The sequence below is a fragment of the Ahaetulla prasina genome, chromosome 6 (genome assembly GCF_028640845.1).
Source record: "Ahaetulla prasina isolate Xishuangbanna chromosome 6, ASM2864084v1, whole genome shotgun sequence".
In the NCBI taxonomy this organism is placed as follows: domain Eukaryota; kingdom Metazoa; phylum Chordata; class Lepidosauria; order Squamata; family Colubridae; genus Ahaetulla; species Ahaetulla prasina.
Window position 1 is genome coordinate 10,847,246 of NC_080544.1, and position 72,089 is coordinate 10,919,334.

The following is a 72,089-nucleotide window of genomic DNA, read 5'->3' on the forward strand; positions in this document are numbered from 1 at the left end:
TAGTTTCATTCAGGAACAAAGTTCAATATAAAAACAGTCAATAAATATTAGAGGAGCAATAAATAGCCATGATCAAGCAATGATCATGCATAGAGATCAAGTATAGAGTTACAGCATATCAGCAGGTGTAGTGTTCACACAAATAATTCACCTTTCCTTAAGTACATTGGCTACAGAGCTCAGCCAATCAGGATGCATGATGATGCAATCAAGTTTTTAAAGCTACATAATACTTTAAGCTACAAACACACAATGTTGGTTTATATATTTCCTGACCAACCAGTTGGGCAATAACAATTTCCTAACAGTTATATCTGGTCTCCAATCCACAGTTGGCCAACACCATTAGATGGCCAAATGTGCCTATTCTTAGAAGAGTTTCCTCACAGTCACTCACTGATCACCTCCTGCTTGGACTACTGCACTACTATGGACAGGTGTTTGTTGCTGAAGAGTATCTGGAAGATGCAACTAGTTCAGAAGGTGGTGGCCTGAGTAGTTATGGTTACATCATAGTGCATCCATATAATATCACTACAGGAAGATTCCCTTATATACTGTTTATATAACCATCTGTGCCAGATTGATCTACGAGGCCTACAGAACAACCTTCCTCCCAGATCTGGAGGGTCTTCACCCTGTTGGCTTTCTGTAAATCTTGCAAAACTTGGTTCTTCTCTTGACTGGTTACGATGTAAGTTTTTATTTAATTATTTGGTCATTGATGAGCAAATTTATAAAAACAGTAACGAAGTGAAATAAATTGATGCAGCATAGACCAAAAGACAAATCACATATTATTATATTCACATCTCTGCTATCCTATTAATATATTAATGCCTGAAGTAATGATAAATTAAAAAATTAAAAAATACCTAGATGATCATGTGAGAATGATAATGGTTAGCCTCAGATTATTCAAAGTGTGTGTGTTGTGTGTTGTGTGTGTTGTGTGTGTGCGTGTGTGTGTTGGTTATTTCTATTATTCATTATGTTTTTAATCTGCCCAAAGTCACAATTTGTGCATTGGGTAGCTATATAAATTGCTTAAACAAATATATAAATAAAACGATAGTTCGCTGCTGAAGATGCAGTTTGTTATTTTAATTTATTAGGAGCTACTACGCCTTGCTGCAATCAAATGGTACATTTTAAGCAACTCTCAAAAAGGCAGTTTTATTGATGCTGCTTATTGACTGTTGCCTTCTGGGGATAACACAATCTCGTCAGGGCTCCAGTGACGTCACCCTCCTGCTGGGTGCTCAAACAGAGCACTCCGTGTTAGAAGATTGTAAAAGTCAGTGAAACAGAAAATAAATCACTGTTCACTGAGCTTAGCATAATCTCTGGGTGAAAGAGATTATCAGAATTGTGGAAGAGTGGCAGGTCTGACAGGGGGTTTGCTCTTAAGAGCGAATTTTCCTGGATTTATGACCCCACCGAATTCCACTCCTTCCAACTTCAGCACGCCCCTGTTTTTATCAGGGAAAAGGAGAGGAATGTTGCTTCTGCTCTAGAGAACTTATTAAATTGATTGATATTCCAAGCAGACGGGAATTTCACAAGCGTTCGAACTTTGATGTAGAATCAGCACGGCAAGTACCGACTCCTTTTGAAATTTGAAACCTTTCTTTGTCTTTGATTAATTGACTTTTAAAATGGCGCCTAAAAGTGAAAGTAAAATTTTTAGTACGATGAAGCAGCGTTACTTGTGGATTGTTACAAACGGGGTGTTGTTTATACTGAAAGGAGGGAAGGAGAGTTATTAAGTTTGAATTCCTGATTCTTTTGAAGACAGAATGGCAGCTAAACCTTTAAAGCCTTCTGGAAGAAGGGGATCTGAACCAAGTCTTGAGGAAATATTGAAAGAACAATTAAAACTTTCTGAAGATAGGCAAAAAGAGATGATGGAGAATTTTAATGCAAAAATAAGAGAAGATATTCTTATGGCAGTTCAAGGACTGAGTAAAAAAATTGAAGGATTGGAAGTGGAAATGCAACAGATCTCTCAGTCAAATAAGTATTTAGAAGATGAAATGAAAGGTGTTCAGAAAAAAGTGGATCAAAATGAAGATCAGGTTGTGATATTACAATATAAACTTATGGAAGGAGCTCTTAGAATTCGTGGTATGCGAGAAGAGCGTGGAGAAGACTTAAGAAAAATTATATCAGAAGCATTGGCTGAATTTATTGAAGCGGACCCCCAAGAGGTAGCTTACCAAATTGATAAAATATATAGAGTTAATTCTTGGATTGCAAGACAGAGAAAGCTTCCTCGGGACATTGTGGTTTATTTTGTGAAAAGGACTATGAGAAATCAAATTCTGCAAGTTTCATATCAGACAACTTTAAAAATTGGAGAACAGGAGTTGAAGGTGTTGAAAGAGATTCCTTCAAAGATGTTAAGAGACAGGAAGGAATTTGCTTTTTTTACACAAGAACTTAAAAAACATCAGATTCAATTCAGATGGGAGGTGCCAGTTGGACTGACACTATTCTATCAAGGAAGGAGATATAGAATTGACACTGTATTAAAGGCAAAGGATTTTCTTTCTACAGTTTTGAAAGTCGAAATAGAAGTGATAGAAAACTTCAAGAGACTCAAGAAGGCGTGGTGACCCAAGAGCCTTTATTGCTGCCAGTATTAGAGGAACCACAAGAGCAAAGGGTGACAAGAGGAGCCCTTAAGCGTAAAGAAGAGCAACAGTCTCAAAGTAAAAGTCAGGATCCCATTATGGAAGCTGTGGGAGGAGCTAGACGGAAGATACCGGAGGAGGAGCTTCCGTTGTCTGCTTCAAAGCTTCAGGAGGCCAGTAATGGCAAATAGAATCTTGTCATGGAATGTTAATGGCTTGAATTCAGCTCAGAAAAGAAGGAAAATATTTCACTACTTGAAACAATTTAAAATGAAGTGATTTGTTTGCAAGAGACACATATAAAATTATCAGACCAAATATATTTAATTAATTCAAAATTGGGTAACCATTTTGTTGCATCAGCTTTGGAAAAGAAGCATGGAATTGTTGTATATATCAGGAAGGATATACCAGCTAAGCTAATTGAGGCAGATATTCAAGGAAGATTTATTGCTATTGAACTGGTGATAGATGCAAAAAAGACTTTGTTGATAGGTATTTATGCACCTAATCAGCAACAAGAAAAGTTTTACAAAAAGTTACATGAGACGTTGACCCCGTGCGATTATAGTTCGTTTATTTTATTAGGAGACTGGAATGGAGTAATTGATACAAGAAGAGATAAGAGAACTTCCTCCAAGAAGATACCTATACATGCAAAATTACCAAAATCTTTTTTTGAAATGATGGAAGACTTTGAGTTTAGAGATATATGGAGGTTACGGAATCCAGATGAGAGAGATTTTACTTTTTTTTCTGATAGGCATCAATCTTTTTCACGCATTGATTTTATTTTAATTTCTAATGACTTGCTTTCTAGGGTGAAGAAAACGAAGATATTTTCGAGGTGTTTAACTGACCATAGCCCAGTATGGATGGAATTATTACAAGGGAAAAAAGGTGGTAGAACATGGAGGTTGAATGAAAATCTGTTTAGATATGAGGATAATGTAACTTATTGTAAGAAACAGTTAAAAGAATTTTTTGATTTTAATATGTACAAAGGGACACCTATAGGAACTGTGTGGGAAGCGAGCAAAGCGTTTATTAGAGGGATATTGATTTATTTGGACAACAGGCAAAGGAATAATAAACAAAAGCAGCGTAGATATTTGGAAGAAGAAATTCAAAGGAAGCAACAGTTATTAATTCAAAACCCACAAGATCATAAACTTAAAGAGGCTATAAAAATATTACAGAGTCAATTTAATATGTTAATGGCAGACCAGGTGGCAACGAATATACAATATGCTAAACATAATACTTTTTGTAATGCAAATAAACCTGGGAGATGGTTGGCATATAATTTAAGGAAGAAACAGAAAGCACGTGTCATACAAAAAATAGAATATAAAGGTAAAGAGATATACCAACAGGATAAAATTAAAAAGGCATTCTCAGAATTTTATACTGCACTATATGCAAAAGACAAAATATTGGATAGGGACATTTATGATTATTTGAAAGATTATAAGGTGAATATTCTAACATTAGAACAGAGGGAGTAGCCGATAGCTACTGGAGAAATAGTGGAGGCAATTAAACAATTAAAATGGGAAAACCCTGGTACAGATGGTCTTACAGCAACTTATTATAAAAACACAGGATGAAATATTAGGCCCACTTAAAGAATTATTTAATCAGATACAATTAGGAGTGGAATACCCCCGTCATGGAAAACATCTTTTATTTCACTGATACCGAAAGAGGAGCAAGACTGCTCTAAACCTGGTAACTATAGGCCGATTTCACTTTTAAATAATGATTATAAGATTTTTGTAAAAATAATAGCAAATAGATTAATGTTAGTTTTACAACAAAGAATTCATACTGATCAATCTGGTTTTATAAAAGGGAGGCAGATGAGGAATAATGTTAGACAGATTATTAATATATTGGAATATTTGGAAAAGAAGAATACTTCAGCGGCACTTATTTTTTTGGATGCAGAGAAAGCCTTTGATCGATTGCATTGGGATTTTTTATTTAAATTAATAGAGAAAATGCAATTTGGAGACTGTTTTATTAGAATAATTAAAGCGATTTATGGAGAGCAAACAGCACAGATTATAGTAAATGGTAGTTTGACAGAAGTTATTAAGATTGCGAAAGGAACAAGACAGGGATGTCCCTTATCACCATTATTGTTTGTTTTGACTCTGGAACCATTATTAGATAAAATACGAGAATTAATGAAAATAGAGGGAATTAAGATTAGACAATATGAGTACAAAGTTAGAGCTTTTGCAGATGATGTAGTGGTTACGTTAATGAATCCTATAAATTCAAGTAGATTTTTGTTGGAAGTAATTGATAAATATGGAAAGGTATCAGGATTTAAAATAAATCAGTAAAAAACAAAAGTGATAATTAAAAATATGTCTATACAACAGAAACAAAAACTAGAGGAAATGACAGGATTTGAGGTAGTAAAAAAGGTTAAATATTTAGGGTCTATATTAGCTCATCGAACAAGAAACTTTATAAGAATAATTATGACTTGCTATGGCAAAAAGTTCAGAATGATATGAATGGCTGGAAGAAATTGCAGTTATCCCTATTGGGAAGGATTGCGGCTATTAAAATGAATGTGTTACCTAGATTTTTGTTTCTGTTCCAGATGATACCTATAATTAAAAAGGATAAAAATTTGGAAGATTGGCAGAGTGGGATTAATAAATTTATATGGCAGGGTAAAAAGGCGAGGGTTAAAATGAAAATAATACAGGATTCACGGGAAAGAGGTGGTTTAAGAATGCCTAATTTTAAACTATATTATGAAGCAGTAACCCTTTCAGTAATAAGTGACTGGTTTAACTTAACAGAGGAAAGAATTTTGAATATAGAAGGTTATGACTTGTTATATGGATGGCATGCGTACTTATTTTATGGAAAAAGTGGATAGGGCTTTTAAGAATCATGTGTTGAGAAGTGCTCTTTATGGTCTGGAATAAATATTCCTATAAATTAGATTATAAGATTCCTATATGGGCGAGCCCTAGACATGCAGTAGAGAATATAAATATAGAACAGAAACAGGAAATGATTACATATAAAGAACTTTTGTATGCTGAAGGAGGTAGATTGCAATTAAAATCATTACAGGTATTAAATGAAGAAGGAGGAATTATACTTGGTTTCAATATGGGCAAATAAGTGCTAGATGGAAAGAAGATCAAAAATTGGTATAATGCAAAGGAGGAAAATTTAATAAAGCAAATTAGAAATCAGACCCAGGAGCATATAAAGAGATTGTATAATGTGTTGCTTGAAATAGATTCGGAAAAGGATTTGGTAAAGGATTGTATGATAAAATGGGCACAGAATATTCAGGAACCAATAATGTTGGAAACATGGGAGAAAATTTGGGTTAGAAATGTTAAGTTTACACAAGGACAGAATTTAAGGGAAAATTTTTATAAGAAGTTTTATAGATGGCATTTAGATCCCAAAAAATTATCATGTATGTATCCTAATATCCAAGCGAAATGTTGGAGGTGTGATTGTGATGATGCTACATATTTTCATATTTGGTGGACTTGCAAGAAAATTAAGGTCTTTTGGATAAGAATTTGGTGGATTATTCAAAATGTACTGAAGAAGAAGATAAAGTTCCTGCCACAATTTTTCCTTTTGGGAATTATAATGGATTGTACAGGGATTGAGACTAAACTGATTTTGAACTTAATAACAGCAGCAAGACTGTTGATTGGACAATACTGGAAGAAGAAGAGATACCTACAATAGAAGAATGGATATTGAAAGTTATTAACTTGGCTGAGATGGCTAAAATCTCAGCGTTTTAAAAGACAATACGCAGGAAAGATATTTAATTGAATGGAAAAAATGGATTGATTATCTACAAAACAGATATCAGATTAAGAAATATCAGATTGCCTTTGAATAATTAGAAAGTTATTTTATGTAATGGGGAGGGGGTTGGGAGACGAAAAGCTTTGGATGTGGTTATTTGGATTGGACTTTACCTTGTGATTGACCCGGGAAGCCGGGGGTGGGGGAGGGAGGGGGATGTTTTGTTTTTTTTTTTTTTTGGGAGGGAGGGGGAAAAAAGGGGGAAAATGTTTTTGTTTTTTTTAAAACTCTTTCAATAAAAAAAAAAAAAACACAATCTCGTCAATACTAAAATCCATTGGAAAGACTGAGGCATCGTGACTAAACCTCTCCCGTAGCAGCTTCCTTTATCTATAAATATATAATAAATAATTTGCCATGTACATGGATGGATCATAGGTCTCAACTCTCCAACTTTTATTTACATTCCACACAGGTTGCTGAAACTTATAATTGCATTCTTAAATCTCAATAGTGTAACACGCTCCAATTGTTTTATGATAAATCAAATTTAGGAGGGAGTTTTTTCTGTCCATGTGTTTATTCACCCTGGGAAGTACCTTGCCGATAGCAGAATGCAAAAGACGTCTGTCTTATCTATTGTGTAAACTTGTCCTCCAGGAAGAAAGGAGCTTCTTCTCCCATCGGGTAGTGCAGGCTTAGTTGTAGTTTAGGATTTAATTTTAGGGTATGTTCGGAGAGGTTGAGCTACCCGATAATTTTCTCGCAAAGATCCAAGTACAGCCATCCATTTTTCAGTGCTGTTCCCTCTTATTACAGAATGAAAAGTTATAACTCATAAAAGAAATTGGCATATATGAATGTCTGTAGGTACATATGCTTTTATTACTCAAAAATTGCATTAGAGCTTTGAAACTGTGTGTTTTTTTTCTCAGCCAGCCTATCACACGCAAAAGCTGAGCCATAGTTGCAAAAACATTTGTCTCTTTACCAAAGCCCAGGAGGTGAAAGGCAAAACAAGAGCACCGATTAAGTTTCTAAGTGCAAATCAACAAATTACTTCCGACGATTGAAGTGCCTGGAGGAAATCAAAACATTTCTGACAGGCGTGAAGGAGCTTCCCACTGAGTGAGAGGGATTAAAATTAAAAATGAGAGGAAGATCTGGGATGAACCTGCAGGGTGATAATGCTGGGAAGAGGGTTTTAGAGACCTGTACGGGAACGGCAGGAACATGCAGAAGACTGAAACAGACTCATCTCCTCCTCTTCCTCTTCCTCCTCTTCCTCCTCCTCTTCCTTCTCTTCTTCCTCTTCCTTCTCCTCTTCCTTATTTCCTCTTCTCCTTCCCCTTCTCCTCCTCATTTCCCTTCCTTTTCCTCCTCCTCCTTCTCCTCTTCCTTCTCCTCCTCCTCCTCCTCCTCCCTGCTGCATCAACAAAGGGATAGAATCAAGATCACATGAAGTGTTAGGACCATTTTATAATGCCTTGGTAATGAATACTGCATTCAGTTTTTGTCTCCATGATATAAAAGGAGATGTTGAGACTCTGGAAAGAGTGCAGAGAAGAGCAACAAAGATAATTTGGGGACTGGAGGATAAAACATACGAAAAAGGGCTGCTGGAATTGAGCATGACTGAAAAGATAGGCTGGGGTGACATGATCGCAGTCTTCCAATATCTAGATGGGAATTAATGAAGGAGAAACTCAACACAAGAAAACTACTGTAAGTCCAACCTCCCTTGAATTCTGCTGATCCTTATCTAAGCCCAAGCATATGCTACCCATTCTTTGACAAGATTCTTGTGCACAGGTGTGAGTAGCCATAAATTAGTTAAATTAGTCCTTCCCGTGTGGACCTGGTCTTTGGCTCCTGACAGTTTCATACCATGCACTGGCAATAATCCTGTGCACTTCTTGTTTCTGCGCAAGGGCCCCATGCTGCACAACAAATTCTCTCTTTGGGAGCTGAATGGCTGCAGATTTTGAGCTAATCCCACTTTAACCCATTTATATCACATGACCCCAGAAGAGTACTTTTGGGTGAGCAGTTATGTGCATGGAAATGGTCTCAATTTTGAGAGTTTGGAAGGCTTTGCTTCCTGTTCTGTCCCCCCTTCGCCTCCGTCCGAGTAATGGCTTAATTAGCCAGCACTATCAGCTCTGGCAGCAGAATAGCGAGCGTCTGCCAAGTGTCTCTGTTATCTCCCTCGATGCCGATGAGTCACCCAGGAATAAACTTCAGCTCTTAGTTAATCAGTTGATTTGCCTGCTACGAAGAGACACAGCAGCTCTTGCTGCCTTTTATATCCTGTGGGGTGTGGCTCCATGACTCAGCACTTCCTAGGCCTGCCCCACCCCTGCTTCTGTTGTTCCCTCCTCTCCTGCCTATGAAATCTAGGGTCCAGCCAGGCCTGATTGCCATCAGCTGGGTCTGGAGGCGTGCCTGGGGGGGAAAGAGTCAGGGGATGGAGGCCTCGTTATTTCTTCTACCTGGCCTGCCTCTGGCACCTGGAGCTGAGCCAGGAAAGCTGGTGCTCCCGAGGTAAGTCCTGACGGCCCTTCCCCCTCACTGTCCAAGTCACTTTCTGGCAGAGGCCCGGCTCGGGGGGCGCAGACACAACACTTCCAGAAATGAAGGCTTTCCAAACGAAGTCACCATTTTAGTCTCTTGCAACACAAGAGAACAACGTCCGCTTTATGGCACCTTGGAGACAAACAAATGTACTTTTTTCACGTTCGTCTTCCTAAATCATGTCCACTTCAGCAGATCACTGAAGTAAAGTCCTGGGAGAGAGATTTTATAAGCACCTGCACTCAGTAGGTTGAGGAGATAGAACAGTCAAAATTAATGCGAGATTCCGAAGATGGACTCAATTTCTAGATAGTGTTTCTTAATAAATTGCTGATTCTTCTTTTATCTCAAAGGACATTAAATCCATTACAGTATGAGTTTATAGTCATGACTGGTGAGTACCTTTGGAAAAACTGTTATTTGGGGAAGGCAAAAGACATAGAAGGAATGATCGAGGAAAAGGGGAACACTGAGCAAAATTCATAAGAAATTGGTGTCCCCTTTTCTAAAGATGGGATGCATTTGGACCTCTCTTTTAGAGCTCCAGTTTCCAAGGTCTGCATTTTGAGATGAGAGCCGGTAAATCCTCAGGAAATGAAGTGTTCTCCTATTTGCTTGGAGCTATCACTGCTCCTAAAGTCAGAGGTGAGCTCCCAAAGTACAATGTGAGACTCATTTGCAGAGGATGGCCTATTATCAAGTTGGAGAATGAGCATATAGAGGTCTCCCAATGCTTTTGGTGCCAATGTAGATATGAAGAGGTAGACATTTTGTTCCTACATCTGTGTTGCACTAATCTGGCCCCAATGAGATTTACTTACGTACTTACTTACTTACTTATTCATTCTTTTATTCATGTACTTATTCAATTTCTACAGTGGTCCATCTCAATCAGTGACTTTGGGTGGCCTACAATTCCAAAAGTATAAACACAATTAAAACAATAAATAATGCTTTTTAAAAGCAATAAGAATAAATATCCATAGCAACTGAAATACTTACCCAGTTAACAGTAAACCAAGAAATGGGGCCCTTAATACATTCTCCATCGAGGATTTTGGTATAGTGGGTCGCTCTAATATTTCGTTATATATTTCTAATAGTAGGTTCTCCAATGGTTTTTGTAATTCTTTGTAAAATTGTGCTGGGATTCCATTCTGGACCAGGTGTTTTATTACTCTTTTGTTTTTGAATTGCCCTTTTTAATTCTAACATCATCATTTTTTCATCTACTGTTTCTTTTGTTATTTCTGGTAGGGTTGGGAGATTTCTCTGCTGTAGATATCTTAATGTCACCTTTCTCTATGTTCTCCCGACTGTATAAATTTTGGTAATATCGTACTGATATATTTTCTTTTTCTTCCTTCTGATGGCATGTTATCCCTTTTTCAACTTTAAGTTGTTGTATTAATTTCTTTTCTTTTTCTTTTTTTAATTTCTAGGCCAAACATCTCCCTGGTTTATTGGCATTTTCTAAGTAGTTTTGTCTGGTTAATTAATTTTTTGAGCTATTTCTTCTTGTGTAATTAGATTTAATCTATATTTAATTATATCTTTTTTATCCCTAATTTCCTGGTTTTGAGGTTCTTTTTATATTCTAATTTTCCCAATTTCTCTAGTAATTCTGTATATTGTTTCCTTTTATTTTTGTTTCTTTGAATTGTATATGCCATTGTAAGACTCCGAACATAGGCTTTAGTTGTGTCCCACAGGTTTTGAATAGTTGTCTGTTCATTCCAATTTTCCTTTAGAAAATACACTAATTCTTTTTCCACATATTGAACATAATTTTTTCTTTGATAATCCTTTGATTCATGGTCCATCTCTTTCTCCTTTTTCCTTCCCCTTTCCATTTAACTATTAATGGATTATGATCTGCCCAAGTATTCAGTTTTATTTTTATTTCCTCTACACTTTTTCCTGTTTCTGGATCCATCCAGACTATGTTAATCCTGAATCACAAATTGTGCGGATTGGAGAAGTATGTATATTGATTCTGTTGTGGGTTGATTTCTTTCCAAATATCTTTTAAATTTAACTTTCGGGTCATGTCAAAGAAAGTTTTTGGTCGTGTTCTTTCATAATTTTTTTAACTTCCTGTTTTGTAGTCTTTTTTTGGATCAACCATGTGTTGAAATCCCCTAGTAAGCATATATTATCCATTTCCATTTATTGATATTTCAATCAATAACGTTCTTCCCTCTTCGTTCGCATGTATTTGTTTGGGTTTTAACCAGTCTTTTATATAAACTGCAATTCCCTCATTTTTTTGTTTCTGCTAAGGCCGAAAATAGTTTACCTAATTTGGGGGTTTCCAGAAGGTTACCTTCCCCTTTTTTCATGTGAACCTCCTGCAAGCATATAAGTCCATATTATATTTTTGGAGTTTAGCAATTACTTGTCTTCTTTTTATCAGTGAATGTAATCAATTTATTTTGACCAAAAATAGTTTCACTTCTTCCTCCATTCCGCTACTTATTTGTCGCCCTTATTCCTCTCCTTTGTCTCATTTCCCTTTGCTTTCTTGTCTTCACTCCTTCTCTTTCTTGGGCTTCTATATCACTTTTCTCTCGTTGCTCCTCTTGACTTTTTGTATCCAACTCTTCTCTACTATCCAAATCTTCCTCTGTAAATCGTTCATAGAATTCCTGGGCTTTATTTATTGTGACTATCCTTATTTTCTTATCCTGCCATGTTATTAGTTCACCTTCAGGTACCAGCCAGCAGAACATCATTTTATTTTTTATTAATTGTGTTGTGAGGAACCGGTAATCTCTTCTTTTCTCCTTTATTCTTTTTGTATCTGTTTAAGAGTTATGACCTCTCTTCCTTTATAGGTCAACTGGTCATCCCTTGTTCTTCTATAAATTTCATCTCTGACAGCTTTTTTTGCAAATTTTATATGTATCTCCCGTGGTTATCTGTGTCTCCTTGCATAGTTTGTTTGCACCCTGTATACTTCATCGACATTATTCCTCAATTCACTTTTGTCCATTTGTAGTGAGTCCGCTAGTATTTCTGTCATCAATTTATGTAGATCCTCTTCTCTTGTCTCTGCGATGTTTTGGAACCTCAGATAGAAGGCAGATCTCTCTTATCCTAAGTGGGTAATTGTCTCTTCCAACTCTCTGTTTGCAGCTGCCAACCTCTCTTCAGTTTCTTCTAGTTTTTTTTTTTCCGGTTTGTTCTGTTCTTACTTCTATCACTTTTATTTTCTGCTCATTTCTTGCTATTGTTTCTTGGATTATTCTCATTCTATTGTCCAATTTCTTTATGTCTTCTTTTACTTCACCTAGTTCACCCTTCATTTCCTCATGATTGTTTGTTATTGATTCCTGTGTTTTTACCATAAACTCCTGGATCATATTTAGTGAAGATTGCAAGCTTTGTAAGGTCGGTACCAGTCCTGATTTTTCACTGCCTGCCATATCTGTAATTAACTTCTGTCTTGCTGGCGAAGCTGTCATTGACATTGGTTTTTTTACAGTTTTAGTCACTGTGGATGTGTTTGGCATTTTTAGATTTTTGAAAAAATTATTCCACAATACCATCAATTATCATCTTTTCTACTCTCAACCTGCCTTCTTTCTTCTCTGCCTTTCTTTTCTCTTTTGTTTCTCTTTCAACTAATAGTTTAGAATATAATGCAGTGTAAACCTTTAACATCCAATTACTGAAAACAGTTATGCATATAAATCTCAATTATCAATTCTTATATATATATTATTATTTTTCATATATTTTTATATATTTTATAGCAAAATATATTCAGTATGTAAGAAAGTAATACCTTAAATATGAGGATCTCTATACAACTATTAATCAACACTAGGTATTTAAGACTAGTTAATTACGTAGATCTATATAAGGTTTCAATACAGTAGAGTCAATATGTTTATATGGAGTATTAAAGTTTAAAGCTAGTAATTCAGAATAAATATCACAGTAATGTGTCTCTCTGGAATTTATCTAAGTGTTTAAAAGTTTAAACACTTAGAATTTAAATTTAAAAGAATTTAAAGTATCTAAAATAATCACAATGTACAGCTGTTTAAATGTGAGTCCCCTTTAGATTACCACAGTTCTTAATCTTCAGTCTGTCTGCACACTCCACAACTTCCTTGTTCTCTGTATTCAAAATGACAGCTACCTCCAATTTGCATTGTCTCTGTCTTTCTTTACTTTCTTCCGTCTCTGTCTCCACTGTCCCAGAAAAAAAAGCTTTTTCTTCCTTCCTGCCACTTTCCACAAGTTTTATCTCACAAATCAGTTTTCCAGCATTCCAGTACACCAGTACACCAGCCGTTTGAATCCACACCACAATCACTTTCCCTCCTTGCCAAGCCACATTAATTCTGCCTTCTTCCTTCTCTGCTCCCACCACTAAGGCGCCTCCTCCTCCTCCTCCTTGGAAACTCACTTCTTAGTACTTTTTTTTGAAAATCCAATCACTGGAGAGATAGTTTGGTATCTTATGCTTCCCCCCACCCTTATCTGCCGATACTTCTGCCACTTCTCACTTTTTACTTCCTCTCCTATTCACTTGGGCTTCCACATCTCCAGACCTTGCCATGACAGCTGGTCTCTTCTGCATCAATTTTCAGGGCACCCACCTTCATAACAGGAGATCATTCTTCTCCCCCTCACCCCTGGATGCTCCCCTCACTATTGCAGTCCCCTCCAAGGACCCAAGAACAGAGTCTAGTTTCCCTGTACCGCACCACCATGGCACCACTCTGGAAGTCCAGGTTAGGGCCATTCTAATCTCCAAAGGGAAGGTATTCCATGGCTCATGACCACTGCGAAAAAGGTCCATCTTCTAGTCCACGTTCTTGGTTGACAAGGGGTGCAGCATGAGCAGTCTGCTAGATCCAATTGGGGGGGTCAAGACTCTTGGAAAATGGTGGTCCCTCTGATCCAGGGGTGGGCTTCAAAAATTTTAGCAAGGGGTTCTCTGCTCTGTTGTTGGGTGGGCGTGGCCATGGTGGGTGTGGCCTAGTCGGTGGGGGGATGTTTTTGCCCTCCCTGGGCTCCAGAGGCTTTCCTCAAGCCTCCGGGAAGATGAAAATGGCCTCCCCAGGCTCTGGAGGCCCTCTGGAGACTGGAAATGGGCCCATTTCTGGCCTTTCCAAACTTCCAGTAGGCCTGTTTTTGCCCCTCCCTGACCCTCCGTGCGTGCCCTGCACTTACCTGCATCCAAAATGGGCCGCATGGGGACTCCTGGGAGGGGTGGGGCAGGGTGGGCGGGGCGGGGCCAGCCAGGAGTGGGATTAGGGGGTTCCCTGAACTGCACAGAATCTTAGCTAGAGGTTCTCCTGAACCCCTGCGAACCCCCAGCAGCCCACCACTGCTCTGATCCCTAAATGGGTTGGGTTGTACTTGTAATCACCCCAAGTAGGGATTAACTATTGTAATATTTTGAGGAACAACAAGACACCTTGCAGGAGAGAAGACCAGAAAATTGGTATTATGCAAAATGAGGAGAATTTGGTAAAACAAATTAGAAATCAAAGTCAATCGCATATTAAAAGGTTATATAATGCACTGATAGAAACAGATTCTGAAAGGGAATTCGTTAAGGACTGTATGATAAAATGGGCACAAAATATTCAGCAACCTATAATGATGGAAACGTGGGAAAAAATTTGGGTTACAAATGTCAAATTTACTCAAGCACAAAATTTAAGAGAAAACTTCTATAAAAGGTTTTATAGATGGCATTTAGATCCAAACAAATTGGCGTGTATGTATCAGAATTTGCAAGCTAAATGTTGGAGATGTGATTGTGATGATGCTACTTATTATCATATATGGTGGACTTGTAAAAAAATCAAAAAATTTTGGATAAAGATTTGGTGGATTATGCAAAATATTTTGAAAAAGAAGATAAAGTTTACCCCGCAACTGTTTCTTTTGGGTATAATTACAGATTGTACGTCAATAGAGACTAAATTAATGTTAAATTTAATATCAGCAGTCAGACTATTGGTGGCGCAATATTGGAAGAAGGAACATTTGTCTACTATTGAAGAATGGACATTGAAAGTAAGGAATTTAGCGGAAATGGCAAAAATTTCAGCGTACTTGAAAGATAATTTACAAGAAAGCTATATATTGGATTGATTATGTTCAAAATAAATATCAGACTAAAAAGTATCAAATAGCTTATGAATGAATAGAAAGTAATAATTTTATCTGTATATATTTTTCTTTTGTGCATGGGAAAAGGGAGTTATGGTTCTATGGGAGGGATCGGAGTTTATGAATAATAAGCGTAATTTAGCTTATGATTGTTAGATATTATATCCTGTATTTTGCTCTGGGAAGTCCGGGGGGGGTGGGTGAAAGGGGGGGAGAGGGTGGGGGGAGGGAGGAGGAGGGCATGTATTTGTTAAAAATGTTTGTAAAACTTTTTAATAAAAAAACAGGACACCCCTGCAGGAGAAACAGCAGACAAGAAGTCTATAAGTTGTCCATATCATAATTGGCTCAAAAGGAGTCAACAATTAAAAGGCTTCAGGAGAAAAAAGTCAGATTTTTGAAAAGGTACTTCTACAGTTACTGAATTAGGAATCCTTTCCTTTTTCTTTAGTTCATGATTGAAGCAAATGTTTGGCCATTTACTTTTTGTTAATGATATAAGCAGGAGGAAGAAAGACTTCGCCAATTGCTTGATGTCCAGTCAAGGTCTGAAGAGAGAGACAGTTGGGGTCTAAAGGAAGCAGCTGTAGATAGAAATTTAGGAGCTTCATATAATCTTCTTACCTTCTTCAAAACAAAGAAGAGCCTTTTTGATGAAGGTATCTTTTCTTTTATGTACACTGAGAGCATATGCACCAAGACAAATTCCTTGTGTGTCCAATCACACTTGGCCAATAAAAATTCTATTCTATTCTGTTCTATTCTATTCTATTCTTTATGTCTTTCCACACACATGGCTACAATTTATATCCTCTGGAATTCCGACAAAGCAGGAAGGGGAAAATGTGTAAAAAATAATAAAGGAGGAATCAATCTTCAAATTGCTGTAATTGAAAGGGTTGACCTGCAAATTTGCAGAAGCTCCCTTCTTGGAAAAAACACATTGCTGAGACAATCAGTCATTATCTGCGCTTCTGCAAAATCAATAAACCACACCAACAAGGGATGTCAATACAAAAATTAATCCTCTGGACTGACTTCAAGAACAGAACAGAACAGAACAGAACAGAACAGAACAGAACATTATTTATTGGCCAAGTGTGGAGTCTGAGTTTTTACTCTAATTTGTCTAATTTTCCAGTCTCCAAACAATCAATGATTTCTGCTTAGGTTATACTTGATACAGATTATAGCTACAAAGAAGAAGAAAAATGGTACGATTGGGACCAGTTCTTCCTGCAGCAATAAGTTTGGGATTTATCTCTCTCTGTCCACCTAGCCCTAATGAATATCAAATATTCTCTTTCATTGGAATGATTTGTTCTTGAAAATCTCTGTTGATCCCGTAAACCTACATACAAATGAAAAATTTCTGGAGAGTCATCTTATATTTTAGCAATTCCTTGTACTTTAGAATTTTTTTAATATCTTTTCTGAAATGCAGTTTTTTTTTTAAAAAAAGGACTGATTTGATTTCTCATAAAGTGCTTTCTTAATTTCCTCCCCTTGAGGATAGGACTTTAGAATTAGAATTAGAATTAGAATTTATTGGCCAAGTGTGATTGGACACACAAGGAATTTGTCTTGGTGCATATGCTCTCAGTGTACATAAAAGAAAAGATACCTTCATCAAGGTACAACATTTACAACACATTTATGACATCTCCTCTTGATTTTAGACACTACAAAAATATAGTTTTCCTTTCATCCTAAGAGTTTCATTTGGCACACAAAAGCCAAGAATTGACCTAGCAAAATTCAAATTGTAAAATGTTTTCTCTGGTTGGATAAAACATTGGTAGGAATTCTAGGCAAAGAAAGAAGAACTGGGCAATGAACGACCAAGGAAGTTAGCCTCTTCATGAGAAATAAAGTTGTCCTCAGTTAGATAAAAACACCAGTTTCTAATAATTGTCTATTAGGCACGGAAGAAGAGAGGCTGTCATTTGACCCCTGCCCTGATATTCAGAGGTATATTGCTTCTGAACATGGAGGCTTACGCCGAGACTTAATCATGCAGAAAGCACTGAAATCGATAGGGCTTAAGTGGGTCATGATTAAATTAGGTCTCATTGATTTTGGTGTATCTGCTTGGAACTTTAAGACTGTCTGCAAACCACCCAAAGTTTCCAGTTAGCATGCAAGGCTAAAGCACTTCACAATCCTTGTCCAGTCTGACTTCAAGGATGAGTAAAGCTGTGTGCAGGTGGGCAGTTTTAAAGGTGGAAACCCACAAGGAAAAGAAGGTAAATGAAAGGAGAAAATATGGCGGAAAATATCACGCTGCTCCATAGACATAGAAGACATATGAGGTCATCATTGAGTGGAGAGTGATGGACTCTGTGATAGCCTTATTCTCCAATCACGAAAAGAATTTAATTCAAAGGTACTAAGGACCAAGAGTTGTTGTTTACCTCCAAGTGTCAAGACTGAACCGCTTTGCTTCTTTCAAACCTTAATGCTTTTCAACTTGCTAATGAACTGGATGGAGGGAAGGGAGAAATGGAATGCCGATAATGTATGCAGAGACTGTGAGAGCATGGAAACCATCAAGGTCACCGCTGCAGGTGCTTGAGAGAGAGATGGAGTGTTCCCATAACAAAAGGATGTCTCATAATTGGACAATGTGATCACCCAGGGTGAGGAGAAAGGAAAGTTATTGTTTAACTAGGCAAGCCTTTGCATGGAAAAACCAGAACTGGTCTTGTTTCTTCAGTACCAGTATGGTGTATCCAATAAACTTTTACTTTTGGGTTCACTAGTTGGACAGTTGACACCAAATATCTTAGAAGGAAATAAAATCAGATTTAAGCAATCTTCCTAGAATACTGTATTAGGGTGTTCCCTATTTCCAGCAATGGATCTGATACTTTAGCCCCATTCTCTCTCTTCCCAGGCAACAATATCACCCAAGAAAGGAATAACACATGTCAGATAAGATGTTTCCAATGTGTTACCTACAGTTAAAATGTGTGGAGTGTCCGTTTTGTTGCTGTTCCCATGACATCTTCTGTATTGTCAGGGATACCACATATTATGAAATGCAATTGAATTCCATACTGCAGAAATAAATTCAGACGTGAAGCCCCCGCTGCCTTCAAGAGTTGGACTTCCTGAGCCACTGAGGTCTCCAAACATTAAGTTAATTAAGTTAATACTTTTTAATACTTGAAAGGCTGTCACAGAGAGGAATGGATCAACCTACTTTCCAAAGCCCCTGAAGGCAGGAGAAGAAGCAATGGGTGGAAGGTCATCAGAAGGAGAGGCAGCCTAGAATTAAGGAGAAATTTCCTGACAGCAACAACCATTAATCAGTTAAGATTAAGAGCTTGCCTCTCAGAGTTATGCATGCTCCATTGCTGGAGGTTTTCAAGAAAAGATTGGACAACCATTTCTCTGGGACGGTATAAGGTCTCCCTGCCTTGAGCAGGGAGCTGGAGTAGAAGACCCCAAGATCCCTTCCATCCCTACGATTCTATGAAAGAAAATGTATTCTATATCTCTAAGATGAGTAAATGTCTTCTTGAAATGTGGTTAATTATCTTCATAATGTTTCAGATCATTGGCTTTGCAAAATTCTCTGCTTCCTCTTGTTTCAAGGGTGGAACTTCAAAATGTGCTCCACGTGTCTATTTTATTGATTGACTGATTACATTTCTATGCCTCCCATCTCCACTCCTAGGTGACTGCTACATATTCCGTTTAAAAAGTTTATCAACTGAGAATTGGCAAAGACATTATGGCAACCACTCCATTCCTTTCATTTTCCTCACTTAATTTCAAATGCAGTTTATTCTTATAGTGTAAACCAACACATTCTGATGTTGCATCTATAGAGGCCTAAATTAGATACAGAAGATTGTCAACCTTTTTGCAGTTTCAATGTTCGCTGTTTATATATATATATTATATATATAGCTTGGGCCTCCGGTTGATGTTGTGCAATGCCCGGTCCGTGGTCAATAAGGCCCCCCTGATTTGTGATCTTATTCAGGGGGAGTCCGCAGACTGTATGGGCATTACGGAGACCTGGTTGGGCACAGAAGGGGGTGTGCCCCTGGTTAAACTGTGCCCTCCGGGTTTCTGAGCATTCCATCAACCGAGGGCCCAGGGTAGGGATGGAGGGATGGCGGTTGTGATGAGGGAAGGTCTGGAGCCAAGAGAGTCCACTGTGCCTCAGATAGCCGGCTGTGAATCCCTCCTTGTGAAGTGGGGGCATAAGAATCAGATGGGTCTGTTGATCACGTACCTGGCTCCTTGCTGCATGACTACAGCCCTGCCTGAGCTACTGGAGATGCTTGCCGGGGTGGCGGTTGAGATTCCCAGACTTTTGGTCATGGGTGATTTCAACCTGCCATCGGCCGGCTTGTCATCGATGGTGGTCCAGGAGTTCCAGGCTTCCATGACAGCCTTGGACCTGATTCAAGTAACTGATGGCCCTACACACATGGGAGGGTCCACACTGGGCTTGATTTATATCTCTGGACAGTGGTTTAATGATCTGGTATTAGGGGATTTAGTGACGGTACCTGTGTCATGGTCAGATCATTTTCTCCTCCGCCTAGACTTTCAGACCACCGCTCATCACCGCAGGGAGACGAACCAATGCGTTGGTTCCGTCCCAGGCACCTGATGGACCCCGAGAGGTTCCTGACGGAGCTTGGGCTGTTTCCTGAGGATCTGGCCCACGGCACGACTGAAGAACTAGTTGCGGCCTGGGAACAGGCCGCGGCTGGGGCTTTGGACCGTGTCGTGCCTTTGCGGCCTCTGACCCGGCACAGATCTCAATTGGCTCCTTGGTTTTCTGAGGAGCTGAGAGAGATGAAACGCCAGAGAAGATGCCTAGAGAGTACCTGGAAGTCCAGCCATTCTGAGGCTGATCGGACACTAGTTAGGTCTTTTTTGAAAACCTACCTAGTGGCACTGAGGGTGGCGAAGCGTTCCTACGTTTCCACCCTCATTGCGTCGGCAGATAACTGCCCGGCCGCCCTGTTTCAGGTGACCCGTTCCCTCCTTCACCAGGGGGGATGGGATGACCCCTTGCAGGGACGTGCCAAGGAGTTTAGTGGTTATCTATACGATAAAATCGCTCAGCTTCGGGATAGTCTGGACCGAAATTGCGATGATCCAGGTGAGATGACTGAGACGCGTCTTGTTGATGTTGTTTGGGATGAGTTTGATTCTGTGGCTCTCGAGGACGTGGATAGGTTGCTGGGGAGGTTACATGCCACTACATGTTTATTGGACCCGTGTCCCTCCTGGCTGGTGCTGGCCACTCAGGAGGTGACACGAGGCTGACTCCGGAGAATTATAAATGCTTCTTTGTTGGAAGGGGTCTTTCCTGCCACCTTGAAAGAGGCGGTGGTGAGACCCCTCCTCAAGAAGCCTTCCCTGGACCCAGCTATTTTGGGTAATTATCGTCCAGTCTCCAACCTTTGCTTTGTGGCGAAGGTTGTAGAAAGTGTGGTGGCATGGCAGCTTCCCCAGTACCTGGATGAAGCTGTCTATCTAGACCCATTCCAGTCCGGCTTCCGGTCCAGCTGCACCGGTTGGGGAGTTTGGGAGTGGGAGGCACCATTTTTCAGTGGTTCTCCTCCTATCTCTCTGACCGGTTGCAGACGGTGTTGGCAGGGGGGCAGAGATCGACCACGAGGCCCCTCACGTGTGGGGTGCCGCAGGGGTTGATTCTCTCGCCTCTCCTGTTCAACATCTATATAAAGCCGTTGTGCGAGGTCATCAGTGGCTTTGGGGTGAGTTACCAGTTGTACGCTGATGATACTCAGCTGTACTTTTCCACCCCAGACCACCCCAACGAAGCTATCGAAGTGCTGTCCCAGTGCCTGGAAGCCATACAGGTCTGGATGGGGAGAAACAGGCTCAGGCTCAACCCCTCCAAGACGGAGTGGCTGTGGATGCCGGCACCCTGGTACAGTCAGCTGCAACCGCGGCTGACTGTTGGGGGCGAGTCATTGGCCCCAACAGAAAGGTTGCGCAACTTGGGCGTTCTCCTGGATGGATGGCTGTCGTTTGAAGATCAGTTGGCGGCCGTCTCCAGGAGAGCCTTTTACCAGGTTCGCCTGGTTCACCAGTTGCGCCCCTTTCTTGACCGGGATGCCTTATGCACAGTCACTCATGCTCTCGTCACTTCTCGTCTGGATTATTGCAATGCCCTCTACATGGGGCTACCCCTGAAGTGCACTCGGAGGCTCCAGTTAGTCCAGAATGCAGCTGCGCGGGTGATTGAGGGAGCCACACGTTGCTCCCGGGTAACACCGCTCCTGCGCAGTTTGCACTGGCTACCTGTGGTCTTTCGGGTGCGCTTCAAGGTGTTGGTTACCACCTTTAAAGCGCTCCATGGCTTAGGGCCCGGGTACTTACCGGACCGCCTGCTGTTACCTTATGCCTCCCACCGACCCGTACGCTCACACAGAGAGGGTCTTCTCAGGGTGCCGTCCGCCAAACAATGTCGGCTGGCGGCCCCCAGGGGAAGGGCCTTCTCTGTTGGAGCACCTACCCTCTGGAATGAACTTCCCCCCGGTTTACGCCAATTACCTGACCTTCGGACCTTTCGCCGTGAATTGAAAACATATCTGTTTATCCAAGCGGGACTGGCTTGATTTTTAAATTTTCAAATTTCTGAATTTTTAATAATTTTAAATTGGGGTATTTTAGTATAGGTCAATTCGACGGTTTTAATTTTCGGGCATTTTTTGAATATGTATTTTAATTATTTTAATTTTGTATATTATTGTTTTAATCTGGTTGTACACCGCCCTGAGTCCTTCGGGAGAAGGGCGGTATAAAAATCTAAATAATAAATAAATAAATAAATAAATAAACAAACAAACAAACAAACATATCTATATGTTTTCTGAGATTTTCACGGGTGTTTGTATGTAGGTCTTTGGTTTTTCGGGTTTTCTCCCATGTAAAATTGGAAGTGTCTTGGCGACGTTTCGACGAAGTCTCATTTGTCATCTTCAGGCTGGTGTTTACTGCTTCGTGCTTCTAGGAGCAATGTGTGATCGCAGCTGTTTCTTCCATTTAACTGCTAGTGGGGGTTTGAACTGATTGGTTGGGAGCTTGACAGTGTTCTGATTGGGTGGAGTTGTGTTATGATTGGTTGGGGGGGTTGGCTGTGCTCTGATTGGATGGTGGGGTTGGCTGTGCTCTGATTTTGTTTTGAGTTAGAAAATCAAGGAGTATATGAAATCCCATGCACCGCCTGCCGCAACACATACATCAGACAAACCAACAGAAGAATAAGTGCACGCATTGAAGAACACAAGAATTTAGTCAAAAAGAGGAACCAACTTCTTCCCTGGTCCAACACCTTAAAGCCACAGGACATGATATTGACTTTAAAAAGACCAGAACTAGCGCCAAAACTGAACACTTTAACAACAGAATAATCAGAGAAGCCATCGAGATAGAAAAATGCCCACACAGCATGAATAAACGAGATGATACCTCGCACCATTTGGAAACCCACCCTCATCGACAAACGAGTCCCTAACATGAAGAATGACACAAGACCCACACTCACGAGTGCCACACAGCATGTCACCACCACACATCCACGCGGAAAGCAGACTCAAACCCACACCGATGATGAAGCACGACCATGGACCAGAAGCCAGACTGCAGCTGCATCATTAGCCATTTCAAACCCCTCCAATCCATACATGCAGCAGACTGACACCCACCATGAAGATGTAGCACAACCATGAACACGAAGCCAAACAACAGCAATGCAGCTCACCAACTCAAATACCCCTGCAATTCAAACTAATCTGAGCACAACCAAGCCCCCAGCCAAACAGGACACACCCCCATCCAATCAGAGCACAAAAAAACCCCCATACAATCAGAGCACAGCCAAGCTCCCACCCAATCAGTTCAAACCCCCTCTAGCAGTTAAAAGGAAGAAACAGCTCACACACATTGCTCCCAGAAGCACGAAGCTGAAGCCTGAAGATGACGAATGAGACTTCGTCGAAACGTCACCAAGACATTTCCAATTTTACATGGGAGAAAACCCGAATAACCAAAGACCTACATACATACATACATACATATATACATACATACATACATACATACATACATACATCCATACAATAACAATAAACTTAATAATATAACAATATTATTAATAATAAACTTAATAACATAACAATAAACTTAAAGACTCAAGATCCATCCCACCACTAAAAGATTCTAACAACAAAGAATGCAATGACGAAACAGTTAAAGCAAACCTCTTCAACATTTTCTTTGGCTCAGTTTTTGTTAACTCCGATAACACACATCCGACATTCCACAAACGTACCAGCAATGATTATGATGACTTAACTCATATAGATTTCACAGAGGATAACGTTGGAAAAGCTCTTCATAACTTAAAACCATCGCTATCTATTGGACCCGATGGACTATGTGCATACTTCTTAAAAAAACTTTCCATTAATATAGCAGAACCCCTAAGCATAATCTTTGATAAAGCCTTCACTACCAGTTCCCTTCCCAAACTTTGGTCACTAGCCACAGTCATCCCCATCTTCAAAAAAGGAGACCCCAGGTTAGTCAGAAATTACAGACCTATCTCTTTGTGCTGCGTCACCTGCAAAGTCATGGAATCAATCATCAACCAATCCATTACCTCACACTTAGAAACTAACAACCTACTCTCCAATAAACAATTTGGTTTCCGGAAAAAATTATCATGTAACTTACAACTACTCCACTGTAAAACATATGGACTACAAAGCTTGATCAAGGCAAAACAATAGATGCAATCTACATAGACTTCTGCAAAGCTTTTGACTCAGTAGTACACGATAAACTTCTCCTAAAACTAAAATCCTATGGCATCTCAGGACCCCTTCACAAATGGATATCTGCTTTTCTGTCTAACAGACAACAAGTGGTCAAAATTGGCAATGCTTTATCAAATCCTGTTCCTGTCAAGAGTGGCGTTCCTCAAGGCAGCGTCCTTGGACCAACACTCTTCATACTATACATTAATGATCTTTGTGACCATATCTCAAGTAATTGTGTTCTCTTTGCTGACGTTGTCAAACTATTTAACACCACAGACAATACATCTATCATTCAAAACGACCTTGATCATCTAACCGCTTGGTCTAAAACTTGGCAGCTCCAAATCTCAACCAGCAAATGCTCAGTCTTACATATAGGAAAAAAGAACCCAAACACTAAGTACATACTAGATGGATGACCCCAGATGACCCCATTCCCGTTAAAGACCTTGGAGTTTTCATGTCAAATGATCTAAGTGCCAAAGCCCACTGCAACTACATAGCAAAAAAAGCTATAAGAGTTGTAAACCTAATCTTGCGTAGCTTCTTTTCCAAAAACACCACACTACTAACCAGAGCATATAAAACATTTGCTAGACCAATTCTAGAATACAGCTCGCCTGTTTGGAACCCTCACCACATTTCTGACATCAATACAATTGAACGTGTCCAGAAATATTTTACAAGAAGAGTTCTCCATTCCTCTGAAAACAACAAAATACCTTATCCCACCAGACTTGAAATCCTAGGCTTAGAAAACTTGGAACTCCGTCGCCTACGACAAGACCTAAGTTTAACTCACAGAATCATCTATTGTAATGTCCTTCCTGTTAAAGACTACTTCAGCTTCAATTGCAATAATACTACAGCAACCAATAGATTTAAACTTAATGTCAACCGCTTTAATCTAGATTGCAGAAAATATGACTTCTGTAACAGAATCATCAGTGCTTGGAATACTTTACCTGACTCTGTGGTTTCTTCTCATAATCCCAAAAGCTTTAACCAAAAACTTTCTACTATTGACCTCACCCCATTCCTAAGAGGACCATAAGGGGCGTGCATAAGCGCACAAAACGTGCCTACCGTTCCTGTCCTATTGTTTTTTTTTTCTTTTCTTCTTCCTATATACATATATGCTTATACCTCCTTATATTTACTCACATATGTGTTTATATGCTATATAATCTTTTTGTATGATACCTACATATATTGTTATGACAAAATAAATAAATAAATAAATAAATACAGTATAATAATACTTCCCCCCCCCAAAAAAAATCTCTCTTCCATGTTACTTCACTTAAGGAAATGGTATAAATCAAATGACCAGAGAGCTGAAAAACTTTCTCACACAAATTATAGCAAATCTGAAAACTGCAAACCAATTGGAAAGTCTGTGTCCATTAGAGCTTACCTTTGGCTATGAAAAATATCTTTTTCGGTTATTTTTCCCAGATTGGGTTTCTATTGGACAATTGGTTTATTTTCTCCATTCTAAACATGGAAATATTGTTCATTTTGCTTCAGGGTTTTGGGGTGGTTTTTTTTTTAAAAAACTTCTATCAGTCATTTAGTTTGCATCTGGCACATTCACAAGGATATTCCTACAAGATTAAAGAAAAACAATGCAGAAATTGCACTGAGCTACAAATAATTAAAATTAAAAAGATTGTGAGTCACTGCAACATCTTTAACAGTAATCAGTTAGAGTTTTTATTTAAGCCACAGAGTGAAATTATTTGTTTCTGCCTCAAGACTGTCCAAGTAAAACTGAAACCATTTTCCCTGCAATCTTCATATAGCCCCTTTGGGTGTATTTTGTAAAAACAGAACCCTTGGTACAACTCTTTTAGCTTTTAACTGGAATCTCTCTAAAATCTTGTACCTGAATGAAAGGGTGGATGATGTTCCTGGCCAACATCTTAAATCCTTTTCTCCCAGCCTATTGAAGAGAAAGATTGGGGGTGAGTTGATAGCAGTCTCCCAGTACTTAAGGGTTAGTCAGGGAGAAGAGACTTATTCTCCAAAGCAGAACAATAATGGATGAAAGCACCTTAAAAAGACAACCAATCTGGAATTAAGGAGAAATTTCCTGACAGTGAGAACAATTAATCAGTGGAATGAGTTTCTTCCAGAGGTTATGGGTGCTCCAATGCTGGAGGTTTTCAAAAATAGATTAGACAACATTTGATTGGGACAGCATAAGGTCTATAAAGTCTATTCTTCCTGTTTTTACAGGTAATATGCCAGCTTTGCATATTGATATATTTTGGCCCATCTCAGATCCTCTCAAGAGTATTAGGGATATGTATATGTCTCTTAAGCAGGGGGTTGGACTAGAAGACCTCGAGCAAAACTTGAGCAAAACAGCAAAGGAATTTCAGTGGCAACTTAACTATTCTCACTGAACCAGTAGAATTTCTTAGGGGACCTCTATATAGTTGTATTCCTCAAGGGTCGGAGTTCCTCAGTGTTTGAAATGAATGTGAGCTATTCCTAAATTCTTCAGGTGAAGTGTAGAATTTCCTGCCCAGCGCCTGCCCTCCATCTTTATAATTTTAAATACATTCTATAAGAAATACCCTTTCATCTTGAAAAGCTACTTCATTAGTCTATTTACAGTGTTTGACAGGTGGGACCCCCAAGGTCAGCGCCAGAGCAATCAAACCATTTGAACAGGCGATGAATATTCATTCCAAAATGTGATGAAGGGAGTACAAAAGAGCAAAGGGGAGTTTAAAAATATGCTAGTGCAGGAAAAGAAGATGCGGAACAGCAATTCAGAAAGTACAGATTAGGAAAATGGCATGCTATTTATACCAATAAACACCACATCTGGAATCACATATATGAGCTTCCAGGCAGCGCTTCTTCCTTCAAGTCACCTGGCTTAACCCCTTTTAGAAAGAAAGTTGAGTAAACAGGAATGGTCTTTCTTGCAAAAAGTGTTTGGTTAAAATTAACGTGCTAGCTGATGTTTTCAGAGATGGAAAACAGCTTTTTAAAAAATCAAGTGGCTAGTGATTTTTCAATTGCCTTCTATTTCCAGCTGAGAGATGTGGGTGAAGCTGAAAAAAATGGTCCAAGGTAAGTATGGAGGTGTACGTAGCACTCAAGAGCAAAATTCAACATATTCCCATTTTTACGCTTAATAAGCCGGATTTGCATATTAATGTTTTTTTTGGCCTATCTCAGATCCTCTCAAGAATAGAGATATGTATATGGCGGATGTGGTTATGTGCCCCATAACAACATATCTTGAATATGAAAGCTTATAGAATACTAGGAATAGCAATAGCACTTAGATTTATATACCACTTCACAGAGGTTTTACAGCTCTCTCTAAGTTTTATTTATTTATTTATTTAATTAGATTTTTATACCGCCCTTCTCCCGAAGGACTCAGGGCGGTTCACAGCCATATAAAACCACAATAATAAATATAATAAAACAATAATTAAAAAACCTATCAAATACGGCCCTATATAAAATACATATAAAACAATAAAACCAATTGAATTAAAACCCCAATAATGAGTATTAAAATTCTAAAATCCTATGCCAGTACTGCTTGATGAAATAAATATGTCTTCAGCTCATGGCGAAAGGTCCGAAGGTCGGGAAGTTGACGGAGTCCCGGGGGGAGTTCGTTCCAGAGGGTAGGAGCCCCCACAGAAAAGGCCCTTTCCCTGGGGTCACCAGCTGGCATTGCTTGGCCGACGGCATCCTGAGAAGTCCCTCCCTGTGAGAGCGCACGGGACGGTGGGAGGCAAACGGCGGCAGAAGGCGGTCCCGTAAATATCCCGGTTCTAAGCCATGGAGCGCTTTAAAGGTGGTAACCAATACCTTGAAGTGCACCTGGAAGACCACAGGCAGCCAGTGCAGCTTGCGCAGGAGTGGTGTTACATGGGAGCCACGAGCGGCTCCCTCTATCACCCGCGCAGCTGCATTCTGGACCAACTGGAGCCTTCGGGTGCTCTTCAAGGGGAGCCTCATGTAGAGAGCATTGCAATAGTCCAAGCGAGAGGTAACTAGAGCGTGAGTGACCGTGCATAGGGCATAGGGCACCCCGATCAAGAAAGGGGCACAACTGGCGGATCAGGCGAACCTGATGAAAAGCTCTCCTGGAGACGGCCATCAAATGGTCTTCAAAAGACAGCCGTCCATCCAGGAGCACGCCTAAGTTGCGCACCCTCTCCATCGGGGCCAATGACTCGCCCCCGACAGTCAGCCGCAGTTGCAGCTGACTGTACTGGGGTGCCGGCATCCATAGCCACTCCGTCTTGGAGGGGTTGAGCCTGAGCCTGTTTCTCCCCATCCAGACCCGTACGGCTTCCAAACACCGGGACAGCACTTCAACAGCTTCATTGGGGTGGCCTGGGGTGGAAAAGTACAGCTGCGTGTCATCAGCGTACAGTTGGTAACTCACCCCAAAACCACTGATGATCTCACCCAGCGGCTTCATATAGATGTTGAACAGGAGAGGCAAGAGAATCAACCCCTGCGGCACCCCACACGTGAGGGGCCTTGTGGTCGATCTCTGCCCCCCTGCCAACACCGTCTGCAACCGGTCAGAGAGATAGGAGGAGAACCACTGAAAAATGGTGCCTCCCACTCCCAAACTCCCCAACCGGTGCAGCAGGATACCATGGTCGATGGTATCAAAAGCCGCTGAGAGGTCTAACAGGACCAGGGCAGAGGAATAACCCCTGTCCTGGGCCCTCCAGAGATCATCAACCAATGCAACCAAAGCCATCTCAGTGCTATACCCAGGTCAAAAACCCTACTGGGTCTAGATAGACAGTTTCCTCCAGGTACTGGGGTAACTGATGTGCCACCACACTCTCTACAACCTTCGCAACAAAACAAAGGTTGGAGACTGGACGATAATTTCCTAAAACAGCTGGATCCATGGAAGGCTTCTTAAGGAGGGGTCTCATCACCGCCTCTTTCAAGGCGGCAGGGACAACCCCCTCCAACAAAGAAGCATTAATAATCCCCCAGAGCCAGCCTCGCGTCACCTCCTGCGTGGCTAGCACCAACCAGGAGGGGCATGGGTCCAATAAACAAGTGGTGGCATTCAGCCCTCCCAGCAACCGGTCCATGTCCTCAGGAGCCACAGGGTCAAACCCATCCCAAACCATCTCAACAAGACGAGTCTCTGACGTCTCGCCTGGATCTACCCAATTTTGATCCAAACCATCCCGAAGCTGAGCGATTTTATCGTGCAGATAAACACTAAAATCCTCAGCTCGCCCTTGTAGGGGGACATCCCGCACCTCCTGCTGAAGAAGAGAGCGGGTCACCCGAAACAGGACGGCTGGGCAGTTATCTGCCGATGCAATGAGGGAGGAAATGTAGGAACGTTTAGCCTCTCTCAATGCCACTAGATAGGTCTGAATAAATGACCTAACTAGTATTCGATCAGCTTCCATATGGCTGGATCTCCAGACACTCTGTAGGCATCTTTTCTGGTGCTTCATCTCTCTCAGCTCCTTGGTAACCAAGGAGCCAATTGAGGTCTATGCCGGGTCAGAGGCCGCAAAGGCACGACACGGTCCAGAGCCCCGGCCGCAGCCTTTTCCCAGGCTGTGACTAGCTCTTCGGCCGTGCCGTGGGTCAGATCCACAGGGAACGGCCCAAGCTCCGTCAGGAGCCGCTCCGGGTCCATCAGGCGCCTGGGACGGAACCAGTGATGGGATTCAGCCAGTTCGCACCACTTCAGGAGAACCGGTTGTTAACTTTCTGAGCAGTTTGGCAAACTGGTTGTTGGAAGAAATCATTAGGGCAGAGAACCGGTTGTTAAATTAATTGAATCCCACCACTGGATGGAACCAACGCATTGGTCCCGTCTCCCTGCAGTGCTGGGTAGCAGTCCAAAAGTCCAGGCAAAGGAGAGAATGATCTGACCATGACAATGGCTCAATAACTAAATCTCCTGTGGTTTACAGAGTCAGCGTGTTGCCCCCAATAATCTGGGTCCTCATTTTACTGACCTCGAAAGGATGGAAGCCTAAGTCAACCTTGAGCCAGTCATGATAGAACTGCTAGGATTATCCTGCATTAATGCATTCTAACCACTGCACCACCAGAAAACAATTGAGGCCTTTGAACTCTGGTGCTGGAGAAGACTCCTGCGAGTCCCTTGGACTGCAAGGCAAACAGTCCTAGAGGAGATCAACCCTGACTGCTCTTGAGAAGGCCAGATCCTGAAGATGAAACTGAAATACTTTGGCCACCTAATGAGAAGGGAACGTTGTCTTACCTGAACGTCCCTTCTTGGAGAGGGGAAAACGGCCGTCAGGACTGGGTAGAATCTCCTCGTTGCTAATTGGACCGAGTCTTTAATTTGTTGTTTGTGGTCCCCGCCTACTCCTCTTTCTTTCCAGCTTTTTCGGCGAGGATCCAACTGCAGGTCGTCGTGTTGTACTGAAATGAGAGAGAATTAGCGCCCTCCCGCCCCTGAACCCAGATTTGACAGTCGCCTTGGGTGGGGCTGACGGCCGTTTTCCCCTCTCCAAGAAGGGACGTTCAGGTAAGACAACGTTCCCTTCTCCCAGTCGGGGAAAACGGCCGTCAGGACTGGGACATACCAAAGCCCAATGTCTTACCGGGAGGGTCAATGGCAGCTTGTCATTGTTGTTGCGAAAAAAACGTCTGTAGTACACGTCTGCCAAACGCCGCGTCAGCCGACGCGTAGGAGTCCACCCAGTAGTGTCGAATGAACGAAGAGGGGGTGGACCACGTCGCCGCTCTGCATATCTCCTCGATTGACGCCTGGGCTCCCCAAGCGGCAGAAGATGCTGCGCTCCTGGTAGAGTGTGCCGTAATCTTGCGCGGCACCGGGAGAGACTGACTTTCATATGCTGTGGCTATTGCCGCCCTGATCCACCTGGCCAAAACCGACTTGGTCACCTTCTGACCCAGAGAAAGTGGTTGGAATGAAATGAAGAGAGCCTCTGTCTTGCGGAAGGTCGATGTTCGATCAATGTAAATTTTCAATGCCCTCCTAACGTCTAGAGTGTGCCACACCTTTTCTAAATGGTGCCTGGGATTTGGGCAGAAATTAGGCAGTACGATTTCTTGTGTTCTATGGAATTGACTGTTAACCTTCGGGAGGAAGGTAGGGTCTAGACGTAGCACCACTCTATCATTGAAGAAATAGTCATTGAACCTTTGTCATGGTCAGATCACTCTCTCCTTCGCCTGGACTTTCTGACCGCCATTCAACACCGCAGGGAGACGGAGCCGATACGTTGGTTCCGTCCCAGGCGCCTGATGGACCCAGAGAGGTTCCAGACGGAGCTTGGGCCATTTCCTGAGGGTCTGGCTCATGGCACGGCTGAGGAACTTGTTGCGGCCTGGGAACGGGCCGCGGCGGGGGCCTTAGACCGTGTCGTGCCTTTGCGGCCTCTGACCCGGCGCAGGTCCCAACCGGCTCCTTGGTTCTCCGAGGAGTGAGAGGGATGAAGCGCCGGAGAAGACGCCTAGAGAGTTCCTGGAGGTCTAGCCGTTCGGAGGCTGATCGGACACTAGTGAAGTCCTATAATAGGGCTTACCTAGTGGCATTGAGGGAAGCGAGGCGTAGCTACGCCTCCTCCCTCATTGCATCAGCAGATAACCGCCCAGCCGCCCTGTTTCGGGTGACTCGTTCCCTCCTTCACCAGGGGGAGCGGGATGACCCGTTGCAGGGACGTGCTGAGGAGTTTAACGGTTATCTATACGATAAAATCGTTCAGCTTCGGGACGGTCTGGACCAAAATTGCGGTGAGGCGTCTGAGGGTGGTCTTGGTGACATTTTATGGGATAAGTTTGACCCTGTGGCTCCCGAGGACATGGACAGGTTGTTGGGTAGGTTGAATGCCACCACGTGTTTACTGGACCCGTGCCCCTCCTGGTTGGTGCTGGCCACTCAGGAGGTGACACGAGGCTGGCTCCAGGCAATTACGAGCGCTTCTTTGGTGGAGGGAGTCTTCCCGGCCGCCTTGAAAGAGGCGGTGGTGAGACCCCTCCTCAAGAAGCCTTCCCTGGACCCGGCTGTTTTAGGTAATTATCGTCCGGTCTCCAACCTTCGCTTCGCGGCGAAGGTTGTAGAGAGTATGGTGGCATATCAGTTTCCCTCACACCTGGAGGAAACTGTCTATCTAGACCCGTTCCAGTCCGGTTTCCGGCCCGGTTACAGCACTGAGACGGCTTTGGTCGCGTTGGTGGATGATCTCTGGAGGGCCAGGGATAGGGGTTGTTCCTCTGCCCTGGTCCTATTAGACCTCTCAGCGGCTTTCGATACCATCGACCATGGTATCCTGCTGCGCCGGTTGGGGGGATTGGGAGTGGGAGGCACCGTTTATCGGTGGTTCTCCTCCTATCTCTCCGATCGGTCGCAGACGGTGTTGACAGGGGGGCAGAGGTCGGCTCCGAGGCGCCTCACTTGTGGGGTGCCGCAGGGGTCGATCCTCTCGCCCCTTCTGTTCAACATCTATATGAAGCCGCTGGGTGAGATCATCAGTGGCTTCGGTGTGAGGTACCAGCTGTACGCTGATGACACCCAGCTGTACTTTTCACACCGGGCCACCCCAACGAAGCTATCAAGTGCTGTCCCGGTGTTTGGAGGCCGTCGGGTCTGGATGGGGAGAAACAGGCTCAAGCTCAATCCTCCAAGACAGAGTGGCTGTGGATGCGGCATCCCGGTACAGTCAGCTGAGTCCACGGCTGACTGTTGGGGCAGTCACTGGCCCGATGGAGAGGGTGCGCAACTTGGGCGTCCTCCTGGATGAACGGCTGTCTTTGAAGATCATTTGACGGCCGTCTCCAGGAGAGCTTTACCAGGTTCGCCTGGTGCGCCAGTTGCGCCTTTCTGACCGGGATGCCTATGCACGGTCACTCACGCCCTCGTGACGTCTCGCCTGGATTACTGCAATGCTCTCTACATGGGGCTCCCCTTGAAGGGCATCCGGAGACTGCAGTTAGTTCAGAATGCGGCTGCGCGGGTTATAGAGGGAGCCCCTCGTGGCTCCCGTATGACACCTATCCTGCGCAGACTGCACTGGCTACCTGTGGCCTTCCGGGTGCGCTTCAAGGTTTTGGTAACCACCTTTAATGCGCTCCATGGCATAGGGCCGGGTTACTTATGGGACCGTCTACTGCTACCGAATACCTCTCATCAGCCCGTGCGCTCTCACAGAGAGGGACTCCTCAGGGTGCCGTCAGCTAGGCAGTGTCGTCTGGCGACGCCCAGGGGAAGGGCCTTCTCTGTGGGGGCTCCCACCCTCTGGAACGAACTCCCCCCAGGACTCCGTCAACTTCCCGACCTCCGAACCTTCCGTCGCGAGCTTAAAACACACTTATTCATCTGCGCAGGACTGGACTAGTTTTTAAATTTATAGAGGTTTTAATTGGTTTTAATATTTATACTATTTTTAATAATTTGGCTTTTAGAATAAGTTTTTTAATGGTTTTCTTAATTTGTACATATATGTTTTTACTTGCCTGTGAACCACCCTGAGTCCTTCGGGAGATAGGGCGGTATACAAATACAAATACAAATAAATAAATAAATAAATAAATAAATAAGAACGTTCAGAGGTCCTGCCGAATTGATAAAGCCGACAGTTCTGAAATCCTACGGGCCGAGGATTATGATTCTGATATGGCTATCAGAAAGGACACCTTCAGCGACAGAACACGGAGAGAGGCATCTCTAAGTGGTTCAAACGGTGTCTCGGTCAGGGCATTGAGCACAGCGTTTAATCGCCAAGATGGGAAGCGGTGTACAACAGGCGGGTGGACATTGTTAGCCCCCCGGAGGAATTGTTGAATGAGAGGCTCTTTTGAAAGGGATATAAGTGAACCACACCTCAGGACTGACGAGATTGCCGCAACTTGTCTCTTGAGTGTATTGGTCGCCAACCCTGAATCGAGCCCTCGCTGCAGAAAGGCTAGAATATCTAAGACAGAAGCTGATGAGGCCACTATACCTTGAGGTGCGCACCACCCTTCAAATGTGCGCCACGTGGCCTCGTAAATCCTTTTGGTCGAGTCTCGGCGAGAGGCTAGCATGGTGGGGATGACCTGATTTGGAACATTTGCCCTAGTTAAGACAGTCCGCTCAATCTCCACATGGCTAGGCTTAGCCATTGCGGATCGGGATGTCGAACTGGTCCCTGGTAGAGAGACACCTGGTTGTCCGGAATCCTCCACGGTTCTCGAATTGACAGAGTCATCAGGTCCGCAAACCAGGGTCTCCTGGGCCAGAAGGGGGCGACCAGTATCAATTCTGACTTCTCCAAGAGTAGCTTCCGTATTACTCTGGGGATCAGTGGGATTGGTGGAAAGGCATATAGTAGGCCCCGAGGCCAGCTGCTGCGTAGGGCGTCCACTGATTCCGCTCCCCGAGAAGGGAACCTTGAAAAGAACCGAGGCACCTGATTGTTGGTCTCGGAGGAGAACAAGTCCACCACCGGTACCCCGAAACGGGATGACAACTCGTGGAAATTCTCTGGGGACAAGGACCATTCCGACTGGTCGATTGTCTGACGGCTGAGGGAGTCCGCCATGCAATTTTCCGTCCCCGCAATATGTTCTGCTCTTATTGAACTCAGATGGGATTCGGCCCAATGACCTAGCGTAAGCGTTTCTGTCATCAACGAGCGAGAGTGAGTGCCTCCCCATCTGTTTATATGCGCCTTCGCTGTCATGTTGTCCGTGAGGATAAGGACATTCCCGTCCCGGATGAAATCCTTGAAGGCCATGAGAGCCAGACGGATGGCACGTAGCTCCAGAAAGTTGATGCTGTGGCAGATATCTGCTGGGGACCACTTGCCCTGAGCCAGGTGTTGATCGAGGTGGGCTCCCCATCCTGACAGACTGGTGTCGGTAGTGATGACCACTCTCACTGGTTCCCTGAAGATAGATCCTCTGGCTACCATCTCTGGATTCCACCATGCCAAAGAGTCGACCACTTCCCGTGGAAGAGTCACCCATCGCCTGGAAGGACAGAGTCGGCTCCTCTGGTGTGGCAAGAGAAACCACTGCAGGGGCCGACTGTGGAGGCGAGACTATGGGATAATATCGTATGATGATACCATTTTCCCTAGTAGCTGGGTAAGTTGGTCTAAAGGGACTGACTGTGAAGACATAGAGATGCTAGCTAACTCAGTTAAACTGACCTGACGTTCCGCCGACAGGTAGACCATTGACTTCTGTGAATCTATCTGAGCCCCTAAATGGATGATGGTGGTAGATGGAAAAAGATGACTTTTATCCCAATTAATCGAGAACCCGTGTGATTGTAATACATCTAAGGTAAGGGAGATATCCCTGTTAGCCCGTTCCTGAGATGTTGACAGAATGAGAATATCATCTAGGTAGGCCTGAAGCCTAACGGGTATCCCCCGAATGTGGGCCATTAGTGCCGCCATTACCTTAGTGAAAACCCTGGGGGCCGAGGACAACCCGAAGGGCAAGGCCCTGTATTGATAGTGAATGCCTTTGAAGCAAAACCGGAGGAATTTACGGTGCTCTCGTCTAATAGGAATATGCAGATAGGCTTCCGTCAAATCAATGGAAGCCATATAATCCCCCGGCCTTATGCACTCTAAGATGGAACGTAATGAGTGCATTTTGAAACGGCGGTACACAATGTATTTGTTTAGGGCCTTAAGGTCTAGAATAGCTCTCCAGCCCCCCTACGGTTTACTTACTACGAAGAGTCTGGAGTAAAAACCCTGTTTTAGTTGATCAGAGGGAACCAATTGAATAGCCCGGATAGCTAGAAGATGGTTGACCGCAGACTCCACGAGGGAGACGCTCGAGCTATGGTTGGAAACCGGGCAAGGTAAGAAAACCGTCGGAGGGGTGGAGATGAACTCTAAGGCCAGATCTAGATGGATGGTATCTAGGACCCACCTGTCTGAAGTGGAAGAACCCCATTGGGAAGAAAAATAAGCCAGCCGGCCTCCAATGGGAAGATTCCCTATGGGATTATTTGAAACGGTTGAACGGTTTGCCCCGACCCCCTCTGAATGGCTTGCAGGCGGTGAATTTTGTCCCTGTTCTAACCTGGTCGGCTCGCTGGGAATTTCCTCTATAAGGTGAGAATCGCTGTCTTCGAAACCCCGAACCTCCAAATTCCTGGCCACGAAAGGAAGAAGAAGAAGAGGAAGTCGTGGGACAAAAATAGGGCTGTTGACGTAGTTCCCCTCGCTGCGATAAAGATGGCAACACCTTCTTCTTGTCCTTGGTTTCTACTAGAATTGGGTCCAGAGAAGCCCCAAATAAGTGCGAGCCTGCATAAGGGGAGGATGCCAGATGCCACTTATTCCGGGTGTCCGCTCGCCAATGGCGGAGCCAGAGGAGCCGGTGAGATGTAACCGTAGACCCGATAGATTTCGCTGAAAAGCGGGCAGCATTCAGTGTGGAATCGGCCAAAAATTCTAAGGCCGCGATGACCTTGTTAAGGTCCTGATGAGCTCTCACGTCTGATGTTGATATGCGGGCCTGAAGCTGCTTGAGCCACATAATAGAAGCTCTGTTGAAAAATGAAGACGCTATGGAGGACCTGACGGCCCAGGCCGAGGCTTGATGGGACTTGACGAGGGATTGGTCCGCTCTCTTATCCTCCGGGCGCAGAGCCTCATTTTCCGGACCCGTGACATGTGAGGCCGTTGTTAGGGCGACTACTGGAGCATCCACAGTGGGCACCTGTAAGATATTTTCGAGATCCGGAGCGCAATTGTAGAATTTTTTGTCTGTGGCATTAGGGTTAGAGCCTGAGCCCGGATGAGACCACTGTCGCTGGACCACGTCCACGAACATTTTGGGTGCCGGGATGGTCTCTGCCACCACTGTGGGTTCCACAAAGAGGCTAATTGAGGTGCTAGGCAGGGACTGAGGATCTGTCAGAGGGCTTTGAACCGCACCTAAGCCCGTGGTTGCTAAAGCCTTAAACAGAAGGGACCGAAACAGATGGGGTTTGAAGAGCCCCACGAACGATGGTTGATCCGGCCCTAGCCCTTCGTCCTCCGACAATGCCTCTCCGGCGTCTTCCTCCTCTGATAATGAGGCCTGACTGTCCTCCTCGGTGGATTGCTCCCTATGAGGCCTAAACATGACTGATTCTGAAGTGGAAGTCTCACGTGCTCTTTCACCTTTACGTGGTTTGGGGACAGAACTGGGAGCAGATTCCCTATGCAGAGATAAGGCCAGTTCCTGGCGTATAGCCTGCTGAATCATCAGCCCAAAGGAATCAGGGAATTGAAAAACTGGCAGTTGTGGTAATGCGGCCTCTGGTTGTCGCATAGGCGCTCCTGCACCCTGGGTCACATTGCCTGACTGGTTAGGAAAAGGGCCTGGAGTATGTTGAAATTCCGACTCAGAGAGAGTGCGGAACAATGGGGCCACTCCAGCCTGGGCCGAAGGCCAGGGAGATGTCCTGTCTGGAGACCAGGATCCAGACCCTTGGATTGATTGTGCCATGAAACTTGGGCTTGGAGGGGTAGGGAGGTCTACCTTATCCCTCTTCCCTCTTGGTGAAGGGGATCTGTGGGCCCTGTAGGCCTTGGAAAACACCCTATCCAGAGCCTTATGACGCCTCTCCTCTGCCCTAGCCCCCTTCTTGGCCCGGGTTACTTTCCTACCCCTGGGAGAGGAAACCCGAGGGTCAGAAGATGTGCCCTCCCCAGGATCGTCCTGATTAGTAGCTTCTGGGGGTGAAGCAGGCAATTCTGGCTGGGAGTTACTGGTGTCCGCCATCTTGAAATTTCTTCCCGCCAATTTAGGGCCGCCTTGGCCTACTTACAGTTCATAGAACCCTGTGGAGGCTGCAGGAGAATCGGCCCACTAAAGTCCAGCTGGGAGGACTAATGAATTGAGTGCAGGAATCCAAGCGGCCAAAAATAAAATGTCTCTCTCGGTTTTTTTTTTGGTTTTTTTTTTTAGGCCGCACGCCCCAGAGGCCGCTGCTCGATTGCCGGTGAGATAGAGCAAGCCGCTAGCCTGTAGGCATCAAGCGCGGCTTTCTTAAAACTCCCTGAGGCGTTCGTGGTAGTGGGAGCAAGGCTAGAAGCTCCGTGAGGCGTTGGTGGCAGTGGGCAAGGCCGTGAACTCCCTGAGGCGTTGGTGGCAGTGGGCAGCGAGAGAGAGAGAGAGACAGGGAGAGCCGCTAGCCGGGAGCACGTCGGGGACGAGCCCGTGAGCCTCCCGATTTCCTCCTCACCGTTCCGGACACAATTGCGGCTCTCCGCGCTTCGGGGACAAGCCCGTGAGCGCTTCTCAGCTGTTTGGCTGGCCGGCGAAAAATTAAAAAGAAAAAAAATTGCCGAAGCCGCCCTCAGCGGGCTCGGGAGCCAGTCCCTTCTTCGCTGAAGTCTCAAAAAAAAATAAAAAAACAAACCCAATGTACAAAAATACAAGCAAACAAACAAAATTATAAAAATTATAAAAATTACCAAATAATTTCAAACCTGAAAAACCTCAAACTCCGTTCACTAAGCCTGAGGTAAAAATTACACGTCCGGTCCAAAGCAAACCGAGTCGAAAAAGCTGGAAAGAAAGAGGAGTAGGCGGGGACCACAAACAACAAATTAAAGACTCGGTCCAATTAGCAACGAGGAGATTCTACCCAGTCCTGACGGCCGTTTTCCCCGACTGGGAGAAGGAAGGACTCACTGGAGAAGAGCCGAATGCTGGGAAAGATTGAGGGCAAAAGAAGAACAGGACGACAGAGAACGAGGTGGCTGGATGGAGTCACTGAAGCAGTAGGCGTGAGTTTAAATGGACTCCAGAGGATGGTAGAGGACAGGAAGGCCTGGAGGAACGTTGTCCATGGGGTCGCGATGGGTCGGACACGACTTCGCAACTAACAACAACAAACCACTGCACCACCAGGGCTCCCTTAGTTAAGCATTGAGGGATACAAGAACATTTTTGTCTTATTGTTAAGAGAGGACTATTCAGGTTTCATCACTGACCGTCCTATAAAATAACTCTTATTTTTCCTTAATTACTCTAATTTCTCAATGAGTATAAACTGCTTTTTCAGCATTTCAGTTTTTCCTGTTGGTACTATTTGCTGTCCTTGGCACACTGTTGAGACGAAACAAGGACTAATTATAACATTTAATAATCATAAGTGTTCAATTGACCTTGGAATTAAAACAAGCGGGTAAGTATCTGTTTGGATAATTATCTGGAGTTAAAAATAGCACTAAGCATGCTTTAGGAAAAAAAGTTTGATGACAACAGTGCTGTCTCGGTGTAATTAAAATTCCTGTGTTTTCCATTAATTAGATCTAATAGTTACTTGGAAATGGCGCTCCTGTGCAGATTTTAGTTAATAGAATTTACCCAGTTTGGTTGTTCAAATAAACAGCTTTTTTTTTTAAAAAAAAAATCTTTATAGCTGGAGAGATTGCTTTCAGATTTTAACTGTAGAGTGATTTGCGTGGGAGAATTTATTTCTTCATTTGATTCATATCCTGAAGAATGGTGACTGGGGAATTCTGGGAGTTGAAGTCCACACATCTTCAGGTTGCCAGTTGAGAAACACCACTCTAGTATGTTTGCAAAAATATCATTCAGCCAATCAATCAAAACAGAGCTGGAAGGGACCTTGGAGGTCTTCTAGTCCTCTCTGCTCAAACAGGATGCCCCATAACATTCCAGTCAAATGGCTGTCCAGACTCCAGCGATGAAGCTGCTCCACTGCTTGGTTGTCCTCACTGTTAAGAAGTTTCTCCTTAATTCCAGGTTGCTTCTCTCCGTGATTAGTTTCCATCTAATATGATATGAGCTTATCAAGAATAAAATTCAGTACTCTCCCTGTTGTGAAATAAATTTTAAAGTGAACAAATAAGAGAATAACACAGAATGAATGAATGAATGAGTGAGTGAGTGAGTGAGTGAGTAAGTGAGTGAATGAATGAAATAGGAACTTAAAAAGAATCCTGTTGACGGAGTATAATTTCTGTGCCAGCGGTTGATCTCTTCTTGGCCATTACCTCGTGTTGATGAAGATACTGGTATATTCCCAAAGATGCTATGAACTATGGAGTATATACTCCCTGAAGCTTAATTCATACATGATTACTACTGTAATTATGGTCTGTTGGAGCAGGATCAGGGAGTGCTGAATTCAGTCCAAGCTACAATGACAAAACATGTTGGAATAATCTCAATTCAATTTCAAGGCTAGCTAGTCAATATAATGGTGATTCAAATCTATGTTCAAAACCACAGAAGCAGAAGAAGTGAACTAGTTGGAATATACTTTGTCGATAGTGTATAACATCTTGTTGGATACAACAAGATGTTATACTAATGGTAGGAATTAAAATAGTATCTGAAATAATGGGGAAAATTTTGCCTGGATGTGCCAAATAAAGCATGGGATAGACTAATAACGTTCTGCCCAGCAAATTCCCTATTTATAGGAAATGCCTTCTCTGTACAGCCTAAAATTGATTGTACAAATGGACATCACTGGCTGGGTAATGCTAAAATCAAGTTAGCTCTGTGTTCTGCAGTAAAAAATGAAGAAGCTTTATTCAGTCAGCCAAAACATGACCTGGGGCTGATTATAGCTCAGTTCATTAATTCCTTCTGGCAAAACATAACTAAAGAAATCAAATAACCAGACCTCAATTAGCTATGACCTCGGCAATATTTCATTTATCAAATAATAAACTGACAAACAGATTTATCAAATGTTTGGAAATGGCAGTTTGACTGGCCTTTATGCCAGGCGCAAGAAATCAGGAGGAAGGATAGATTTCAAAATCACTATGAGTTTATTCCATGCAGGCAACACACAAGAATCTGATCTACTAAAGTTCAGGCAAATTGGCACTTCAAGGGGGGGGCTGGACTTGGATCTCTTATGGAAGCGCAGAGACTCCAAACCGATGATGCGTTTCACCCTGCGCTCTGCCTCAGCCATTTCCTACAGATTATTTTAGGTCCCAGTTTTGAAATTCCAGTGTTGGGTGCCTCCGGTGGTCATATGACTTCATTTTGGGCTCTTAGCAGCTGGCCTACATTTATGACCATTTAAGGTAACCCACGGTTATGTGATCATGATTTAAGATGGTTTGGCCCGAAACCGACATTTACTTCCAGTTTCCAGTAAAAAAAACCACGGTCCATACAGAATAATGGATTTGCTTAAGAATTGTGGCATTCATTTAACTCCTGTGTAAAAGGTTGTAAAAGTCAGATCCAGTCACATTGAAACCCAGTTTACAACCACAGCTTATAACCATAATTGTCAGACTCAGTGACGGTTGCAACTTGAGGACTATCTACACAAAGTCTAACAATGATTGATGACAAATACGAGGGCAACACCACCAGCCATTCCAGTGAGGGTAGATTAGATCATCCAACTCTGTTCATCAATTCACAACACATTGCAAAGCCCCTCCAGAAAGCTCATTTGATTGCTTCCTCCAGACTCCCAATCAATGCAAATTAATTTTGAGCATGGAATTAAAATCACCTGTAATTTATCCTTACTGTGAATCCATTTCCGCACATAAGTGTACAGCAGGAGCATTATTTGCACTTAATTTCAGAGAACTGTTGCCTTTCAAAGCAGGCCTCCAGCAAGATGCATTAAAAAGATTGTCGCCCCTAATTTTATCTAGGTAGCATATATTCTGATATATTTGGAAAATGATTGACCTTTATAACTGTTTCAGAGGAGGGGTGGGGAAGGAAGGAAGGAAGGAAGGAAGGAAGGAAGGAAGGAAGGAAGGAAGGAAGGAAGGAAGGAAGGAGGGAGGGAGGGAGGGAGGGAAGGAAGGAAGGAAGGAAGGAAGGAAGGAGGGAGGGAGGGAGGAAGGAAGGAAGGAAGGAAGGAAGACCTGTAGTAGAAGGAAGGAAGAGAAGCGAAAGTTTGATTAAAGTTCAGTCAAGTGCTTTTGTATAAACAACTTCAACTTTTTAGATATTTCAAATAAGATAAAAAATGCTCAGATGCTTGTAACTTATTTTAAAAATGAGTGAATATGTAAACATCTCTATAGCCCTAAATGGTGCTGTTTTCCCTGATTTTCATTTTAACTGTTTGCATCCTCTTTTATGCCCGTTTTTACAATCTATTCTCTCTCTCTCTCCTCTTCTTTGTCCGTGTCCTTCAAGTAATTTTTGCCTGAATTTTTGTACTACATACTAATGTGCAAATGTGTGTGTGTGTGTGTGTGTGTGTGTGTTCCCTTGTACCTATTCTTATTGTTGCTGTTAGCCTATCCATTTCTGCTGAATAGCTGCATTGTGAAATTCTGATCGATACGATTTTGCTTTTACTGTACAAGTGTAAAAGAACATTTTATTTTATTTTATTTCATTTCTTTTATTTACTTTACTATTTTATTTTATTTTATTATTTATTTATTTTGCCTAGGTGATAAATATTGGGGGACAATGGCTGGCATATGCTAGGACATATAAAGGGGGGCCTGAGCTCCGCGGGGAATTCCCCATCACTCTGATTGTATGTGTAGTACCCGAATAGAATGAATGACTTCCTAATCGATTACATTAGTTTAGAAGATTTGAGGAATAACAATCTCTTTGAAGTTCATTTTGAAACATTTCTCCTTGAAGGTACAACCAACTCTCTAATATCTTTCAGGTAGTTTAGAAAAGGTTATTCAGGAAGGAACAAGAAACAGTTTACCTCCTTTTAAGGGTCTCTCACTCTTCTATCAAAGAAAGTAGACCAGACATCGATTTGTGCCGTGAAAATCTCCACAGATATGAAAAAACAAAAACAAAGAAAAAGCACTCCAGAGAAGAAAGTCAAAGCTGAACAAACATGTTTGTTGTCGCTCTTTAACCAGACTAAAAGGACAACTGGGTGACACAATTAAACAGGATAAATTATGCAGGAATTGAATTGAGAGTTGAGTTAATGTTCCTTTCTCTGAGACCAGCCTCAGATTTTCCTGTTTGTTAATGCAAGTACTGTAATTGGCAAAAGAATTTTGGAACATGTGTTACTAACGTTCCATCACTAAGTAGAAAATAAAATATGTTGAGGTCATTTCTTTGATTTGCTACTTATACCACACTCCAAGAAAGCCACAAATTTATTAGAATTGCATCAAAGTTACAGTGAGAACTTGCTTTTTTGTTGGATAGAAATTGCTTCCTGATTCAATCAATCAATCAATCAATCAATCAATCAATCAATCAATCAATCAGTCTTTATTCAGTCAAGGGCCAAAAGATAAAAGACATAAATCATAACTGATTAGGATAAAGAAGAAAAAATGTAAATGTTCTAAAATATCTAAAAAGAATGAGAAGAAATACTACAGGTACTCTAAGACTATAAAACAGTACTTTACTCTTGTCAAGGAAATAAAATCAGATTGATCTGATAACAACTCAGTCAGAAAAACCAGAAAATTTAGTAAATGTATTATTTAGAGAATAATTGCTGGCAAGGACCTGCATAGAGGAGCCAATACAAAATAATAAGTTATTTTTCATATCCAATGACCTAAGTGCCAAAGCCCACTGCAACTACATCGCAAAAAAGGCTTTAAGAGTTGTAAACCTAATCTTGTGTAGCTTCTTCTCCAAAAACACTACACTACTAACTACAGCATATAAAACATTTGCTAGACCAATTCTTGAATACAGCTCGATTGTCTGGAACCCTCACCACATTTCTGACATCAATACAATTGAACATGTCCAGAAATATTTTACAAGAAGAGTTCTCCACTCCTCTGAATACAACAAAATACCTTATGCCACCAGACTTGAAGTCTTGAATTTAGAAAACTTAGAACTCCACCAGCTTTGACATAACATGAGTTTAACTCATAGAATCATCAATTACAATGTCCTTCCTGTTAAAGACTACTTTAGTTTCAATTGCAACAATACACGAGCACACAATAGATTTAAGCTTAATGTTAACCACTCTTGATTGCAGAAAATATGTCTTCAGTAACAGAGTTGTTAATGCCTGGAATGCACTACCTGACTCGATGGTCTCTTCCCAAAATCCCCAAAGCTTCAACCAAAAACTGTCTACTATTGACCTCACCCCATTCCTAAGAGGTCTGTAAGGGGCGTGCATAAGAGCACCAGCGTGCCTACCATTCCTGTCCTGTTGTTTCCTTTCGTTATATCCAATTAATATAGTTATTACATACTCATACTTATATATATGCTTATATATTGTATAGTTATTTCATGCTTATGCTTATATATACTGTGTGACAAAATAAATACATAAATAAAAGAAATAAATTTTGAACCTCAAGATGCATATAAATTTATAAATAAATAAAATGTTCAGAGTTTCAATTATTCCTCCATAGCATGAGCACAGATTCCTATTCAAAGAGGATCTTTTGGGATCTTCTCAGTGGGAGGACATTGAAACTGCTTAGGTAAAGCCCTTCTGAATTTTGGGATCGTTACTCAACTAAGATATTTAGCTGATTGGAGAAGGTATGTGGAGTAGCTCCAAAATTTCTTTTTTTTCCTCCCCCTTTGGTAGAGCTGGAAAGTCTGCTTGCAGCTCTAAATGCTTACTGATTAATAATTGTGAATTTTATATATTGTCTATCCTTAAACTTGACATTGAGTAATTTCAAGTGGAAGAGAGTAATCCGTCTCTTAGACTTATCTGTGGCAGTGCCAAATATAATCTTTGATAAAGAATGCTTTAAATACGTCACTGAATTTCATTATTCCTTTTGCAAGCAATTCAAGCATCTGTAACTGCCAACTGGAGTGAACTTAATTCTACAGATTGGAAACCAAATGTTTAATTTCTTGGCATATATTTAGTGGATTCATTACAAATATTCTACTTGTAGCAATAGCAATGACACTTAGACTTATACACCACTTCACGGTGCTTTACAGCCCTCTCTAAGCAGTTTTAAAATAATTGCTACCAACCTGTCTTCCATTGAGGACATGTATACTGCACGAATCAAGAAGAGGGCCGTGAAAATATTTACAGATCCCTCACATACTGGACGTAAACTGTTTCAACTCCTACCCTCAAAATGACATTATAGAGCACTGCACACCAGAACAACTAGACACAAGAACAGTTTTTTCCTGAAGGCCATCACTCTGCTAAACAAATAATTCCCTCAACACTGTCAAACTATTTACTAAATCTGCACTACTATTAATCTTCCCATCGTTCCCATCACCAATCTCTTTCCACTTATGACTGTATGACTGTAACTTTGTTGCTGGCAATCCTTATGATTTATATTGATATATTGACCATCATTTATGTTGTAAAAGTTGTACCTTGATGACGGTATCTTTTCTTTTATGTACACTGAGAGCATATGCACCAAGACAAATTCCTTGTGTGTCCAATCACACTTGGCCAATAAAAAATTCTATTCTATTCTATTCTATTTTACAGAGTCGGCATATTGCCCCTAACAAACTGGGTCTGCATTTTACTGACCTCGGAAGGATGGAAGAATGAGTCAACCTTGAGCCGGTGAAAATCAAACGGCTAGCCTGCAATACTTCATTCTAACCACTGCACCACCATGGCTCTTACTTCTAATGTAATATAGTCTCCTTAAGGGCAAGAAGAGGTTGGTTCTATTTCAAATGGACTGAATTGTAGTTTGTAGACCAAATTAATCTCCCATGATGCATAGGCACCAAGATGAAAAGGGTAATGGTTATGAAGGCAGAAAAATTCACGCTTGAAGGTCTTACACTGCACTTCTGGAATTTTTATTTTATTTATCCAATTGATTGGCTACCCATTTTACCACAGGGTAATTTTTCAGAGATGAAAAGTAGAGTCAGTTGCAAGAAATATTTTGTAGGTGTCTCAAGATAGTCCTACAAATTTCAAATTCTATTGAGACATATTTAGAGGATGAACAGAGAATCCCGTTTCTTCTTTAGACACGGCACTGAACCACAGATCGTCTCACACCATGAGTAAAAGTCACTAAAGTTAGTAGAATTCTAGGAGGAAAAAAGTCCCAGTGGTGGTGCTTATCTGAAAGAAATAAAGATCTGTTTTATTTAGAAAATTAAACAGTAACAGAGAAATCTACCTAGAAACCACGGCTGTGCTTGTCTGTGGAGATTCTCAGTCATTCAGATCATAGTTGTCTCAAAGGTGTTTTTTCAAAAGGCAACTTTCCTTGAGGAGGAAGAAAGATGACAAGAATAATTAAATAATAATTTTAAATGTTTAAATAATAATTAAAAATAATTAAAAATGTGTCTGCATAGCTTTGGATTTTATATAACATTAGATGTATGCGATCTTACATAGAGGTATAACATATTCCATATTTGTTAATTCTGTGTAAAAGATTGTTTGTCGAAAAATGCATAAACTATTCGAAATCTGGTGCAACTAAAAGATAGAAATAATTGAACTTTCCAAGTCTCTTTTATACAGTGTTAATTCTACAGCCAATTGATGTGGGTTAAATTCAATGATCTCTGAAGTCAAAATTATTATCAAAGTTTCGCCAGCTGATCCAACATGTTTGTCAACTCAAACAGATCCATTGAAATGCAGAGCCGATTCCTTTGGCATTCCAGGCTAGGGGAATTGTAATGTTGAAAACCTAACAGACTGTGACAAAGAATACTTGAGTTTGGATCAAACTTTCTTCCCGCATATGTCTCTGATAGATTCGAAATGACATTTTTGCTAGGCTCACTTGAAGGAAATTCAGGAAAATAATAGTCTTGGTGGTGCATATATTGATCTCCAGTCTTATTCTTGATGGTTATCAGATATTAAAATCTGCCATATAATAAGTCAGGCAGCTTTGGGTATTGTGTTTATTAACATTTCAACTACAATTGTCAGGTAGCTCATTGATTTTCAATCGTCAGATAAATAATTTCACTGTAAATAATAATAATAATTTAAAAATGCTAAATTTGCTAAATTAATCCACTGGTCATTATGTAAAAGATACGACTTACCTGTAACCAAAAAGTCATGGGAAAATAAAGTGGAAAAAGTTATAGAAAATGAGAAGGTGAAGATCTTGTGGGACTTCCGAATACAGACAGATTGTCACTTGGAACACAACACGCCAGATATCACAGTAGTCGAAAACAGAAACGTACAATTTATTGACATTGTGGTACCAGGAGATGCCAGAATTGAAGAAAAAGAACTGGAAAAAATCATGAAATATTGTAACCTGGCCATCGAAACTACACGGCTATGGATGAAACATGTGAGAGTGATACCCATTGTCATCGGGGCACTTGGTACCAAGTCCAAAAATTTTATAAGATACATCAACAAATTGCAGCTTCCTGCAATAACACCAGCAGAACTGCAAAAAAACTGCACTACTTGGAACATCGTACATCTTAAGAAGGTACTTGGTTGATACCTCGGATGCTGGCAGCAACCTGTATCAACCATTAGCACCAGTCAATGGTATTTGTGATGCCTTTTTGAATGTTCAGTTGACTGAGTTTCATGTTTAATGAATAAAGTAAATGACAAAAATATGTGTTGGAAAGAAGAATCTTCTTCTGGAGACTAGAAAGGTTAAATGGGAAGAAAAGTTAAAAAGGAAGAAAAGGAGACTCATCCAAGACTCATCTCTTAAAGTTCTCAACCTTTAAATGATAGATTTTCAAGGTCAGATTTGGTTTATGGGTGATTTGAGTTCAATCCTCAAACCCCAGCTCAGTTATCATGGAAAGCAAGGAAACACAACCATCAGCGATTGGGTGTTGAGCTTCTGGATTGGCTAGAAGGCTTTTGATAAAAAACCATCCTTTCTCTGCTTCGGGCTCCAGCAGTCAAATTTTTTAAGCTTCCTCCTTTAACATTTAGGTCTCCAGGACCTGAATATAAAAACAACTCTGTGCATGCCTGTACCTTACACAGGTCGCAATGTAGGAATTTTCAACACCTTGTAGGGCAAATGGGTGGCATAGAAATAGGTAAATAAAGGTGAGAATGTTAGTCCTATAAGATCTGGAGGGTTGCAGCTATTTGCCTGGCCAGAAAGTTGTAGTTGACAGTTGACCTTTCAAAATAACAGAGTTGGAGGTCTTCTTGTCCAACCCCCTGGTCAAGCAGGAGACTCTATACCATTTCAGACAAGTGGTTGTCCAATCTCTTCTTAAAAAGTTCCCATGTTGGAGCACCCACAACTTCTGCAGGCATTCCGTTCCATTGTTCTCACTGTCAGGACATTTCTCCTAAGTTCTAGGTTGGTTCTTTCCTTGGTTGTTTCCATCCATTGCTTTATGTCCTGTCTTCAGGTGCTTTGGAGAATATAGGTTGACCCCCTCTTCTTTGTGGAAGCCCCTTCGATATTGGAACACCGCTATCATATCACCCCTGACAAAGTCAATGGACTTCAAGGTGGACCAGACTTGGGCCTTTTACAGGGGCTTAGAGACTCCAAACTGATGATGCATTTGACGCTCAGCCTGGTCACCTCTCACATCACAGGTTGGCAAAATTTTCCAGCTCTACTCTAGATTGCTTGAGTTGGCAGGATTCGAGCCAGGGACCTCCGGCATGCAAAAAATGTGCATTGATCCAGATGGAATCTCGTCTTCCACAGATTCATTTCCCAGGCAAACAGAACTAATAAGTCAATAAAGTTCATCAGATCTCATCAGACTTTGGTATTGCTCTCCAAAAGGTGATCTTATCACCTTGCTCTCTTCCCTCCGTTCCCCCTGTTGATAAACATTCTTTATAAATGAACAAATATTTTTTTTAATTTTGTCACAACAGTATACACAAACATTGACATAAAACAACAATACATCATATAAACATATATATAAGCAAAAGTATGCAACAACTATATTAATTTGATATAATGAAGGGAACAATAGGACAGGAACGGTAGGCACTTTTGTGCTCTTATGCACGCCCCACTCTTAGGAATGGGGTGAGGTCAATAGTAGAGAGTTTTGGTTGAAGTTTTTGGGATTTTGAGAAGAGACCACAGAGTCAGGTAGTGAGTTCCAAGCGTTAACAACTCTGTTACAAAAGTCATATTTTCTGCAATCAAGATTGAAGCGGTTAACATTGAGTTTGAATATTGTTTGCTCTTGTATTATTGCAATTGAAGCTGAAGTAGTCTTTTACAGGAAGGATATTGAAATAGATGATTCTATGTGTTAAACACAGGTCTTTTTCAGAGTCGGCGGAGTTCTAAGTTTTCTAATCTCAGGATTTCAAGTCTGGTGGTATAAGGTATTTTGTTGTTTTCAGAGGAGTGGAGAACTCTTCTTGTAAAATATTTCTGGACGTGTTCAGTTGTATTAATGTCAGAGATCTGGTATGGGTTCCAGACAGGTGAGCTGTATTCAAGAATAGGTCTAGCAAATGTTTTGTATGGTCTGGTTAGTGGTGTAGAGTTTTTGGAAAAGAAACTGTGTAAAATTAGGTTTACAACTCTTAGAGCCTTTTTTGCTATGTAGTTGCAGTGGGCTTTGGCACTTAGATCACTTGATATGAAAACTCCAAGGTCTTGAAATTAAGAATTAATATTCTTAATTAATTAAGAATATTAATTATTAATTAATATTAATTAATTGATATTAATTAATCTTAATAATCTTAATTAATCTTAATTAATATTAAGAATTAATATTAAGAATTAATATTCTTAATTCCCCGTGAAAAAGGCAGGAATACTTATTCTACTTCCCAGGGATTAGATAATAATTTAAGGATGCTTGATAAAGTTTGCTACAGACACCATTGAAAGTAGCCACAACCACCTTTGCTAGACTCAGCCAGTGATTCTGGATTCACTGTGCAAACTTCCCTTAGAAATGAGAGATGACTCATTCATTGTATTTCAAACACTGGTTCACAGCAAACAACAGAGAACCATAAATAAAAACAATTAATACTTTCCACGTGTTGTTTGTAGGAAAAAAGGAACACAGCTCGGGGAGTTGCTGATTTATCTGTTCTCACTTCCTCTGGGTACCCAACATCTGCTAAATGCATCCATTGGCATAATGCACTGCGTTGTTTCCTACATCCCTATGGAGATGAACCGTTCTAGCTAAACCTTCATTGTTTTTGCCAGGGAACTACCACGGGAGAGAAATTCAATGAAGAGCAGTCTCAATACTGATTAGCTTCATCTTGAATTAGCATCTCTTTTTCTCAAAGAGGCCCTGAAACCCGGTTTATACATTTGGAAAACAGCCTGGAAGACTTGATGAGTGTTTGATAGCAAATATTCGGAGCTGTTATGTTTTGGGAGGGGAGGGGGAAGGTTTGATGAGAAATTAGAAGTGCCAAGGTTTTAATATTATTAAAGTGACTCCGGGCATCTCTCTGCAGGAGAATTTTAAAATTGCATGCTATGCATATTAGACTTATTTAGAAGCTGCTTGGTCCACCCGACCATCATATCTCAGCTCAGCGTTATATTATTGTTCTACATCAAAATGGTCACACTAATGACAGTAGAGAGAATACAATGATTTCCGTAACTGGAAAAGCCTCTTGAAATTCATTGTTTCTGACTTAATATGCAGAGGCATAATATTTTTGTTGAATATTTAAAATACTTTCCAAATCTCTTTCTCTCTTCCCCCCCTAAACAGCTGTGATCTCTTAAATTGCACAAAATATTAAAGGAGAAGAGTAAGAGCCTTCTTGTTACAAATTTGATGTCTATGAAAATAAAAGCTAGTGTTTGGTGGAGGCTAAGGATAGAGGGGGCTCAATGGCTCAGCAGTTAAAGACACTGAAAGCCGACAGCCTGGGTTCAAGACCCAAACACCTCGGGATAGGATGAGCTCCTGTTCCTTGCTTCAGCTCCTGCCCACCTAGCAGTTCGAAAGCATACAAATGTGAGTAGATTAATAGGTACCACTTTGGTGGGAAGGTAACAGCCTCCCGTGTGCTTCTGGCCACCACAGAAATTGTCTTTGGACAACACTGGCTCCCTCAGCTAAGAAACAGAGATGAGCACTGACCCCTAGAGTCTGGCATGACTGGACAGGGAAAACCTTTATCTTTACTTTAAGGATAGAAAAGTGGGGGCTTGTTCATGACTAAAAATAAAGCCGTACAAGCCCAAGTTTATGGCATACATGATTGGCAGCCACGCAACTCTTTCAAATCCGTAGGAAAATAAATCAATATAGAAGTGATGACTTATCCATTGACATTCCTTGCTGAAATTGCTTAGCAACTGAGCACATGTCTAAAAAAATCTGTGGAAGCATCACAAACCTAGGATAATTTCTTCAAGTCAAGCTTAACTCTTGGTGACTTCACATCGATGCCATTTTCTCCGCAACATGATGAAAGCGATCTGGCCTTGCCTTTGGCTGAATCCGCATTGCTAAACTATGGCATTAACATGATCCAACAATCACCGTGTCGGTATAAGAGAAGTTGTATTGTCTCTGTGTTGGCCAGTGACACATGAAGAAATGCTCATCTTCTGGAATGTTCTTTGAGTTCCCAGATTGACCTATGGCCTGATATTTCAAGAAATAGCCCCCTCCTCACGGACCTTGCTAGCCTTTAGCAAGGTAATATACTTTGTTCAACCATATGGGAACCACACGGAAACACACAAACAATCAGCCCAATCCAAATAGCAGATGGTAAATCATCCTTAGATTTTGAGCTGGTTTTCCATCTAACCTGTATGCAGATTGTCCTACTACTATCGGTTTCCCAGGTACCTTCATAAAGGCGCGGCATTTGGTGGGAGTGTCTTCTGGAGAGAGTTCAGGCTTGCTTGCTTTCAGGAACCAAGAGAAGTTGCCCGTCTGTTCAGGAGGCCATAAAAACTGCCAAGTGGATCTTGCAAAAAAGAGGAAACCGATAAGAACGTCAAATTTATTTTGATAAGGAGGTGGTGGAAGCCTGTGTGAAACCTTTACAGATGCACAATAGACACCACATATCACAAGAATAAATGTCAACTTGAAAACCTTTTCTTTAAAAATAGATCTCAGTCCTCCATGGCTTGGTTCTGGGTTGATGGACACAGGGTCAGAAGATAAAATATGCTGTGAACTTTCTACCGGATTCATTTCCCCGTATTTTACCCCTCATCCTTGGTATCGACAACTTCTCTTTGGAAGGGAGCGTCTGCATATGAATTGCCATCATGCGGTGTTGAAGGTAATTACAGATACGTGTGTCATTTTTAGTCCTGATTAGACAGAATTCTTAATGAGGACTCTCACTCTACTTTGTAATTTTAGTCTATTGTTTTGAGCACATTCTTATTCTAATCGTGATTCCTTCCTAATTGTGATTCTCACCCTAATCGCGATGCTTATCTCTTTTTCCTCAATAGAGTTCCACTTCCAATCACAATTCATTCTTAACAGTGATTCTCTCCAATTTATGGCTCTTATCTATTGTTTCCAATAGTTTTCATTCTGATCATGATTCAGGCTTCATTGTGACTCTGTTCCAGGAAGAAAAAAAGAATGCAATTACAGTTTGCCTGCGGTCTTTCCCGTCCATAGAGGAGAAACTGCAGCGATGCCATAGTTAGACCGTATCTGCAAAGCCTTTTGCTTGTTTAAGCTGTTTTAATTCTCACATAGGGCTAATACATAATAGATCAACCAATGGTATCTCCCTTGATCACTTCTACTGACCTCCAGGCCTTTAATTTTAGGATTCTAGTCACCCAAATCTTGTTAATCAATAGAGATTGTACATGAATATTGCCTTCCTGTATTTCCTTTTTCCTCCAATGGTTGCATATGAAAAAAAAAAGAGAGAAACATTATATCTTAGATATTGGTTGACTGATTCTTTCCCTCCTTAACTTATGATTCCTGACAGTTCAAAAAATTAACTCAGTGGAACAAGTTGCCTACAGAAGTTGTGGGGGCTCCAACACTGGAGATTTTTAAGAAGAGATTGGACAGCCATTTGTCTGAAATGGTGTAGGCTCTTCTGCATGAGCAGAGAGTTGGACTAGAAGACCTCAAGGGAGGCAGAGGCCAGCGGGTGAGCGGGCCTAGATTCAGTGTATAAGACGCTCCCTAATTTTCACCCTCTTTTTTGGGGGGGGAAGTGCACCTTATACTCCAAAAAAATATGGTAATTGAACTGTGTTATTGATATGAAATATCAACCGGGGCGTGGCATTTGTTTGCCAGGATGGAGAAGTCACTCGCTGCTTTTCTCCTGATCCTTAAAACATTAGCAGGACTTTATTTCTTGGAATTAAGAATTCCTTAACATTAGAGGTTTTGTGTCCTGTTCAAGAACCACATTAACTGCACTTTTTTCCCCTCCGAGTACAGGGTAAGAACTGCTTCCGGATATTAAAGAAAACAAGCATCTTGAAATGAGTCACATCGGATGATTTCAGCTCCTTAGTTGTGAGGTGTCTAGCCGAGTGGCAGTACTTAATTAATTTTGGCTGATTCCAGAACACAGAGCAAAGTTGGCTGTGCTTAATGAATTTTAATGCTTTATTCATTGATTAAAAGAATATACATTTAACCTAAGCCATACAACATCAGTCATCAGGTCAAACACCCAGCAGTCTTTGTCTTTGTCTTACGTCTTTGTCAGGGGTTACTTTACTCCGATCACATTTATGAGATAAAACCTCACCACATCTGGCACATACACACACTGGTGCCCGTGGAATCACTCTAGTCGTAGACATATAAAATCCACGTGGTATGTGCTCACTGGAGACAAAACAGTGCGCACCTATCAAAGGTCATTTTAATATAAGATGGTAAGACCAGTTTGTAAAACACATGCAAACTTTTCCATAAATAGAATCGTATCTGGATATATCTTGCATAAATTGTGTTTTCCAAAGCTTACAATATGGCAGCCATGTCTCAGCACTGTTGGGCCACCCACGTTGGCCACGTACCATATTTTTCCCACTATAAGATGGCTCCGGGCAGTAGTGAAATCTGAACCAATTTACTACCGGTTCGCAGGCTGCGCATGGGTGCTGCGTGTGTACATGCACAGTACACACATGCACCAAATGCAAGGTGTGTGTATGTAGTGCACGCCAAAAGGAGGCATGGGGTAAGAGGAACAGTGCGAAGGGGTGATCAGCTTTGGTGCACGATTTTTTTTTTTTTACTTTTAAAAGCATTTTTTTACAACCTAATGCACAACATTCATACCACTTAAAACTTGGTTCAGGTGGAACTCTCACAGAGACCACATCTGTACCGTGGTCAAAGTTGAATGTGCTTATTATATGGATGGGAAATTGCTGGCAAACCCTATGGACTGGATTGTGACACTGAAAAATATCCCAGAAAAAGACAATGCCAGATAAGTTCATCCTGTTAAAAAGAAAACTACATGGACATATCCATGAAGTCAGCAAGAGTCAGGCCAGACTTGAAGGTAGGATCGGCTTGCAATGGCTTAAAAACAGTAACCGTGAGAGGGGCTTGGAGCCCTTCAAGGTGAGCCAGCCATGCGCGGCAGCAGCCAGATAAGCTAATATAGTTTTTGGTTGTAGAAATGGAGGCAAAGAATCAAAATCATGTGAAGTATTAGTACCACTTTGTAAAGCCTTAGTAAGGACACACCTGAAATACTGCATCCCAGTTTTAGTCACCACATTACAAAAAAGATGCTGAGACTATGGAAAAAGTGCAAAGAAGAGTAATTAAGATGATCAAACCCCTGGAGTCTAAAACATATGAAGAACGGTTGCAGGATTTGGGTTTGGCTAGTCTAGAGAAAAAAAGGACTAGGGGCAGGGGTGAAATGCTCCCGGTTCGCACCAGCTCGCCTGATTAGGTAGCGATGGCAGCTGCTGGTTCGGAGGACCGGTAGCAAAAATCCCTGCCCCCCCCCCCCGGCCTCTGCTGAGCCGCACCATCAGCAGAGATTTTTTTTTTTTACTTTTAAAAGCAGTTTTTCTTCAGCTGAAACATGCTTTGAAAAGTTAAAAAAAAAACCTCTGATGATCGCGGGGCTGAGCAGAGATCATCAAAACCCTTTAAAAGTTTTTTTAAAAAACCCTCTTCAGCCGAAGAGGAAAAGAAAAAAGAAAAAATTCAAGGTTTTAAAAGCCTCCTCTGGCGATCCCAGAGGAGTTTCCTGATCCTCACAGGCTTTTAAACTCACTTTTTAACAGCCCCCACTTACAACAGCCCCCACCCAATGCCCCCTCCTCACTTACCTATAATTATTGCTCCTTTCAGGCTGACAAAGCCATGCTTTTCTTCAGCTACTGATTACAGTTTGCTTTGACTTCCTGCTTTGCTGAATGAGGAACTCTGGGAGTTGAAGTCCACTAACTAAGTTACTAAGGTTGGAGACCCCGATCTAAAAAAATAAATAAAAATAATTTAAAAAAAAATATTTGTGCAGCTTTCTGAGATTTGGTGTGTTTCTGTTCTAACTACACAAACACACAAAATCTCACAAAGCTGTATGTGGCATTGTGTGTGTGTGTGTGTGTGTGTGTGAGTCAGTTGTGTTGTGTGTGTGTAAAGTGTGAAAGTGTGAAAGTGTGGGGTTCCTGCTTGTTGCAGGGACCATTTTGGGTGAAGTGCAGCTGCTTTTACATTGTGTATGAGTCAGTTGTGTTGTATTGTGTGTGTGTAAAGTGTGAAAGTTGGTTTTTGGTACCTCTTATTGTTTTATATACCTTATTTATTATTTTTATTATTTATTGTAATTGGCCACGCCCACCCAGTCATCTGACCACCGAGCCACGCCCACCAATTAAGCCACACCCACAGAACTGGTAGGGAAAATTTTTAGATTTCACCCCTGACTGGGGGGGGACATGTTAGCAGTCTTCCAGTATTTGAGAGGCTGCCACAAAAAGGAGGAGGGATCAATTTATTTTCCAAAGCACCTGAAGGCAGGACAAGAAACAATGGATGGGAACTAATCAAGGAGAGAAGCAACCAGGAATTAAGGAGAAGTTTCCTGACAGTGAGAACAATTAACCAGTGGAACAGCTTGACTCCAGAAGTTGTGGATGCTTCATCACTAGAGTCCCAAAGGTGCTTTTTCAAAAGGAACTTTTGACTTTCTGGTTTTTTCTTTGAAGATACTTCACTTCTCTGAAGAAGCTTCTTGGATAAGAAGCAAAACATCTTCAAAGAAAACCCAGAAAGTCCAGTTGCCTCTTGAAAAAGCACCTTTGGGACAACTATGACATGGATGATGGAGAATCTCCATAAACACTTGTCATCTTTGGAACAAAGTTTTAATTAATTTCCTAAGCATTCTAAGTAAATATATAAAGGCTTTTTTATTATAGGTCTCTAGTTCTGAGAAAACCTGGCTAGCTTCCGACTTTTAAAAATACGGCCCATTAGCCCAACCTTAAAGAAATGTCATTCATGTGACGCAATAGCAGCAAGATAAATGGAAGAAAAAATCTTGTCATAAAGGAAATTGAATTTTCTTTTATAAAGTGAGCTTTAAAAAGATTGGATTGCTCCTTCTCTCTTGCTTAATTAGCTCACATAAAATGTGATTTGGAACCGACCGACAGGTAGGTGATGAGGCTTCTCACATGCTGTTATCCCTGCTCCGTATAGAGATAAAGATGTAACAGGGTGTATTGTGTGAAGTAAATCTGGATATGTGACAGCAGAGATACCTACCGAGATGGATATGAAATTAGATCTGCAATTTCTCACACAGTGAAAATCTTGATGTACACAGAGAGAGAGAGAGAGAGGCAGAGAGAGAGTACAGGGATACACTTATTTTATGGGAAATTTTAAAACTTTCTACCTTTCTTTTTCTGAAAAATCCAGCCTCTTGCAAAACGTATCTTACCAAATTCAACCAATCAGTCAACAATTAGCTTCCCACAAGAACAGAAGTTCATCCTTCCCTCTTCCTCCTCCTCCTCCTCCTCTTCTTCTTCCTCTTCTGTTAATGTACATAGACTAGAGATGAGGCTGAACTTCAAAGCACAGGGAGACTCTGGAAGCCTTTTCACTTTAAAATATTATTATTTCATTCAAATTTATTATAGCCACTCAACTTCTAGTGGACTTCATTAATGAACAGCCACACACACGCTCACACTCTTTTCAAAAAGATGATTATATATGCTTTTACCTGGGAGGAAACATATTCCAATTAAGCCCCTAATCTCTCCAAGTCGCATTATTACATTGCTTAGCCTGATCTAATCACATAATTATTCAATAAGGAAATATAGTGGCAGATTGTAAATGAATTAGCCCGGGGAAAAGGACCCAGTGTTGTTGCTGGCCTCAGAAGTAATTTAAGTAAGGACAAAGAGGGATATTTAGCAGAGAGAGAGGGGTATAGACAACGGGATTGGTGAAGGCATTAGGCTAGAAATCAGGTGACTGTGAATTCTAGTCTTGCCTTAGGCATGAAAGCCAGCTGGGTGATTTTAGCCCAGTCCCTCTCTCTCAGCCTCGCCTACCTCACAGGGGTGTTGTGGAAAAAAATATTAGAAATGTTTTTCACCTTGAGTTATTTATAAAAAAAAATAATAAAGGCAGGATTTAAAAAGAAATCTTAACGAAGGTCTAGTAGGAAAATTTTCCTTTATACTTTCCTTTCTTAAAAATATAGCAGGTGAGACTTTACTTTTCCAAATGAGCAGCACCTATTAAGTATTTACATATTTAAAACAAATAAAAGAAAGAGACATAGTGATCTCCAAAACTGTTTAAATAAAAGCAAGGGGAAGAACTAAAAAGGAAGAGAAATGGAGATATATTTTTTTTGGCAAAAAGTAAACATTCTCCATTTATATTTCTTGACAGTTAGAACAATTAATAAGTGGAACAACTTGCCTGCAGAAGTTGTAAATGCTCCAACACTGGAAATTTTTAAGAAAATGTTGGATAACCATCTGTCTGAGATGGTGTAGGGTTTCCTGCCTGAGCAGGGGGTTGGACTAGAAGGCCTCCAAGGTCCCTTCCAACTCTGTTGTTGTTGTTGTTGTTGTTGTTGTTGTTGTTGTTGTTATTATTATTATTATTATTATTATTATTATTATTATTATAATAAAAGACTTCCTCTATAGTTTTTCCAGCCCACCTCCAAAGTGTGAAGATAAATTCTCAATTTTTGCAGTACTCTGAAAGGGCAAAAAAAGTGAGAAAGAAACCCATCTTGGCTCCTACAGTTTTACTTTATTTAACACTTTGCACCAAACCTCTGGAAAATCTCTCAGTAAATCCTGGAAATTATGCTACCACTGTAGTGTGAAAGGTTATATCCCTTATCGAAGAAATAAGACTCTCCTCTTAATTCGATAATATTCTTAATAGCTGCAGAATATAATGCACTGGGCTAGATTCTGATGAAATTTGGCATGTTACTAAGAATAAGAGAATATCCATTTCTTAAGTTCAGCAACCCTTTGTGAACTGAAATTTAATTTACCTTTATCACTCTTTCCCCCCAGAATCTTAAATGTGTTCCATCTTTAAGACTAATTAAACATTCAGGATACTTTTTTCATTGCCCACCAAAAGGTCTTGCAGCATCAAATGCTCTGCTTAGTATTTTCTTTATTGAAGGTATCAGAATACAAAATTCTTTTTAAAAAACATTGTATTAGATTATAGAATAAAATACAAGTATACCAAAGCAAAGAGTAGGACACAGAGGGGAGGGGAAGGGGAAAAAGAAAAGAGAAGTGAAGAAAAAAAAACTTCCTCTGTTGCAGTAGAATCGAGCCTTAATATCGAACTTTTTACTTTTCCATAATAGTATAAAATAGCCATTTTGATAACAACAAATCAATTGAATCAATAAAACCCAAAATTCAAAGTTTCATTTTTTTCCAACTCAAGCACAAAGTCCAGAAGCGGTCTCCACGTAGCAATGAAAGTACTTCTATATTCTTTTCTTTGATCGAAGCGGTCAGTTCAGCCATCTCTACCAACTCCATCAGCTTTTGTAGCCATTCGTCCATGGTGGGAGGAATCATAGAATTCCAGTATTGGAAGGTAAAAACCCTCCAGTTTAATCTCTGCTCCCTGAAGAAATCCAAACTGAAACAAAAGGAGCTGTAAGGTCTTGCCTCTCCAGTCTTCCCAAGAAAGCAGCTGAACAACTGAAGTTGTTCCAAAAACAGCTTTTATTGAAAGGTTTGTGATAACAAGAGGTCTAGGCAAGAACTGAAACTTCTCATTTAAAACCAGCTGTTTAAAGCAATGCTAACCAAACCCCTCACACACTACATCATTGCAAGGAAACAGAAACTTCATATAGAGATTAGCACAGTAATGCAGGAAACAGAACAGAAACTGGAAACAGAAACTTCATATACAAACCACTCCATTCCTCCCCCACTTCCTCCCACCCAAATGCCAGCATCCCTGTGGAACTATCTGGGACCTGACAGGAGCAGACAATGATGCAGTCTTTGCTTGAAAATCTCATTGGGGGATTTGAAGAAGAGAGTGGATTTCTCTGGAATGAGGTAGGGTCTCCTGCTTGAGCAGAGGGTTGGACTAGAAGATCTCCAACATCCCTTCCATTATACTGTTATTCTGAAATTGACTAACTCCCTCTGTAGTTGAGTCTATGGAATTGAACAGTGTCTCTCTGTGGCAAGGAAGTTGAGTTTGGGTCTGGAAAGTAAGTCTTATGAAAAACCATGGAACGACCTGGGCATCTTTGACCTTGAGAAGGCAATGCTGAAGAGTAATGGTGGAGACCCGTCTTCCATCATTGCAATGTTCAGAAGGAATGGAGAAAAGTTACAGAGAAACACTCTTCAGTTCCACAGAACAGAGTTCGCCAACCTTTCGGACCTCAGGGCACTAAATTCATAATTTAAAACCCCGCAGACCACTAATACGAATCCGTCACGCCACTTGCTGAAGCACCTGGACTCCCAGTGATGGGATGGGGTCCTTCAGGCATTGAGTTTGGCCGCCTGTTTCTGCAACCTTAAACACTCAAACAGCCATTTGGACCTGTTTCCCACAGAAAACAAAACACTGGGATATCTCATCTCTCTCTCCCCCCCTTCTTTGTCTGTCTGTCTGTCTGTCTGTCTCATCTCTCTTTCTCTCTCTCTCCCTCCTCTCTTTGTCTGTCTGTCTCATCTCTTCCTCTCTCTCATCTCTCTCTCTCTTATCTCTATCCCCTCTCTGTCTCCCTCTCTCATCTCTCTTCCCCCTTTCTGTCTGCCTGTCTGCCTGTCTGTCTCTCTCATCTCTCTTTCTCTCTCTCTCCCTCCTCTCTTTGTCTGTCTGTCTCATCTCTTTCTGTCTCTGATCTCTCTCTCCCCTCTCTGTCTCTCTCTCATCTCTCTCTCATTTCTCTCCCCTCTCTCTATCTGTCTCTCATCTCTCTTCCCCCTCTCTGTCTGCCTGTCTGTCTCTCTCATCTCTCATCTCTCTTTCTCTCTCTCTCCCTTCTCTCTTTGTCTGTCTGTCTCATCTCTTTCTCTCTCTCATCTCCCCCCCCCCATCTCTCTCTCTCTCTCTCTCTCATTTGGATTCTCTGATGCTCTCTGGGTCTTGCGGTGCTTCTTCAGCCTTTGTTGGTGCTGGACACAACTCAGTCCCCCGGGGAGATGCCCAACCTGCTCTCCACCCCGAGACACTCGCCCATCTGCAGCTGATGCTCTGCGTTGTAATGGACTCCAGGAGCAGGAGGGGACGCCATCTCCCCTACTGTGAAGCACACTAAATTTAATTGTACTGCAAGTCATGGGGGCGCCAACAGTAGCAGCGGAGAAAAACGGCCAGGCCAGGCCAATGTCTTGGAACTGAAAGGTAGTCGTGCATCTCCCCAAGATACTGAGGTGCACAGAGCACCAACAAGGGCCGGAAGAAACACCTGCAAGATCCAACAACAGATGAAGCTTCGCTCCCGGTCTGGAATATGGGGAGGTCTCCATCCCCCACCCTTCCCTTCTCTGGTCAGGCGAGGAGTGACTGGAAGGGGAGGGTGAGAGAAAAACATTTGTTTTCTGTTTGGGTCATGATGTTTCATTATTTTTATAATTGTTATACTGTGGAAGTTACTTTTACATTCTGCGTAAGTTTATTATTTATTTATTATTCCAGATTTAGTATTTTTTGGTAAATACTTGAAGATGGTGAACCTAGAGCAGTGATGGCTAACCTTTTCCAGACTGAGGGCCCAAAGCACACGCACTCCTGAACCTCCAAAATACATGCGCCCGTGCCCCCGGAAGTGCCCCACCCCCACGTATGTGGATGTGCCTCTTTCATGTGCCCCCCACATGCCCACATGTCTCTTGCATGTGCACACATATCACGCATGGCCGCATGGCTCCGCACATGCGCCCCACCCCCTCACGCATTGCACGCACACGGACCCCCACATGCGCTCCTGCGCATGCACACATGCCCCCACGCATGTGCCCTGCCCCCCATGCATGCGTGGCAGAGACCCGAAGACCAGCTGGTCGGCAGGAGGAGGAGCATGTGCATGTGTGACAGAGCTGAGCTGGGGTGACGGCTTGCGGGCCATCTCTGGCGCATGTGCCATAGGTTGGTCGTCACGGACCTAAAGTCACTGGATTGTGGCAGTGTAGAAAGGTGGAAGTTAAACAAACTGTCTCTTTCACATTTCATTCTGTTACTTTCAGCCCATTGTCTAACCTTACTAAAATTTTGAATTTCATTTTGTTTTTAAGCTATTAGTTATCCCACTCAATTTTAAATTACCTGTGGATTTCATGATCCACAGGTAATTCCACACCTTCTTCATGTTATAAATAAGGTATTAAAGAAATATGCAAATTTAAGCTTCATGATACACTGCTTGGTCTTCCTGTTTCTTTTCTGTGGTCCTCTACAATTTTGCTGAATTAAATTACAATAACAGGAACCATCTTTCTATTTCTAAAGATGATTTAACTTCCTGTGAGATTTTATTGAGGCTTTGTGAGTCTCAGTGACTGCTTCATTTTTGTAGGCACAAATATTTTCATAATAAACCCTATTTCCTTGTTGAACTTTTCTATTCTTTACGAGTTTGGTGCCACAAAAACTGAATTAGATTGAGTTTCATTTCTTATATGAAAAATGTTCCCATACAGTCATTTTCTGCAATCAAGTTCTGTTAGTCATTTGTATCCTTCTATGCTCTTTTCAGAAATTGTTAGATAGAAAACTCCAACATTTCTTAGTAGAAATTCTACGGAACCTACTTTTTTAGGAGGAAAAACATTACTTTTCATAATATTTCGATCAATCTCTTTTTGCTGTGTTTAGCACTTCAAGTCATTTCGTAGAGCTCTGTACAAAATATAGTGGATTATTATCAACTATACAACACATCGAGCAAAACTGAGCTCTTTGTAGAAGGATGAGGGGAATTGTTTCCTTTGGTTCAAAGGTAATTCTAATCTATTCTACGTTAGATTTCTTTTTCAATTCTCTTTTTGCCCCCGTGTGTGAGTGTGTGTGTGTGTGTGTGTGTGCGTGTGTGTGTGTGTGTGTGTGTGTGTAGGTCTTGGCGTATTCGGGTCTTTTCCCGTGTAAGATTGAGACTATCTTGGCGACGTTTCCCCACAGCCCATTACCACTACAGGAGGTCACATTCCCAGAACTCAGGACGTTTCCACACAGCCCATTACCCAGGTCGTTACAACACAGAAGACTAATGGGCACACAAACAAGAACCGCAGTCAGAACAGAAGAAAAAACCTCCTCCCTTTTCCAGCACCTTAAAACCACAGGACACGAAATTGATTTTGAAGGAACCAAATTAATCTCCAAAACTGAGCGCTACAACAAGAGAATAATTATGGAAGCCATCAAAATAGAGAAACACCCCCATAACATAAACAAATGTGATGATACTTCCCGCCTACCAGACATCTGGAAACTAGCCCTAGTCAACAAACGAGTCCCAGCCACGAAAATTGACACCGGATCCAGGATAACACACGATGCCACCACCAATCATCCTCACCAGATTCAAACCCAAACCCATCCCACAGACAAAACACAACCACCATCCAGAAGCCAGAGTATGCTGGCACCACTGGCTGCTGTGCCCCCCTCTGATCCCCACACAAAGCAAATTGACATACGCCATGAACACATGACAAGACCTCAAACTCGGAACCAAACCAAAGCCTGGGATGCTGCATCACAGCCATCTGCTCAGGACATCACATCACAGAATTCCAGAGGTCACAACACCAAAGCTCAGGATGTTTCCACACAGCCCATTACCCAGATCGTTACAACACAGAAGACTAATGGGCACACAACTAGGACAACACCCACACAGGATGCTATGAAACAGCTGACTAATCTGCAAACACCCACTCCACCTACCAATCAAGAATAGAATAGAATAGAATAGAATAGAATTTTTATTGGCCAAGTGTGATTGGACACACAAGGAATTTGTCTTGGTGCATATGCTCTCAGGGTACATAAAAGAAATAGAATAGAATAGAATAGAATAGAATAGAATAGAATAGAATAGAATAGAATAGAATAGAATAGAATAGAATAGAATAGAATAGAATTCTTTATTGGCCAAGTGTGATTGGACACACAAGGAATTTGTCTTTGGTGCATATGCTCTCAGTGTACATAAAAGAAATAGAATAGAATAGAATAGAATAGAATAGAATAGAATAGAATAGGCTTCTGGGTGGCGCCACCTTTCTCGCTGGGTGCTAATTTATGGCACTCCGCATTGAATATGGTAAAAGCCGGTGATAACAGCTGTTCCCAGCTTAATTTCCCTCTCTGGTTGAAAGAGAGAGAAAGAGCAAGGGGGGGGGGATAGTGGTAGATTCCCCTAGGGGCTTTGTTTTTGTAATGCAAAGTCCTGAAAGGTCGAATCCCCTTGAACCCTCCCCCAATCTCAAGTATTCACTGCGCTCCTGAAAAAGCAGGAAAAGAGGAAGGTGTCCACTTCTGCTAACAACTGATTTTTTTTGTGGTTTCTAAAAGCAGACGGAAGAAGCGTGAGTGAACAATTATTGGTTTGCAAGTATTTTTGATTTTCTGACTTCCACCTTTTTTTTTAAAAAAGAGAAATTCCCCCCCCCCTTCTTTTAATTGTTTAAAATGGCGTTTTAGAGAAACTGAAAGCAGAGCGATACATCAAAGGGAGCCTTGCTGTTGAATCGAAACTGAATGGAGATTTTATCTTATTGTGTTTGACTGTGGACTGTTGGATTATATTACGTTGTTTAAGTACTTTACAAGGGGATTCTCAGCAGGAACTTTGTCATGAAGGTTCTTTCAGAAGAATGGATTCGTGACTTTATACAGGACTACACAGAAAGTATGTATATAATTATTCAAAAATACGAATTGATAAAAAATGGGGACGTTTTGGATGAGAGCTTGAAGCAAATTAACCAGTGCAATCACTCGGAAAATGGAATGGAGGAGATACAAATAAAAGTGGATAAATATGAAGATATGATCGTGAATAAATAAATTGATGTAAAGAAGTTTTCTTTAAATAGTTTGGATGAAATGCCTGAATTTGTGCTACAGGAGATTGTCCCTCAAACGGAAAAGACTCACAAGCTTAATGTTTCCCAAGAGTTCTCTTTTTGGACTGATGGAATATACGGCAGTAATTTTTGGACTCTTGGACATAAGGAATTACTAGGAAATATTGTGATTGACTTTTTAAAAGGAGTAATGAAGGAAAGACAGAGATTAATGCATCAAAAAAAATGGCAAGAGACAAAAGTATTATCCTTGAAACAAGGTTTTTTTTAAAATATTAACAGACAAAAATATTAGTGTCCCGGAAAGACAATTTGTGAGGAAGATCTGGAAAAAATGGGTTGATTATATGTTTTATATCTATCATAAAAGATTAGATATTTGGATCTATACTGGATTTTGATGAGGAAGGACTAAAGTTGAATAGATATTGTAATTTTCTGTATTGAAATTTTATAAGGTGTTGCACTAAATTTTAAATAGAATATTCTCAAAAGATCTTATGTAAGAAAGACATGGGGGGGAAATTATATGGTTATAGAAGTTATAAGGGACATTTTTTGAATTGGATTGGATTTTTATGCTTTAGCTGGTTTTAAATACTTTAGGATTAATTTGTTCTATTGATTTATATATTTTACTACTGTTAATTCTTAATTTTTATTTTTATTTTTTATTTTTTTGAAGGATTTTGGTTATGTTAGGAGGAAGTCAGAGCTAGAGAGGGAAAATTGGTATAATAGTTTTGGGGGAAAATTTTCTTAGCATATGTTTGTTTTATTTTTAACTATACCTTGTGCTTGTTCCGGGAAGCCAGGGGGGAGGGGGGAGGGTATTAGTGAAGGGAGGGGGGTTGGGGGGAAAAGATGAAAAAAAAATTGTAAAACTTTTTGAATAAAAAAAATAGAATAGAATAGAATAGAATAGAATAGAATAGAATAGAATAGAATAGAATAGAATAGAATAGAATAGAGTAGAATAGAATAGAATAGAATAGAATTTTTATTGGCCAAGTGTGATTGGACACACAAGGAATTTGTCTTGGTGCATATGCTCTCAGGGTACATAAAAGAAAAGATACCTTCATCAAGGTACAACATTTACAACACAAATGATGGTCATAGGGTACAAGATGCAACTACACAGCCAACCAACCCACTTACAACAACAAAGCCAACACTCCCACCTCCCCACCAGTATTTATAGAGAGGCGGCAGCTCCGACCATGCTTTGCTCACACAAGCACAAAGCCGTAAGCACCAGCCTGAAGATGACGAGTAAGACCTTGTCGAAACGTTGCCAAGATACTCTCAACCTTACATGGGAAAAGACCCGAATACGCCAACACCTACATATCTATACTCGTGAAAACCTACAAAAACATACATACATATATATATATATATACGTTTCCACACAGCCCATTACAGCCCATTACCACTACAGGTGGTCACATTCCCAGAACTCAATATTTCTGTATTGACTCAGCTATTGAAGTTGGAATTGGTCTTTCTTTCTTTCTTTCTTTCTTTCTTTCTTTCTTTCTTTCTTTCTTTCTTTCTTTCTTTCTTTCTCTCTCTCTCTCTCTCTCTCTCTCTCTCTCTCTCTCTCATTCTTTCTCTTCCTTCCTTCATTCTCTGTCCCCCTCACCTTCCTCCTCCCTCCTTCCTTCCTTCCTTCCTTCCTTCCTTCCTTCCTTGCATCTCTTAAGAAACATGCATGCCCCAAGTCTATATCTTTTTGTATCAATTGAGGATAAATGACTTGGAGAAAACACCCAACAGAGGTGTCACCTTTTCTCTGAGTGTTCCTTCTGATTATTTTTTTCTCTGTGCATCCCGGTACATTTTTTCTTTCTAATTTGATAATATTCTTCAAGCAAAGGTCTTCCTCCTCCTTGGTCCATTTGCTGATTTCAACCTCCATTTTTTTATCTGAAGAGTCAAGAGAGGTTCCTTAGCAACAGTGCTTTTCTCAACTAGCCACTTCCAGATGTCTGGTCTTCCGCCAGCAAGACAGTTGCAGAGTATAAATTGAAGTCCACACATCTGGAAGTAGCAAAGCTTGAAAAATGCTGCTTCAAAGGAGTTTGTTTCTTGTTTGTTTCCAAAGGAGAGAAAGCAAAGGAGAAACAGTCCCAAACAATTCCAATTTTTTTTGCCCTGAAAAATAGCAGTTTAAATTCCTCTTAAAATACTTATCAAACAAGCTGCTGGTATTTTGATTTGAATCTATTGAGGAATCCTTACTTTTTCCCTTTTGGACTGGATTGAAAAAAAAATAATAAATGAGTAATTTAGCTCCTGTTGTCGTAATCAGCTGTCCTATGTTTTAGTAACAAAATTCCAAAATACCACTACTTTTTTTTTTTTTTGCCTTTCTCTATTCTGGTTTTTCTCATAGAATAGAATAGAATTTTATTGGCCAAGTGTGATTGGACACACAAGGGATTTGTCTTGGTACATATGCTTTCAGTGTACAATACTTACAACACTTAACGATAGTCATAGGGTATAAATTTAACACTTAATGATACAACACTTAATGATAGTCATAAGCTACAAATAAGCAATCAGGAAACAATCAATATCAGTATAAATCATAAGGATACCAGCCACAAAGTTACAGTCATAAGTGGAAGGAGATGGGTAATGGGAACAATGAGAAGATTAATAGTAGTGCAGATTTAGTAAATAGTTTGACAGTGTTGAGGGAATTATTTGTTTAGCAGAGTGATGGCCTTCGGGAAAAAACTGTTCTTGTGTCTAGTTGTTCTGGTGTGCAGTGCTCTATAGCGTCGTTTTGAGGGTAGGAGTTGAAACAGTTTATGTCCAGGATGCGAGGGATCTGTAAATATTTTCCCAGCCCTCGTTTTGACTCGTGCAGTACACAGGTCCTCAATGGAAGGCAGGTTGGTAGCAATTATTGCTTGACATAGTGTAAGCCGCCCTAAGTCTTCGAAGAAGGGCGGGATATAAATGCAAATTAAAATATATATATATATATATATTCTGCAGTTCTAATTATCCTCTGAAGTTTTTCAGAGAGGAGGGGAAGCATATGGCAGGCGCCCAGAGGCTCCGCAGAAGCAAGAGGCAGGCCCGAAAGGCATGGGAAATTTTTTTTACAGCTTTCTGTCTCACAGAAGCAGAGATGTGCAGGAGGCCCGAGAGCACACAGCACCCCGCCTGCCTGCCCGTGACCGGGCAATGCACTGCTTCAGGGCTAGTTGGGCCGGTGATCTCCTGCACCCTTGCCTCCCAGGCCAGGCCACTTCAGGAAACAGCAGGGGAAGGCTTCAATGACGCAACCTTCCATGTGCTCCTCTACCTCCCCACACACATCAGTCCATCTGTTCCTAGTATCACCTCTCCACCAGCTCACCCTTCAGCCCACACCCTTTGGCCTTACCTTTGTGAGCAGTGATGAGCAGAAGTATGCAGAAGTGTGGCTGATCTTCTGCAAAGATAAGGAGGAGGGACGATGAAAGCCAGCCACGCAAGGAGTGGCTGGAAGGCAAGGGGCGGGGCTGAATCCCACCGCTACCAGTTTGCCTGAACCAGCCTGAACCGGCTGAATCCCACCACTGTTGGTGTGACATGATAGCAGTGTTCTGATATCTGAGGGGCTGCCACAAAGAAGAGGGGGTCAACCTCTTCTCCAAAGCAGGGGTCTCCAACCTTGGTCCCTTTAAGACTTGTGGACTTCAACTCCCAGAGTCCCTCAGCCAGCAAAGCTCCACAAGTCTTAAAGGGACCAAGGTTGGAGACCCCTTCTCCAAAGCATCAGAAGGCAGGACAAGAAGCAAGGGATGGAAACTAATTGAGAGAAGCAACCTAGAACTAAGGAGAAATTTCCTGGCAGTTGGAACAATTAACCAGTGGAACAAGTTGCCTCCAGAAGTTGTGGGTGGCTCCATCACTGGAGGTTTTCAAGAAGAGATTGGACAACCATTTGTCTGAAATGGAATGGGGTTTTCTCCTGAGCAGAGGGTTAAACTAGAAGACTTCCAAGGTCCCTTCCAATTCTATTATTCTGTTATTTAATTATTTTTTGCCTCATTCTGAGAAAAGGTTTTTCAGGATATTGCACAATCACTTTCTGTTTTGAACTCAATATAATTAAGAAATCTTGACTACGGATTAAGCTGAAACCAGAGAGACTGGATAATAGCTACTACCCTCTCATTCCTCTTCAGGAATGAAGAGCCCTATACATTGTATAGAGCCCTATACATTGTAAGCCGCCCTGAGTCTTCGGAGAAGGGCGGGGTATAAATGTAAAAAAAAAAAAAAAAAAAAGGGTTTTCTGAGAGGAGAGCAGCCCAACCTTTACAAATTCAACTATTTCCCTATTTCTTCCAGGCATCCTTTGCTCAAGCGAATATTAATGATTTCATCACATTTTTGCAACTGAAAGAGGCACCCTTGATATTTGGTCTGCTGCGGTCCATCCTTATCTGTCTGCATGCTATTCACTTCCATGATAGCTGCATTTTAGTGTGAATTAATGACATGAGAAAATGAACTGCCTTTCCATTTTTTGCTTCTCTGAGTAGATGATTTATGGCATGGTTGCATCAGTAAGAAACTCATGAAACTCTGATCTCCTGGACCTATGAATTTCATCTCACATTCGGCCCTTTGATGTCATGGTCACTTGTAGCCATCCATCTCATTAAAGAATGAACAGAATAACAGAGTTGGAAGGGACCTTGGAGGTCTTCTAGTCCAATCCCCTACTCAAGCAGGAGACTCTATACCATTTTGTATAAATGGTTGCCCAATCTCTTTTTGAAAACCATCCTCCATTGATGGAGCACCCATAATTTCCAAAAATAAGTTGTTCCAATAATTAATTGTTTTCACTGTCAGAAAATTTATCCTTGTTTCTAGGTTGCTTCTTTCCTTAATTAGTTTCCATCCATTGCTTCTTGTCCTGCCTTCAGATGCTTTGGAGAATATAAGTTGACACACACACACCCCTTCTTTGTGGCAGCCCCTCAAATATTGGAAGACTGCTACTGTATCATGGTTTTTGGCAGCTGCAGCACACAGCTGGCTTACAGACCCAAGATGGGCCTCCAGGCCTCTACAGCTAAATGTAGGGAAAAATTATTAACATTGGCATTTATGATAGGAAGAATTATATTTGATATTCAGTGCCAGGATGTAATTTATAGCTTCCAAGAACATGTTATTTGCCAACTGCTTGGAGTTAAACCTTTATTAACTCCAAGAATGTGTATTACTGCCTTGGAAGGAGGGGGGGAGGGAGCGGGGAAGGAAGGAAGGAAGGAAGGAAGGAAGGAAGGAAGGAAGGAAGGGGGAGGGAGGGAATAGTCCCTTAGTTATGAAAATTTAGTTCCTCAAGGTATTCTTCAGAGAATTTTTCCTTCCTATAAAATATATCTTCATACCAAAAAACAAAACAAAATAAATAAATAAATAAATAAAATAATTTAAAAAAATATTGAAGAAATTTCACCGATTATATTTTACTCTAAATTAGGTGAAGTTTTATTTATCCACATAGTTCTGCCTTTCTGAAACAGTAATCATTTCAGTGTTCATTTTCTTTGAAACAAGGGTTGGGGTGGAAAGCTTTTTTTATTTACCTGTATCTTAAAATTAAAACACTTAATATCAACTCCTATGTAAAGATATGCAAAGTCTAATAGTCCTTTTGTGGTTCAGGGTACTTAAAAAATGAATCAGATTCAAATACAAACCTACCTAGTGTTCCTTTCCCCACTTGCTATTTACCTCTGATTTCGCTTCAACCCTATCCGTGAACCCGGAATGGTTCTTTTCAACCCCAGTGTTAAAGGTGCCGGATTTCCCTTTCACAAAATCCCTACTATTATGGAAAACTCAATCCTCCCTCTTTTATTTAAAAGGGAATGAATTAAGATCTTTGGTGTCTCCTTGGAAATCCATTTTTGCTGTGTCCCTGGGCTAAATAATTAATCATTACCACTGTATCAGTTTGGATTTCTTTTCCCTGAGAAATAATATCGAATCCATGATGGGGAAAAAGTCTGTTCTGGGACAATATTTCTGCAAGAAGTATTTGCCGGTTTATGATGTGAGGATGATGATGGAGAAAGTTTTTCCAGAGACCTTCATTTTAAAAAGTTTGCTGTAGCAATGCCTCTTTGATTTTTATCCTTTTTTTTTTTTTTTTTTTGCACTCATGACAGAACCACTGAGGCGATTCTGGGTTGAAAGAATTAGCCGATGACATCACCGTTGCCCATACAATTGAAGAATGGACACTCAAAGTATCAAATCTGGCAGAGATGGCAAAAATCTCCGCTTACTTGAAAGACTATACACTAGAAAAATATATTTTAGAATGGAAAATGTGGATTGACTATATTCAAAATAAGTATCAGATAAAAAAATATCGAATAGTATATGAGTAAATTTAGGAAATATTTTGTATTAGATATATTTCTGAAGGAGAGGGGAATTGAGAGTGTGACTAAGTGTGGTGTGACTAGAGATTATAATTTAGGAATTATTTTGGATTATGACTGTTAGTTTTGATACCCTGCATTTTGTTCTGGGAAGTCGGGGTGGGGGGTGGGGGGTAAGGGGGAGGGGAATTAGGCGGGGTTTGGTAGAGATGGAGTGATGGTTAATGTACAGGGATTATTGAAGATGTATAAATATAATTAATGTAGGGTCGGGTCTGCCTAGTTACCATTTTAGAACGGTGAGGAGGGAGAAAAGAGAGAGTAGGAGGTAGGAAAGAGGAGAAGAGGAAGGAAGAGGGATAGAAGAGGGAGAAGGAAGGTGTAGGGTGGAGGGAGGAGTGGATGTAGATAAGAGAAGGAGAGGAAGGTTTGGAAAGTAAAAGAAGGTAGAAGGTAGAAGAGGGAAGAGTGTTAAAAAGGGTGGTGGTGACTGGGCAAGCCCGACTAATTGTATATAACTGTACATTGGATGAATTATTTGATATGATTGTAAAAATAAAACTTTTTATGAAGACATCACCGTTGCCCTTGGGATTGTCCAACTGGGAGCACCTTTCAGGTCCCCCAGCAGGAACTGGAGTGAAGGACAGAAGCTCAACCCTGCCCCCAATGGCAGCACTGGGTTTCAAAAGCAGCTTCGCTAACCTCCTGCCCAGCTTTCCAGCCACTTGAGGCACCGTGCTCTTTGTCTCTTTGATTATTTTAAAGCATTTAAATGCATATATATTAAGCTAAGACTTAACAAAAAGGCTTAATGTTCTCCAATGGAAAGCCTTCTTTCTCCCTCTCCCTCCCTCTCCCTCCCTCTCTCTCTCTCTCTCTCCTCTCTCTCACTCTGTCTCTTTCCTCTGTCTCTCTCTGTGTCTCTCTCTTCTCTTTGCCTCTGTCTTTCTCTCTCTCCTCTCTCTGTGTCTCTCTCTGTCTCTCTCTCCTCTCTCTCTCTCTCTCTCTGTGTCTCTCTCTTTCCTCTGTCTCTCTCTCTGTGTCTCTCTCTTTCCTCTGTCTCTCTCTGTGTCTCTCTCTCCTCTGTCTGTCTCTGTCGCTCCTCTGTCTGTCTCTGTCTCTCTCTCTCTCTCTCTCTCTCTCCTTTAACATTTCAAATGTGGTTTGAGGACCTCAGTGGGGAAAAAAGCAGCTGCCATTTGGTTTGGACCTCAGAAAAGTGCAGAAGCTATAAAATGAGAAGCACCTAACCTGTAGAGGTGCTTCATCTCA